Source organism: Sceloporus occidentalis, unplaced genomic scaffold (genome assembly GCF_023333645.1).
Source record: "Sceloporus occidentalis isolate IW3139 unplaced genomic scaffold, rSceOcc1.0.p SCAF_26, whole genome shotgun sequence".
Taxonomy (NCBI): Eukaryota; Metazoa; Chordata; class Lepidosauria; order Squamata; family Phrynosomatidae; genus Sceloporus; species Sceloporus occidentalis.
In genome coordinates this window covers 1,818,797-1,890,885 of record NW_028317006.1, presented here as the reverse complement: position 1 = coordinate 1,890,885, position 72,089 = coordinate 1,818,797, and the positions used below count along the sequence as shown (strand labels likewise).

General features: G+C 38.7%; 2 protein-coding genes across 2 annotated transcripts; one reads left to right on the top strand and one right to left on the bottom strand.

Annotated features, from left to right (window-relative positions):
• Nucleotides 1-42,277: 42,277 nt before the first annotated feature.
• LOC149300013 (large ribosomal subunit protein mL46-like) lies at nt 42,278-45,260 on the bottom strand. The gene is made up of 4 exons (XM_089485503.1): nt 45,024-45,260; nt 44,420-44,615; nt 42,738-42,911; nt 42,278-42,525 (listed from the first exon to the last, which is right to left on the bottom strand). Exons 1-4 carry the CDS (start codon nt 45,258-45,260, stop codon nt 42,278-42,280), a joined length of 855 nt encoding a protein of 284 aa, XP_089341629.1.
• Nucleotides 45,261-45,312: 52 nt separating this feature from the next.
• LOC149300012 (small ribosomal subunit protein uS11m-like) lies at nt 45,313-55,700 on the top strand. The gene is made up of 6 exons (XM_089485502.1): nt 45,313-45,338; nt 46,999-47,097; nt 48,913-49,011; nt 52,066-52,195; nt 54,180-54,245; nt 55,593-55,700. Exons 1-6 carry the CDS (start codon nt 45,313-45,315, stop codon nt 55,698-55,700), a joined length of 528 nt encoding a protein of 175 aa, XP_089341628.1.
• The last annotated feature ends 16,389 nt before the right edge of the window (nt 55,701-72,089 follow it).

The window sequence follows — 72,089 nt, the reverse complement described above, 5'->3', positions numbered from 1 at the left end:
CTTCTCCTAAAGGTAAGTACCTTTGTTTTGTTTTATTTTTTTTAAAAACAAGTTTTATAAATGCATATTAAAGTACTTGCAACGTCATTTAATATGCATTCTTCATTGCTAAGGCTACACAGGACACTCAAGTGTCACTTTATTCGTGTTTCTATTTGAATGGCACTTTAGGTCCCAAAGAAGGAATTTTCCAGTGAAGGTGACAAATTAAATGTAAAAATTTATCAATACGGGTATTATAGAAATTTGATTTGATCAGGTGTTGGCATTTTAAGTTTCTCTAGTAATCTTACATTTCACAATCCACTCTTGGTTATTACTTGCAGATATGTCGAATAATAATCTGCAGCATGTTAGCCTGCCACGATTTTAAAGAAAATTTCAAGTTTGTATGCTTGTATCAAAACCAGAAAATATAGGTTTGTACATTGCTTATCATTTAAGAAGCTACTATTTTACTTCATAAAGTTACACAAAGCAACAGAGAGTTCATTCTCATCAGAGAGCTTTTTCAAGCTCTCCTAGTAATAAAAAATTTTAATCTTTTTTTCCAGAGAGGTGGAACCCCCAGCAGCACTGCAGGGGACCTGGATCCTCCTCTCTGGCAGCCGGTGAACAGACATTCTCCACTGCTGCCCGGCACTTCCGCTGGGGCTTCTATGATGGGGCGCCGGTGTGACATGACCTTCCTGTGCTCAGTCATAGAAGCCCCGGCGGAAGTGCCGGGTACCAGCAGAGGTTGTCTACGCGCATCGGGCAGACCTTCGCTGACTGCCCCCACTAGACACCAGGCAGTCTGAACCATGGGGGACGAGTCTGGGGATGCATTGGTAAGTCTGGGGGGCAGAATGGAATATAGGAGGTATAAGGGGTATCGAGGGGGCAGTGTGGCTAGCCAGGGGGCAGATGTGCATAACTGGGGCAGATTGGCAAATAAAAGGAAATAAAAACAAGAAATGCATTTTTCTCAATCATAGTTTTTATTAAATATGAAAAATAGTTTACATTTGAATTAATATTTACTAGTAAAACTTTTTTCCTTTAGGGTGGTCTTATATTCAGGCTTTTTCTTTTTTTTTCTAAATTAATATTCAAATTTTGGGGGGTCGTCTTATAATCAGAGCTGTCTTCTAATCAAACAAATATGGTAGTTCTTTTTTTGCATCATAAACAGAAAACCACACCATAAACAGAAAGAAACGACAATTCACTGGGTATTCTGATCACATGCGAAGTGTTGAATCTGCCATTATAGGCAAGCGTTTCAACAATCTTTAAATTTAGTAGCCATGATAAATGAGAAACAATAATGAGTCCATTGACATCTGCAGATAAGTAGGTGTGGAAGGATGTTTTTTTTTCTGAATACTTAAACACTACATATTAAAACAGTAGATGCTCCCTGCTTCTAAGGAGCTGTCAAAAATTTCAAGGTTTAAAACAAGTGACCTTCTCTGGAAATTGTTTGAATAATGGCTTGAGTCATAGATTCAACCGTAATTGGCGTTACCACAGCAACTTTAACTTATAGACAAGTAACTCTGTGTACATGGTGTCACATACAAAAAAAAATAGACCGCTGTTGAGTTATTTCCCAGACTGGAACAGGCAGAAGTAAAATGGGGTTTGCCATCATTTCCTTTATTTTTTACTTATGAACAGATGGGATTTAAGGAGGAGTGTAGTCTAGATCAGTGCACTTTGTGCATAAAATTTTAGAGAATGCCTTTTGAAGTTCAAAGTGATTATGAACGTAAGCTTAACAGAGACTCTGTCAAGCTACGGTTCATCGGTTTGATACAGCGACCCTTAGACTCTAAAGGCCGCAGATCTGAAAAGGCAAGCACTGAAGATGAAAACTGAAATGTAAGTAACTCTGTGTATGACAGGATACGTGGATAACAAGACAGCTGGACGTCTTTCAAAAAAGCTGAGCCATCTGAGCATCATACAAAATATTATTAATAATAGCAAAAAGATAAAGGACATATACTAGATGTAAGTTTATCTCATCTATCAAAAAAATTATATAATATGATGGCAGATATGAACCTTTGGCCGTTTCCACCTTTTAAATGTCACGTATATATTTTATAGTGTATTTGTTATATATGTCCCTTTGATATATGTTTACAAGGTCCTGTTATTTTTTTCTGTAGAGCATGCTTTCCATTTGTGGTGAAATATAATGTCATGTCACCAGGACTGCAATTGGGCATTATATCTGCATTATTTCTTTGCCAACGATAGCAAATCAAGAACTGTCAACAGCGCAGGTATCTAAAGGGAGTTGTTCTGTTTTTTACATTTGGCCCATATCACCGTGGGCAATATGCAGGACCATGTGCAAAGTACACACTTAAGGCCATTGTGTAGCAATTTCAGTATATTTCGCACATCCCTACTTATATGTGTAGTTTCCTCCTGGTTATTTAATTTAAAGAGGCGGCAGTTCCTGCAAATTGGGCTAGATACAAGGGAGAATATTGGTCTCCCAAACCTGGCTATTTACGCTAAGGCTCTACTGGCTGAGGCTTCATTAACCCCTTAAGGACCAGGCTGTTTTTTAGAACAGTTTAGAAATACCCAATGCTTTTATGTTTTTTTGCTTTCAAAACCATTTTTTTCCAAATCGGGTCACTGTGCCCCTTGTGCTATTTCGAGTAACTTTAAAGCCGGCCAATGCAATTTACCCCATGAAACCATCATTTCAAATGCTGGTATTTTAACCCTTTCCATGCACTTATTCTACTACCACATTTTGTCAAACTTTGTGGTAGAAACTTATTTTGTGTTTTTTGGGGTTTTTTTATCACAAAAATTGCACTTCAGGTATGGATTTACAGCTCCTGGTATACGCCACTGTCAAACAACACCCCAATATGTGTTCAGCAACCTCTCCTGAGTACAGTAATACTTTACCTTTTCTTTATATTTTATATTTTATATATGTGTTAAGTTTGTACATTTTGTTATTTTTTGGGACAATCGAAAAAGGAAAAATCTAAATAAATATTAAATAAAAAATATATATTTCAATAACTTGGGTCAAAGCACTATTAAAGAAACAATCCAGCCATTGTATGCCCTTTAGTGCATTGCATGCCCTTTAAATTCTAAACTTTAGGAAATCTCCCTGCACATGATGTACCCACCTCCAGTTAGCTCCAGTACTGGTTCTGCATAACACTGCATGCAGGGGTCTGTTTAGACCTTAGTACGCATGATTTCAAATGAGGGCACATTCCTGCTACTGATTGGCTGCTAAAGCTGTCAATCAGTGACATAAATATTGCCGTTGATTTCATTGGAAGTACTTTACAATCAGTGGCAGGTAATTTCCTATTTTTGAGTAAGAATCCATATTATTGTACTCGAGGGTTAGGGCTACTCACAGAGTACTTAAATCTGCATTCTTCTTGTCAGAGACAATAGACTGTCCCTTTAATTTGTTGTCATGTTGCCAAGTAGTAAGAAGTTCCTGGAAAAGTTATTTTAATTTGCTATTAAAGTCTCAGTAGTTGAATTCAAAGAACTTGTCATCTCAATATGAACTACAGCAGCAACTTGAGGCGTTTGTAATTCAGCTCAAATTCTGCTTGACTTTGTGAATATCCAAGTTAAGACTCATGTAGACGCCAGCTATTGAAGTGCAAAGTTCAAGTGTATCTTTTGGAATCCCAAATGATGTTTAGAACCTGATAGAAACTCCAAGCTGCTGTTTTTTTGTGATTTCATATTCAAGTTATCATGGCTCAACTTTCAAGCCAAATTCACTTGAGTTACGCAAAGTATTATCTGAGTCTCCAGTTGGGTCAAGTTGACGTGCCTCAACACCCACATTTGTCATGCAACACACCAACATTTGCATGAAAAGTGTACACATACACAGCACACCATTGTCAGAACAAAACAGTATAATTAGCTTCTGGCAGATCACTACTTTGGTCTATTCTACAGTTGCGTTGTATAATTATTAAAGCCAAAAGAAATCATATTGAGATATACAGACGCATGCAGACAGACAAATCTAGGTACAGAGCTTATTAATTAAGTTAGCACAGCCGCGTCAGGGGGAAATACACATATGCTACAATATCTGTGTGAGGTGCAACCACTCGCAGAATTATTTCAAACTGAAAACTGGCCCACACTGTGCATAGTTCAGAAGGTGATGTGGGATAATGAAGGTTATTTGTTTTGATTTAGACACAAAGATAATGGGTGCTATGAAATGATATCCATGGTGTAAGGATGCTAGTGAGTCATTGCAGCCACAGGAAAATCAGTTTTGGTTCCTTTACTAAAGGTTCATGACATGGTAAAGGGTCAATAACTTAATTTTGCAGTGAGATTCTTCACTTAATAATAGCTTTATAACATGCACTGAAATTCTATTAGAATCTACACACTTGTACACATACTGTATGATTAAGCTCAGGACATACATTTTCATTTATTTTTATTTATATTTGTTCTAGCAAATTAGCTAGTAAATGTTCTAGATCATTTGTTCACTTTTTCTTCGTTGTTATATATGGCTAAAATGTTGCACCTGTAACAACGGAATTGACCTGTTAGACTTTACAAGTAGTCAAGATGAAAAACAGAGGCATTACTGGGAGCTATAATGGGGCTGAAGCCAAAACATGAAGAAGATGAACTTTGATGGACAGATATATTTTTAGAGTTTTTAACTATATTTGTTATCTATATTCAACAGTTTAGTTACATGCAAGGTTACAGCTATATTCGCTGTTCACTGGGATTGATGTCTTTGCCTTAGTTCAATTAGTTGTTGGGTGTAGGAGCATCATCACACAACAACTGTTGCTGTTCTTCCTCTGGATAGAGTAGGTATGCAATTTTAGTTCTGCTTGATTTTTCTTTGACATTATTCATTCTGTTCATATATTTTTAGAAGAAGCAATATGCAAGTGTAGGGTGTATGTGTGTTAGGACTTCTACTGTAATCAGGACTATCTTTAATCGTTGTGGAGCCCAGGGCAAGCTCCTTAGCCCTGAAATACCTGCTCCAGATCCTCCTTCATCCCTGGTGATGCAGTGCAATGGTGTTGGAACCAATGGCACAAATCTCTTCTTTGATTCTCAGTCTTTTCTCCAACTGATGCAATGCTCCAGGTTATGATGTTATATCCCATTCAGCAATGCCAGATGATGCATAGACAGCAAGGGCAACATCCCTAGAAGAGGACTGTGCTGACAGCTGCACAGACCTCTATTGGGCTTTGCAGAACTTTACCACTACACACTGACAGCGGTTGACGGGGACCATGCGATATGTACTATGAGCCCCTAGCATAATTCTTGCCTTGGGGATTCTGCTCCTTTTACCATGGCCTGTGTTTATGACGGCCATGACGGTAACCTCCTCTGAAACAATGCACAACAATACCATTGATACATTGTTTTATATTTGTTATGCATTTGTAGGCATTAATAACCATTTCCATTACACACGCAGTCATATCTGAACAAGTAAGTGCCTGGTGGGATTTTCAAGTTAGAAATTTCACATTTGAATGCTAATGAATATTTAATTGTGTTCTCTGGTTGTGTCTGTAACCATGCACAGCAAGTAACTGTACAGGAAAAGAAAATATTGTTTTTGTTGAGCAATATTTTTTTGGAATATAAAGTCTTGTAGTTTGTAATCCACCCAAGAATTAGTTTTTTTTTTGCAAAACGTATTGATAAAAATAATTCAATTAAAATAAAATTAACAAACAATATATTAGTGAATCTAATGTGTTAATTAGAATACAGTAAATGGTTTCTGTGCAGTCATATACATATCACAAAGAACTTTGCCAGTTACCATTGAGTTGGAATAAAATAGCGCCAGGACCACAGAGAGACGTGCGGAATAAAAACAGCTGGTTGGTGTATCATGGCTTAGTTTCTGTCCAGCATCAAAGAGCAATTTGCCTTAAATTGTTACACCGTTCTTACCTACTAACTCCCATAATGCAGCATCATCATTATCTTGATCATGCTATCTGTCAGTGTATAATAACCCTGATTATATATACTTATACTCTCAAGTGTTTTCTGTTGCTAAGGGACTACCAACAGACCGAGAAAGCTGTAGGTCATTTTAACTCATTCAGAGCCAACTAGGTGTACAATGCATTTATAACCCTCTCGTACTGAAAATAATAACTTTTATGATTGCCTTGAGTAGCATTCATTCTAGGCCATCATGGCATGTGGTGTGTTTGTGCTCCAAGTACCCTGAAGGCCTACCTGTGCAGACATTGTCTTGTCTTGTACTGTTACACCCCTGAGAACAATCTCCAATTTTTTTGTTCATTTGTTTCTGTAAATAAAATGAAACAAGCAGAAAGTGGGGTATAGTCTATTTTCTTTGCTTGTGATGCAATTAGCTTATTTTAACACTAATAAGCAGTAAGTAGTTAGTGGTAGTAATAAGATGTAAGGGAACAGGCATTTTGCTTTCCTAATATACCCTCTAAAGATGTATTGTGTAAAGCCATGTATAAATTTACGAACATGGGGTGAATGCTGGGAAATTTCTTACAGCAAAAGCTAGTTATATTGTGTGTAAATTAAAATAAATAACGTTTGCTTGGTTTATTTCCATATATTAAACTGCTTATTGCTCTATTAATAATCATGGTGGAGTATCCCCATTATATAATATAAAACAGTACAGTTTTGAAAATGAGTGTTTTTTTGTTAAAATTAACTTAATTTATCTTGTTTATGCAATTCATGCAATTCTAGATTGTCATGTAGTGCTGAGATCAACAGATACTCATAAAACGTATGCTTTTAACAAAAGTGAACTCAACTATAAACCTCACCACAGTCCAAGTCAACCCGGCTCAAGTCAATTCAACTGACAATTCACAGTGAGTTTCTATGAAAAGCATAGCGACTCATCCATTCACAGAAATTTGACTTAAGTGGAGCTAGCAGTGAGATCTTGAGTTTGAAAAAGGACTCCATGAGCATGCCCAAGGAGCAACTCGTCAAGTGATATGGCTGTCAGACTGGCAAAACAGTTTAACTGGCACACTTGTGTGAACTTTCTCACCACTGGCTTCTATAACCAACCAAAGTGACAAATTCAAAGACCAACAAGTGCAATGTGACAGCTGTTCTACTTCGGTAGAATACACATTATTTCCAACTTGACAAATAATGATTACAAGATGCTATTTGAGTTGGCTCAGTCAAATGCTGTCAAGTGGTTTCAAATTAAGTCGAGTTACCTGTCTGACAACACAGAATCTTAGTCAATTGACTTGGGGGTAGAAACGGTTTTCCTCAATGCAAATAGACACCTCCTTTTACTTTTTTTTCAACAACACTGAGATGATATTTTGTTTAATACCGGTATGTTCTTTGTTTATATGTATACAGTGGTGAGGATGAATTTAGTGTAAAATAAATAAAAATGCATAAATGCATACATTTAAATGATACAGTAAGATACTTTTGCCAATGTGTTTTTGCTACAATATACTGTGTATATATATATATATATATATATATATATATACACACACATACAATATCTGCTGATGAGTTAACCAGTGTCTTCTTGCACGTCAAATAGATATACAAGTTGTTAAGCATATTCTCTGTTATTAAAATGGTTAATAATAACCTGTAACCCTAATCATTGACTGTTGTGGTTTTATTGTAATTATTTGGGATAGCTACAAGGGACATTATTAAAATGAGATGCATCTTTGCAAGACTGCACATGGACAGATGTCCTTACGTTAATAGCCTGTGTTTTCAGAACTGTCAGAGATATTATGGAAAGTGGCAGTTAGAGTAATGCGCATAATGTTCTGATAACAACCACAATCAAAACTATTAAATTCCTTCATATTCAACCAAGAGAAGATATATTTGTCATACCTAATCCTGAGTAGGGCATTTATTAAAATGACGCAGGAACTAACAGCTCACGACCTCCGTTACTTCAGGTGTATTTATAGACCCCATTCTGTATGCCTGAAGTAGAAGCGCTTACTGAGCATTTCTTTTCTCTGTATTACAAGGAATCTAAAGCCTGATCTGCCCCGTTCTGTTAAATTATTCCATATTATAATCTAAAGTGCAATGACCCCCCTGCTTTTTATGCAAGCAGTTTATGAAAATGTCTTCCTGCAGGGCTGCATTAGGGGTCGCTGCTATCCTACAGTATATATTTTAATAAGTGTCTTGCATTAAAGAAGAGCTCTGTCCTCTTCATTGAACATGCATTATAGGCCAAAAAAGTCCTATTTTAATTTTAACCGATATGTGAATTAAAACAGCAGTAGAAAATGTTCCTTTGCTATGTTATTTACATTACTGCTTATATGAACTTTCTAATCCTTCATATTTCATATCCTAGTAATCCCCACATTACTCTGGGACTAGTAGAGTCTGTGAATGGACTGATCATTAGAGACACTAGTTGTAGGATTGTATAAAAGAAATTAAGTGGACATGGGGTATTTATTTTCAAATACTTCAAGATTTTACATTCAACTGCTAGTTTTGTAGCACAATGCCACTCAAAACGTTTTCCACTGTCAAAATACAGTTTGAGTTATATTTTATATATTATATTTTCACCTTTTTCTGAATCATCAAATACTAATAAAACTGAACTTAATTGAGTTTGGTTGGTTTTTTTGGATCTGTGCATAAAAGGTTGACTTTAGACAAGTTCATAAGGTCTGCAGAGTTAGCTTTAATTAATGTAGGTCATCTTGACCTCTTCTTACATCAAATATAATGACAACACATAACTATTTATAAAGCACTCAATCCCTAAAAAGCAAGTAAGTTGAACCAGATCTGGTTAAACTCTCGATGAATAAGAACGACCAACTCAACTTATAACTCAATTGTCAACGATAGCTGTTAAAAGCAACAGACACACCCCATAGGGAAACATTAAATTGGACAGCATTTGACAGCAACTAAACATTTAAGGATGTTTGATTTTGGATTGTTAAGTGCTCTTGATGTGACAGATACTTGACAACTTAATTAACTATGAATTAACTATGCAACAATGAGTGCAGACTTACTTACAAAGCACAAATAAAGCACAAAGAAAGTCTACATTTTATTTCATTGACTTTGGTCAACATTTGCATCTTGGCCATATCCAACCTTTGCTAATAACCATATTATCTAAGAGAAATATGCACCTTTAACCACAATGCTCAACCTTTCCTATCAAGGATACTCAAAGGGAAGCCAAAATCCCACATGGTATACACTCCAGTGGCTATACTGGAAAGTAGACTTTTGCATTCAGATTTGTACAAACTGCAAATGTACTGAATTTTCATAAATTCAGCAATTTGTACAAAGTCATAAAAACAAGGCCATACCCCACATGAAGCGGACTAAAATGAAGCAAAAAGCCCTACATTTTCCTCCGAATTCATGGTTTCTTTCATTCACACTTTCTCTCACTCAATTTCTTAAGCTTTCATTCTCTAAATATAAAGATAGCAGATAGAATAGAGAAATAAAAGAGAAGATGAAAAAGAGAACGATAGAAGAGATGAAGAACAAGAAGCTGTGGAAGCGGAAGTGGAAGCAGAAGTGGTCATCAGAGAAGATAGGAATACACATAGAGTCTGAGAGAGTGATCGTAAATGACAGTGAATGTGGGCACTGGCCAGCTAATTTTGTTTCTGAATTAAAAATGCCCCCCCAATTTTTTTCCATACCCAATGGACAGGGAATGCAATTTGTTGCCCGAAGACAGATGGGCAAAAAACAAACCGAAAAATTTGTCTGAATGGTTTTTGTTTAATTTGCATATGTCTACTGGTATCAGATGATGTAAAAATGCTGCCATATAGAAAAGTATATGATGATGTAAAATGTATCATCCTTGTTTGAGTTTCTCTCTCCTTTTTATTGGTTAAAGGTAAACAGATTTTTGCATCATGTTGCCTGTTGGTCAAATCTGAGGAAAACATCTCTGCTTATATACATAGATGTATTTACATGATGTGTGACAAAAGATCATCATAGGACTAGAGTGGCAAGATTATTAATTTAAAACTAAATATATATGCTGAGTTTAAATGGCTCATTTTGTAACTCTGAGATAACTACCTGTTAGCCTGTATTTAGTTATAGGTGTCATATTTGTGGCAGCCTCTAGAGGCTGTCTGTCTGATAACAGCACTCTGTGGACTAACGACCTGACCAGCTGTATCTCCTTATCTGGGTGCAACCCAGCCCCTTAAGTACCAGCTGATTACTCCATTCTGGACCTTTGCATTGCGGTATATCTGCCTGGCCCTATTCTCCTGCTAGCAGCATTCTGTTTTGGATTAACCTGTTGTGACCCGGCTTGCTTCTGACTTCGTTCCTTGGTTCCTGTTTTGGCTCTTCCTCTGTCCGTGTTGACCCGGCTTGTTCTGACTCTTATCCTGGATTCTGATTTGGCATTGATTTCGTCCTCCTGGTTCTGACCCGACCTGCCTAACTACATCTGTCCTACCTGAGAGTGCCCTGCCGTGTTTCCAGTGCCCTGCCTGAGGGCTTCCAGCCGTGTGCCCTGCCTGAGGGCTTCCAGCCGTGTGCCCTGCCTGAGGGCTTCTAGCCATGTGTGCTGCCTGAGGGCTTCCAGCCGTGTGCCCTGCCTGAGGGCTTCCAGCCGTGTGCCCTGCCTGAGGGCTTCCAGCCATGTGCCCTGCCTGAGGGCTTTCTGCCGAGTGCCCTGCCTGAGGGCTTTCTGCCGTGTGCCCTGCCTGAAGGCTTTCTGCCGTGTGCCCTGCCTCTTATTAAGATCCAGCCTGCTGTGTGTTTCATTTTGCCTGTCTGTACCTTCCTCCTGGTAATGATGCATCGTCGAGTACAAACTGAGCCTCTGATATCCCCTGCAACAGGGCTCATACCTGATCAGCTTACCTGTGCCCTGACACTACCATATCGTCAACCTTCACTTCTTCCACCCAAAAACCTCATAGTGGACAACAAAGTTTTTACTTACCTTTACACAAATACAGTGGATGGGCATCCTGCTGAGACTGCTCCTCTATCACAATCATTATTTATCACTACTTATCCTTTAATCCAGTACAAACACAACCTAACCTTCTGCCATAGGTTACATAACAAAGACATGTCATTTGATAGAAAGATCCTAGACAGACACAGTAGATACATACATACATACATACATAGATAGGCATTTATTGATATAAAAAGAATTAAAACTTTCGCATGATAAAAAAATTATGCATTTCTTTGTCAAAACATAATGCTGAAATCTGTGGGTACTGGAGTTTCCAGGAAAATGAAATATCTAGGCAACAGATGCCATGGGGGCATAAGTCTATCCTGCCAAGAATACCAGTTATACAAACTGTCATAATGTAGACCCACAAACAATATGGCACAAACTATGCAGAATAACAAGCATCTATATTTCATCAATACCGGAGGTTTTCCAATCAAGCCTTGGTCTTTTTTTAATTTTTGTCTCATGGAAATTAAAAGAATTTGCACATGAAGAAGAACTTAATACAACCTTTATGAGGATCCTATAAAAGCTGAGAGGATTGCAATAATGGCCTTTGTGTAAGCAAATTACATATAATCATTAAAGTTTTATGTTTTTAGCAACAAAAATCACATTTTAGTAATTTATTGCATTGCATGGTTATGTGTGGAAACTAGAACTAGAATGTACTCATTCAACTGAAACCATAGCAAATGTATGTTATTGTATGAAGGAGCTTTTTATGAAGTAGCGTGTAAGCCCTTTATAAAAATGACACGCACTTTTTTCCCTCTCCATGCTCTCTTTTTTCTCTCTCTTCCACTTTCTCTTTTCATCTCACCTCCTTTTTTCTTCTCTTCTTCTGTCTCTCCTGCCCACTGCACACACCACTATTTGGCAACCCCAACCCATTCACCGCACACACAGTGTGAATGAGCTTCCCACTGTATATAGTATAAATAAGCAAATTGGGGTGTGGGACACTGTGTATGATCCCTCCTACCAGCTCATTTATGTTATAGGGCACTCTGTCTAGCCAGCACAGCCTCAATAAAGGATGACCAAATTTTAAAACTATGATCCAGGGACAAGTGTGTGGTTTCACTGGGGTGTAACCTGAGTGGATGTGGCTGCAGAAGGTTCATATCAATCAATATCTGCAAAATTGCATACAGTGGATAAAAAAAGTCTGCACACCCCTGTTAAAATGCCAGGTTCTTGTGATTTTAAAGAATGAGACAAAGATAAATCATGTCAGAACGTTTTCCACCTTTAATGTGACCTATAACGTGAACAATTCAATTGCAAAACAAGCTGAAATCTTTGAGGGGGGAAAAAACTAAAAAAAAAAAACCTACAATAACCTAGTTGCATAAATGTGCCCTTAAACTAATACTTTGGTGAAGCACCTTTTGATTTTATTACAACAAGCAGTCTTTTTGGGTAGGAGTCTATTAGCATGGCACATCTTGACCTTTTCTTAGTCCCTATCCTGCAATACTTATACTAGTGTGGCTGGTCTATCCCTAACAAAGGCACTTTTACCTATTGTGTAATACACCCTAACCTTGTTATGTTATATACTGCTTGTTATATCCTGTCTACCCATTGTACAGTGCTAATAAATATGATGGCGCAATATAAAACAATTACTATTAATAATGTAATTGTTTAATTTTAATGTCTAGCTGTAGAGATATAGCTTACAAGTGGGTTTGGTATTTTTATGAATTAGAATATTCTGGAGAGTTGAATAATTAGAGTAAAATAATCTAGCAATGAGTTAATAAGTAATTGAGCAATCAGTTGGACACATGGGATAAAATCAGCCGTGCCTCCTGTGTGCTAATAAAAAGGCTTAATTGGCATCATTTGTACAAACATACATTTGCAAAACACACAGTACAGATACATAGATCACGTCTGAAAAGAAGTTGTACAATAATTCTTCTGATTGAATATAGTTGTTCAAAAAGAAAAACTCCAGTTTAGTGCGGATTTACAGCAGGGTCAGGGCCGGCCTTAGGGGTGTGCGACCTGTGCGACCGCACAGGGCGCCATGGTAGCAGGGGCGCCTGCCCAGGACTTAACTTAAAACATCGGGTTTTTTTAAACTTTATTTAACATCATTCATGTTAAATAAAGTTTAAAAAAAAACAAAAAAAAACAAAACCGATGCTTTAATCTAAGTCCCGGGCAGGGGCGCCGAGTGGTTGCTCGTGAAGTTCTCAGCAACCGCTCGGCGCCCCTTACTCTCCGTGACTCCGTCGCGGTGCCGGCATCTCATGTTGAGCACCGGACTATTCCGGCGCTCAACATGAAATGCCGGCACCGCGGCAGAGCGAGAAGACGGACGCCTCCCGCTCTCACCGCAGGACTCCGGCAACAAGGTAAGTGAGGGGGGCTGTAGTTTGAAGGGGCAGAGGGGGGGGCTGTAGTTTGAGGGGCAGAGGGGGGCTGTAGTTTGAAGGGGCAGGGGGGGGTAGTTTGAAGGGGCAGAGGGGGGCCCCAGAGGAGTAGTCCGCACAGGGCGCCACAACGCCTAAGGCCGGCTCTGAGCAGGGTCACACAACTTTGAAAACTCATTGCCTTAGAGGACCAGATTCACACTGATTGTAGTTGAAGGGCATATTTTCTTGTTCTGCTACCCAGCTTGAGATTCATGTGTTCTCCTTAGCATGCATCGGATCTTAGTGTGCAGTCACAAGCACAGAAAAAAAATTTACTTAAATCGGTAAGATGGGTAATCCAATGCTTTAGAAAATCAGATATTAGTGGCAGAAGCACTAATAATAATAATGAATCATTAGCTAGTGCTTAAGGTGGTTCAAATTCTACTGCACAAGCAGAACATGTTTACATTTTCTTAACTTACAAATATAGTATTTCTGGTGAAATTTTTTCAACAAATATGCTTTACGCAGCTACCAACAGTCCCAAATTTGTCAGGGTAATCCTGACTACATGTCAAGGCAATGTCACCGCAACAGTTGCTAAAGGTAGGTCTCCAAATGCAATGCCCAAATCAGGCACTGCATAAGTTAAAAATGAGGTTTGTCTCATAATGAATCCAGCCATTGTACACTGGCAGAATATGATGTGCCCAAATGCCATGTGTTCTCAAGTGTCCTGGCAATGTAAGTTGAAGAACATGACTAGCTTTTAGCACTAAACAGAAACTATAGCTGTTGCTATAGAGAATTTTAAATCCCCACCATACCAACTTACAGACACATACTTGTTCTTGTTATACAGTTCTTGCAAAAAAGTATTTGCCCTCCTGATTTTTTCTAGATTTGCTTATTTGTCAATGTTGGCAAAATGTCTAAGATTGACCAACTAATTTTAATATAAGACAAAGACAACGCGAGTTAACGGAAAACACAGCTTTTAAATAATCATTTCATTTACTGAAGGTAAAGAGTTAATAAAAACCTATATGAAAAAAGTGAAAAAAGTAATTGCCCCTTAAACCTAATCGGATTCAAGTCAAGACTTTGACTAGGCCATTCCAAAACCTTCATTTTGTTTCTTTCGAGCCATTCAGAGGTGGACTTGCCTTGGATCACTGTCCTGCTGCATAACCCAACTGTGCTTCAACTTTAGATCACAAACTGAAGGTCGGACAATCACCTTCAGGATTTTATGGTAGAGAGCAGAATTCATGGTTCTGTTAATTATGGCAACTTGCACCAGTCCTAAAGCAGCAAAGCACCCCCAGACCATCACACTACCACCATGGTGTTTGACTGTTGGTATGATGTTCTTATTGTGGAATGTTGTTCTAGCTTTACACCAGATGTAATAAGACCCATGTCTTACAAAAAGTTCCACTTTTGACTAATCAGTCCACAGAAAATTATTCAAAAAGTTGTGGGCATCATCAAGGTGTATTTTGGCAAATGTTAGATGTGCCCTTGTTCTTTTTGGCCTTGCAATTTAACCATGAATGCCATTTTTGCACAGTCTTTCTTATTGTGGAATCATGAACGCCGACTGCTAGAAAGGATCACCACAGTTTTAATTTTTCTTAATTCGTAGACAATGGCTCTCATAGATAATGGCATCCCAGAGCTTTAAAAATGGCTTTGTAACCCTTTCCAGATTGATAGATGTCAGATTTCTTTCTCATCTATTCTTGAATTTCTTAAGGTCACGGCATCATGTGCTACTTTTGGAGAACTTTTAGCCTACTTCACTTTGCAAGACAGGTCCCATTTAATTGATATTTAGATTAAACAGGGCTGGCAGTAATCATGCCTGCGTGTGTTTAGTGAAATTGAACCCAATTTTCAATAACATTTGCTTAATTGGTTGATATAGTAAATAAGGGGGGGATTATTTTTACACAGGGTCAAGTAGGGTTGAAAAGCTTTTCTCCTTCTATAATTTTAAAAGCTGCATGTCTTTGTTTACTCTGGTTATCCTTGTCAAATATTAACAATAGTTGGGTGATCTAAAATATTTAAATGTCACAAATATGCCAAAAGAGACAAAACCGAGAATCGGCAAATACTTTTTCGCAGAACTGTACATGTACAAACACGTAACTCCCATTGGCCCTGTTTTTACATGAGAGATTCCCGATTTAATACCGCTGTACAGTTATCCCTCAGAGCAGCTTTGCTGTCCTGCATTTCAAGGGCAGTCATTGACTGGTCTACCATAACTGTTTCAAGCCACAGCAAAAAATATTGAGTCTCGATTTTGTGTTTGGAACACACCTTTTAGACAGTCATATTGCAGGGATCTTACTCTCATTTTCTTTCCATACTCTGTATCTAGTTGCCAAGTAGATGACACATTCTAACCAGCATGTACTTTGGCCACACACGTGCACATAGAATTATTCAGGATGCACTTCAGCGGCTTCTATATTTCTGCCTTCTTTTCTTACCGTTTCTAGTGGTAAGTGTAAATATGAGCAACATGGCACATGGGATACTATTATCAATAGAGAGAACAGATACAGAGTTTAGATTGGCGAAAAAGCAGACTAGCACCAAGCCTCGAAGAGAAAGAGTGGAATGGGATTCTTTGAGACTTAAATTTATCTACCTCAGTTTTGCAAAAAATTAGACTGTTAGGAGGTATGGGCCTATAGTAACAATAACAGTATAGAAACAGCAGTTTAGCAATGTGTTTGAAAAATGTCATGAACATGAAATAAAAATAAAAATTCACTTATAAAGTCATAGGACTCAGACTCTGCCCACTAACCATGTCTTTAGTCAACATAACATCAACAACAATATGTCATTAATCAATGGTCATTTAAAAAGTTGGGGGTATGCAAAAAAAAAAAGTATAGTAATATTTTGTAATGAAAAGATCTACTCATGATTTGGCTAACATAATGAATATAATCCAAAATAAATGTATAATAAACAACAGTATGGGTATTTGATGACAGACCACATAAGCCCCTGGGAATTAACGTAGCTGAATGGACAGGGCATATGTATGAGTGTGGGCATAGGCATCACTACAGGGGGGAAGGGGGGGCAATTGACCCCCCTAGATTATTCCTCAGCCCCCTTTTGCCCCCCACCAAATTTAGAAAAACCCCAGCTGTACTACCAAATGGCACAGTGCCATCTAAACATAGTTCTAGGGGCCCTGTGGTGAATCACATTGCTGCCAGGAAAGTGATTCACCATGAAGCCCCTAAAATAGCATCGTATCTATAGGGGAGGAGGTGAGCAGAGAGGCCACCTCCCCTGGGCTAGTGTTCAAGGCCGCACTGAGGCAGCTGCAGAGTCGGCCTTAAGTGTTCTGCCGCCCTGTGCGGACTACTCCTCTGGAGCCCCCCATCCCCCCAAAAAAGAAAAAAAATCTCCCCCCTCTGCCCCTTCTCACTATCTACCATCTCTGCCCCTTCTCACTTCCTTCCCCCTCTGCCCCTTCTCACTATCTACCCCCCTGTCCCTTCTCACTGCCCCCCCGCCCCTTCTCACTATCTACCCCCTCTCCCTATCCTTACTTACCTTGTTGCCGGAGTCCTGCGGTGGGAGCGGGAGGCGTCCGTCTTCCCACTCTGCCGCGGTGCGCGCTTCACAGCTGAGCGCCAGAATAATTCCGGCGTTCAGCATGAAACGCCGGCACCGTGACGAGCGGTTGCTGAAAACTTCATGAGCAACCGTTCGGCGCCCCTGCCCGGGACTTAAATTAAAACACCGGGGTTTTTTTTGTTTTAACTTTATTTAACATCCTCCGTGTTAAATAAAGTTAAAAAAACTTTATTTAACATGGAGGATGTTAAATAAAGTTAAAACAAAAAAAACCCTGATGTTTTAATTTAAGTCCCGGGCAGGCGCCCCTGTTGCCATGGTGCCCTGTGCGGCCGCACAGGTCACACACCCCTAAGGCCGGCCCTGGGCAGCTGCAAGATTGTGATCTCGCCAACCAGCCCTGCTCCGTGGGCGCCCAATGAGCAGGGCTGGTTCTGGAAATCACAATCTCCCTCTAGCCGGCCCGGCATTAGGGAGCGTGAGGTTTGTCACTTCTGTGCTCCCTAATCACTACGCACCGGCAATTGATGCTGAGCGCCGATATATGACGTCATATCCCCGCGCATCAACAGCTGGCGCATAGTGATGAGGGAGCACTAAAGCAGAAGATTGAAATGACAGACTTTGCCCTCCTAAAACTGCATGGAGGATGATGGGAGATAATGAAAGATGAGAAAGGGCTTTAAGGGCTGTGTATGTGTGTGTTTGTAAGCTGATGTGTGTATGTGTCTGTAAAGGCAGGGGTGTGTGTGAGGGCAGTGTATGTGCGTACATGTGTGTGCATGGACAGGCTTGTGTAAGGGCAGTGTATGTGTATACATGTGTGTGTATGGACAGGCTTGTGTAAGGGCAGTGAATTTATTTGTGTGTTTATGGGCAGGTGTATGTAAAGGCAGTGTGTATGGGCAGTCATGTGTAAGGGCAGCGTATGTGTATATGTGTGTTTATGGACAAGTATGTGTAAAGGTAGTATGTGTGGGCAGGTGTGTGTAAGGCTAGTGTATGTGTATATGTGTATGTAAAAGCAGCGTGTGCGGGCAGTTGTGTGTAAGGGCAGTGTATGTCTATATGTGTGTTCATGAGCAGGCATTTGTGAGGGCAGTGCATGTGTATATGTGTTTTTATGGGCAGGTATGTGTAAAGGCAGCGTGTGTGGGCAGTCGTGTGTAAGGGCAGTGTATTTGTATATGTGTGTTTATGGGCACGTATTTGTAAAGGCAGCGTGTAAGGGCAGTGTATGTGTATATGTGTGTTTATGGGGAGGTGTGCGTAAAGGCAGTGTGTAAGGGCAGTGTATGTGTATATGTGTGTTTATGGGCAGGTGTGTTTAAAGGCAGTGTATGTGTATATGTGTGTTTATGGGCAGGTGTATGTAAAGGCAGTGTGTAAGGGCAGTGTCAATAAAATAACTGCTGTAAAAAAACAGCTGAGGGGCCACAATATTCCATTCTTGCCTCAGGCACAGAAGGAGCTAGCTATAAAGAAAAGCTTTCAAGAGTTTTGATGCTATACCCGAAGAAGAGAGGAAAACTTTTGAAACAAATGATGAGCAGCTGCCCCTTCCTATTCATTCTTTAGTGTGAATGGGAAAGGGCAGCTGCTCTTCATTGGTTGATGTCAGACGAGCCACCTGCCGGCGACCAATAGAGTCGGTTTTACAGACCTTTAAAGCCCGGTGCGACCCTACGGATTCCCGTATTAACCCCTGCTTTACTATGGCAGACTTAAGAGGCTAGAGGCACCTGAGGGCAAACTGTTACTAACTCTGCTTTAAGGCCCCTTAAAGTAAAATGCCAGAGTGAGCCTAGGGCTTCCTTAGATTTAAAAACCTAAAACGGTATGGGTGTTTCTTGCTTCTAAGGCTCCACAGCAACTGGGATTTTGTCTTAAGGTTGTTTTGTACAGCGGGCAATTACTTTCAAGGGATCCATGTATAAATTAGATATAGAGGCAAAAGGTGATCATTATTGACCCTATTTGCATGTGCCTACCCAGAATCCATTGTGGTCGTGGCAGCACCATGAGATTTCTGAGGGAAAAACAAGCCTTCTGGCTTGTCTGGTGTCTGTAGTTGAGTGTTTAATAATGCTTCTACTACCTTCTTTTATATATATATAAAAAAGACCTCTCTGAATTCTATAGTTGTATATATATCAGGACATAAAATCATTTGTTCCTTAGCAGGTCTAAAAATTAGGTAAGCACAACCTCAGATGAACAACAACACATGACATATTACACCGTGTCATGATTTATTCAACAAAAATAAAGCCAAAATGGAGAAATCAAGTGTGAAAAACTTAAGTACAGGTGCTGCTAATCAAATGCCCTGGATTAACTGATCATCAGCAAGTGTGACCACCTCCATAAAAGCTGGAGTTTTCAGGTGTTAAAGCAATACCAAGAAGGAAGAACTTCAACAATTATTTTAGAGAAGCAATTGTTGCTGATGAGAGTGCTTTCTCCTACAAGTTACATGTTGCTACATAAAGCTCATTGTTTTGTACTACTTAGAAAATGTAACATATATCGGTGGGTGTACTTGTTCGTGAAAATTTTTGGTTTCCTACCGCAATGTGAGTAAATGTAATTATCAGAAACGGAGACTAAACAAAAATAAAGGTTCCCTCACCAATTAGTTCCTTGGCATTTAAGTAAACCATAATATTTTCAGTTAAATAAACTGCAATTATTACATGTAAAACACTCTCCAGTTAATTGCTTAGAGAATATTTGTTTTTCTATATGTCTATGGTCCTTTCCACAAATAAAATTATATTTCTAAAATGTTCTCTTTTTTCTATGTTTTTTCTTTATGTTTTACAACAAACAGAAAAAAGTTGCATACCCAGCAGGTCTACCTGCCTTTAGAATAGCAAAAAGATGTAAAGCACATTTATGGCTTTTCTCCAAATAGATTTTTTCCATTAGCACTTACATACCATTTTAGAAATATTTGTCTTTCCTATTGAACACACTAATTAGACTAAATATGCTATTTCCTCTTTAGTTGTTTATATCTAAATTGTGAATTTACATACCCTCTCATCTTTTTCAAGAGTGGATAGTTTAACTCAAGTATAGAAACATGAAGCCATAAAACGTCATCACCAAGAGCCTCTCAGGGTATTAACTTAAAAACTGAAAATGACGCAAAGGTGAAAAACTATACAAGTAAACACATAATAAAAACAATAGTGTTATTATTATGCTAATTGCTAATATAATAGCCTGAGACTATATAGATCCAGAGAATATCATTTTAATTATAGTGCATGCTCTCTTTCCTTGTAGTTATAGGTTGGGGGGATCCTCCCTCAACATGTAGAAGGTCAATGAGCCCAGAGTTGGGTGTCGGGGGTGAATATGCCAGGTTCCTCCTATGTAGTGTATCTTATTCTTCCCACTATGTGTTTTCCCTACACTTATACTTTTAGTTTCATGCAAGCTTTACCATAAAGGAAAGAGAATGCAAAACAACCGAGCCGTGCAATTAAAACACGATTTAAAGATGTACCTTAGAGAAAGTTATGTCTTTCTGAAAGCCTGGCACTTCAAATGAAACATATTAAGTGAAGAAAGCGCTGAAATTATATGCCTGCTTTTAAAGTCTGCAAATTAATCATTTCATTTTATTGCTTTAAATAAATGCTGCTTTAAACATGGTGTGTTGTAACTGGTGGAGTTTTTGTGGGGGGGGTTGTTTTTTACTATTTTAGGGTACAGATTCACTCAGATTTATGATATTTTCGTATGCAATTAAGACACTAGACTGTATTTTAACTAGTTCCCCCACTGAGTATAGCCCTGCTTGCCATAGTTTCCAGGTCAGTTTCTTGTAAATAAAATGAATGGCCATGCCCAGCTCCCACTCAATTTCCCTCCTACTTCCAGCCCATTTAAGTCTATCAGGGGATAACCCCGGCACTCATCCAGCTAGTCCCACTAATTGCAAAGCCATGCCCACAGAAGTTCTTTGGCCTGGGAAGTTGCTAGGTATGCTAGCCACTCACAGGCCTAAAATCAGAAATATTGAGGCCCCATACAAACCAAAAACAGAGCCCTAGAGCTTGCAATGGGCCACACCGCTATATGGGATCCCCTGAGCCACAATCCCCAGAAAGGGTCCATCTGGGCCCCAAAGCCTGCAAGGACCTCAAGAAAGGTAGTAGGCTGCCAGTGCTTGTGACAGATCCGGGAGGCTGGGACCTCTTGCTTTCATGGCCCCATACATCGGTAGTTGAGGCAGCCCTGGCCACTAAAAATGTGCATGACCTCTCCTAAAGGCAACATGTTACACTTCTACAGCGCACATGTTAGATGGGGACCCTCAAGAGTTTTTGTACAGTCTGGTTGCTGTCTGTAGGTTATTTTAAACCAGCATTGTGTTCTGTGTATGGAATGAAGAGGCTTCTCAATGCCTCTCTGCCTGAAAAGCATGTTGATTCTATTTTATCTCTTCAGCGATTTTATAGCAATCAAACCCCACCAGTGCTTCTGAAGGGTAAGAAAAAGTTAGCTAACATTGATACAAAAATAACTACTACTTAATGTCATCTTTGTAAAAAATATCCAAAGCATCTAGCATATAATCTGTTACGAAAGGAAAGACACTTTCAGGCTTAACATAAAAAACTACAGATCCATTCTGGGAACAAAAATACATCCTTGACAAAGAGCAGTATTAATAATGGTTTATTCTAAATGGGATACTTATATTTGCATAATATGAAGTTTTCCTGGTAGGACTTTGAAGAGAAAAAAGAACAGCTACAGGCTGATAATAAAGGTAAAAAGCAGAACGCTTAAAAGGAATTCAGAGAAGCAGAATATACTGGAAGGTTCGAAGTATTTTCAGGGAGGAACATTATGGCTAGGAGTAGATAAAGCGTTCACATCGTAGCCAAAATAATAGTGATAACAGATGTAAGAGGAATATCACAGGTGGGATGAGGAACATTAAAAGCAATGTATCAGATGGCAATGTCAGATTTGAGTGAAGAGAGAAAAAATATTTAAAAGCAATGTGCTATGTGTCCTGTTTATGCAGAAGAAATACTGGAAGCTTACTTAAATATGATACAAATACAGAGAAGCTTTTGTTGACTTAGAATGCTACACAACATGAAGAAGATCTATGGATATAGACAGGGGGAGCATTGGTAGAGACTTGGCTAATCTGTATTGCTAGGATCAAAAATGATGTTTGAAAATTCAACTCGTCTGAACTTCAAATACTTGTAAAAAGCCAAAGTTAATCCAATATAAGAGTTAAATGGAAATGATACATTTCAGTAAAAGAAGATTGCCAGTATGCCTCTGCTATTTAAATTAAAATTATCAACAGGGTGACATGATCTTGAATTCCAAAATGGTTTTTTCCACATCAAAAGTACCCAACCCAGTTAACCTGGAAATAAAAATGAACAGCGGTGAGTGTTCAAAGCCACAACATTTATTTCATGTAGCTTAACTAGCTCTTTGGCTGATGGGAGTATCTTAAAGATAAACTCGTGAATGCAAGTCCACAAAAATGTGCCCCAAGTTAAACCAGTATAAATTCTTAAAATGTCTCATTAAAACGACTGATGTTCCAGGGGTTGCTGCACAATTGTTCCTTTGGGAGGTCAGGCCAATTTCTAGCTTAGTGTAAACAGTGCATCACATAAAAGTGGTAAAAACAAACAAACAAACAAAAATTAACTTTTCATATATTTTCCCAAACAGTAGGTACAAATTAAACACATGTATGTCCACAAGTATGCCATCCTTTTTGCACTTTTGGTGATCCGGCGTTTGGCTATTACAACTCACATCACCCTCACCATCATGCCGACTGAAGGTGATTTAAAGATTTAAAAAATATTTACATAAATAAATGTATCCCTGTCTTTTTATTTTCTTTTTTCCCATTTTTTTTATGAGGTAGAAGGAGTTTTTTTGATGGGGGGACAAGCAGCACCATCAGCTGACACCCTTAAAAAAATTTTTGTAGCGTCAGCCATACTGACTGTCTGCTCCATGGACCCAACCAATACTCAAAACATTTCCTTAGAGAAGCTGCCAGCCTTTCTTCTCCCCAGATGGGGCCTCATTCTTTAAAGTAAATATGAGGTCTTCATCTGGGAACTCACTAGTTTTCACCCTAAGACTCTTGGTGAAGCACTGCTTCTCCAGGTCTCCAGGCCACTGCCTGAGACAGTGCCTTGCAAAAGTATTCACCCCTTTGGCATATTTCTTCTATTTTCTTGCATTACAACCTGGAATAAAAATGGATCTGTTGAGGGTTTGTATCATTTGATTTACACGACATGCCTACCACTTTGAAGATGTAAAATATTTTTGATTGTGAAACTTTTTGCGGCAATTATAGCTTGACACATCTAGCCGTTGGGATTTTTGCCAATTCTTCAAGAACAAATTTGCTTCATCTTCTTCAAGTTGGATGTTTCCAGCAATCTGTAAGTCATACCACAGATTCTCAATTGGACTGAGGTATGGGCTTTGACTAGGCCATTCCAAGACATTTAAATGTTTCCCCTTTAACCACCTGAATGTTGTATATATTATAAGATCATGTGACAGAGCATGTGACATTAGATTGCACACAGGTGGACTTTATTTAACTAATTATTTGACTTCTCAAGGTAACTGGTTGCACCAGATCTTATTTAGGTGCTTCATGTAAAAGGGGTGAATAAATAGGAAAAATGCCAAGGGGGTGAATACTTTTGCAAGGCCCTCCATGTATAAAGAGCAGCATTTAGACGCCTCACTCCCCATCATTTCCCTCTTCCACCCCCATACAAATGTCAAGTGTTTGGGGATAACTCCGCGCACAACATCATTGGTCACTCCTGTGATGTCATCAGTCTCCACCTACCAACTGGACCAAACCCACCCACTGATTTAATCAGGCCCCACCCACGAAACTTAACATTCTACCTGAAGAGGCAGGGCGCCGGGTGGTCGGAGTCTGAAAGTTCCAATGTATGGATATAATGTCATATCCCGGAGGCTGGCAGCACAGGGCACACAGACTACAGCAGTAGAGTTCTAGTAGTGGTCTATTCTGGTAGCTGCACAGACCTCCACTCTTGGCTGAATAGGCAGGGAGCCCACAATGTGAGTTTGGACAAGGCCCTTTTATGTTGTAACAAAAGGGTATATATGTACCGTATTTTTCGCTCTATAAGACGCACCTGCTGATAAGACGCACCTAGATTTTAGAGGAGAAAAAAAAGGAAAAAATATTTTGAGCTAAAAAATGGGCTAAAATATTTATTACAATAACTGAATAACTTAACATGAACAATAGCCAACAATGGTTGCTGTATGGGACACTACATGTACATGTATGTGGGGTTGCCCTAAAGTTGCACAGCCCCACATACATGTACATGAATGTGTTAAACTATCACAGAGTGATTCTGTGTAGTGACAGTTCAGACAATTCATGTTGTCTTTTACCTTTTTTTTACACTTTACTGTTCACTCTCTTCTCTCTTCATCCACATGTACCGGTATACAAGGTGCAAAAATACACTTCCCGTCATGCCTGCACAGAAAAAAGCTGGTCAGACATGATGGGAAGTGTAGTTGGACTACAAGCGCAGTACTGCGCATGCGCCGGCGCCATACGTGACACGTTTGCGTCAAATCCCCCCGTCCTCTCCATCCAGTCCGCCCTTAGCCGTCGCAACGGACCAGAGAAGAGGAGAGGCGGCGACAGAGGCGGCGGTCTCCAGATGAAGACCTCCCCTGGACGGCGAAGCGAGACAGAGACTGTCCGGGACACTTTTGGTGAGTATATCGTTGCCCCCCCCCTCCCTGCCTGCATCTTCGCTCCATAAGACGCGGCTGATTTTTCATCCTACTTTGGGAGGAAAAAAACTGCGTCTTATGGAGCGAAAAATACGGTATATATATATATATATATATATATATATATATATATATATATATATATATATATATATATAGAACTGTCAGCTGTTATCAAATAAAGACATTTGCTACTATTGTTCGAGTATAGCCAGATTTTAGGCAAACCTTTTCTGTTTTTTTTTTCCTTAAGCTTTGTTTGGATTTGCAAACATTGAATAATGGACAGTAGGAGTTTGCAGTGTTGCATGCCAAATCTCTCACATTAATTCCAGCGGGCAAATTGGTTTAAAATATGAACTTGGCGTATGCTGGCATCCACAGGAAGTCTATTCAGCTTTTGTACCCATGAAAAGGGGTTTGTACACCTAACAATATGTACATTCTTTGTTAGTCTGTGTTAGTAATGAGTTTTTTTGCTTCTTTTCCTGATAACTGCTTAACAAGGTATTTTTCTGGCTTTTGCCAGCGGGTTTATTTTGTATCTTTATTTTGTAAACTTAATTACCGTATTTGCTCGATTATAAGACGACCCTGATTATAAGACGACCCCCCAAATCTGAATATTAATTTAGGGGGAAAAAATAAGAAAAAGCCTGAATATAAGACGACCCTATAGGAAAAAAGTTTTACCAGTAAATGTTAATTAATCTAAACTATTTTTTTAAAATAAAAGCTATGATTGAGAAAAATATTTTGGTTTTATTTCCTTCTATTTTCCAACCTGCCCCCCAGTTATGCACATCTGCCCCAAAAATGACTTATACCCCCTATATGCCACTGTGCCCCATGATATGCCTTTTAACCCTCTATATGCCACTGTGCCCCATGATATGCCTTTTGACCCCCTATGTGCCACTCTGCCTCCAGAAATGCCTTATACCCTATATGCCACTCTGGCATTTAGAGGGTTAAAAGGCATATTATGGGGAAGAGTGGCATATAGGGAGGTTTAAGGCATTCAGGAGGCAGAGTGGTGTATAGAGGGTTAAAAAGGCATTTCTGGAGGCAGAGTGGCATTAAGGGGGTTAAAAGGCATTTCACAGAGCACTCTGCCTCCAGAAATGCCTTATGCCCCCCATTTAACACTCCCTCCCCCTCCCTCCTCCAAAATTACCGGTGCTTCTGACTCCCCTGTCATGTAGCCGGGGCAGCGTGTAGATTCCACTTACTTACGCTGCAGCCGGAAGGAGGCGTGGATAGCAGCGGGGGTTGTCTGCGTCCATCGCGCGGACCTTCCCCGACTGTCAGAGATCAGCGTTCCCTGCACCGGTGCGGCACCGGCACTGGTGCGGGGAACTCTGATCTCTGACAGCCGGGGAAGGTCTGCGCGATGGACGCAGACAACCCCCGCTGCTAGCCACACCTCCTTCCTGCTGCAGCGGAAGTTGTCTACGCGAATCGCGTAGACATCTACACGCTGCCCCAGCTACACACCGGGGACTCAGAAGTACCGGTAAGTGGGGAGGGGGGGGGGGGACAGGAGGATCCAGGTCCCCTGAAGCTGCGGGGGATCTGGATCATAGTCGTCTCATAGTCAGACCTATTTGAGGTCTGATTATAAGACGACCCCGATTATAAGATGAGGGGTATTTTTCAGAGCATTTGCTCTGAAAAAAACCTTGTCTTATAATCGAGCAAATACGGTAAGTATCAGTGCCAAAAATGAGGAAGAAATTGAATAATATTCTTATATTATGTCTTCCTTTACATGATATATGTGCTGTGTGTATATAGATAGATAGATAGATAGATAGATAGATAGATAGATAGATAGATAGATTTTAACTCTATTTGCAGTTTGAAAGAGCATCAATTTGGTTAAGTATTTAACCTCACGGCTGGTTGGGGTGTAATCCTTAAATCAAATTGTGCCATCTAGTGGTCAACATATTTATGACACATTATCACAGTGTATATCATATCCACAGAGCAGAAAGATACATATATTTCTAGCAAATATGTTTATTGCATGGATTTTTCAGAGCGGTGGTAGGCAAGCTCATCATCTGCCTACTGGTATCTGAAAATTATGGGTGTTGCTGCTAGATATGCATTGCCATATGGGTAATGTGCTTGTGCCAATTGCTTGTCTGCTATTTCTTCATGAAGGTCCCAATGCTACCTGAAATTTAATCTTTCTCAGTATCTTCCCTCCTTCATCTCCACCCCACTACCTGAATTCTCTATCACCATTTACAGCACGACTATCTCTCCTACTAACCAGGCCCGATGCCTTGTGATCATCCTTGACTCAAACCTCTCGTTCATTCCTTACATTCAGTCTCTCGCCAAATCCTGCCGCCTGCACCTAAAAAACATCTCTCGCATCCGCACATTCCTCACCCAAGAATCCACAAAAACGCTGGTTCATTCACGTATCATTTCCCGTCTTGACTACTGCAACACTCTTCTGGTTGGCATTCCACTATCTCGACTCTCTCCTCTGCAGTCTGTCCTAAATGCTGCTGCTAGGCTTATCTTCCTTGCACGCTGCTCCTCTTCTGCTTCCCCACTCTGTGAAATCCTTCGCTGGCTCCCAATTACCTTTAGAATTACATTTAAAATCCTGGTACTAACATATAAGGCCCTCCTTAACACTGCTCCTCCATACATTTCTGCCCTCATAAGCAAATACTCTCCTACTCGATCCTTATGTTCTTCCCATGGGCTAAGGTTCTCCTCCTCACTTATCACCTCTTCCTTTTCCCGTCTACAAGATTTCACTCCTGCTGCCCCCATACCTCTGGAATCTACTCCCAAGGAACCTTCAGCATTCACCCTCCCTCCCAAAAAAAAAAATTCAAAAAACATCTCAAGACTCACTTTTTCAGAGACGCTGCACCATCTTAGTTGCTAGAACTTCATTGTTATTGATACAACCACCATACTACCTCTCACCCTTTCTCTGTGCCTTTTGTTTGTCACCCCATTCCCTCAAGATTGTAAGCTTGCGAGCAGGGCTCTCTCCACCTAATGTCTCAATTTGTCTTAATCTGTCAATTCTTGTTTTGTCATACCCCTTGAATTTATGTATTGTATTAAGCGCTGAGTAAATTGTTGGCGCTATATAAATAGAACATAATAATAATAATAAATAATAATAATGTGTGGCCATGGTTCTTGGCTGGATCAGCTCTACAAGGAAATGCACTTGACTGCTATGTTTTAGTAATGGTCATTTAAAGTGATTTATAAAATACAGTAGGGAAGTTTACATCAAAGGAGGAGAAATGTTAAAATAAGAGGTAATTAACTAGAGAAGTTGTAGAGGTTCATAAAAATTATGAATTTATGTATACATGGGATAGGCATAAAGCTATCCTGAATCAAGACCAAGGACTGATTAAAATAAAAGTCTTTACATCAGGAAAAATGGGCAAAGTTCATAAGTTGAATGCTTCTTATCTGCTGTCAAATGCTCTGTTTCTGTGTTTATTTTTGGTCCTTACTTTGATATTTTATTGTGTATGTATGGGGTATAATGGAGGGATTCCACTATTATAATGACTCTCCAGAGAGGTTGCAGTACATTAAATGACTTATGATTTATTTAAAGAGCATTATTACAATAGTGGGAAAATTAACAATAACATTATTGACAATAGCATTAACATGTACTGGTACAAAAGGAGAAAATGACCCTACTCTTGTGAGCTTACATTCTATTAGGCATTAACGTGAGACACACACTGGTTTCAATGTAAAAACATAGCCTAATCAAGCAGAACAATTCGGTTTCAGTGTGTCGGACCACTTACCTAGAAACGTCACTGCACTGAAAATCTCACTTTTCCAATTGTTAAATTATATTGCATGAATTGTACAATAATATGCATCTAATGGTTTTTTTTCTACATATTAAAGGTGCTGTTCCACGCTGGTATGTTTAGCAGAACTGACCATTTATACTTTCCTTTAAATAACAAAAAGGTTTACTCTCACAAAAAAAGAACATCATTCAATGTCTGTTTAAACATAACAGACAATTAACTGTTTCTGACAAAAAATATAGATTATTTCTGGGTAAGGTGCTGGCCTTCAGCAGTGCCAGGAATGATGTTTCCCATGTGGACTGGAAACTTCTAGGAATTTAAAGGTATTATATGAGTCAGTTCCCTCACAAATAAAAATGTAAATGATCTCCCTGTTGAATTGACAAGGAATTATATTGCAGGTATTCACTGGACTGATGGAGGGTTAAATTTACCATTTACCTCTGCACTTACTCATAAGAGAACTTGCTGCAATAGATCAAGGCATACAAATCCGTAATCTTTGATATTTCAGTAAATTCCATTAGCATTTTCTTGTTTATTTCTTTACATCTCTTACCCCCTGCCACAAAAAGCTTTGGTATGCATTGTAACTGTCTGATGACTTTGTTGCTTGCAACAGTATATTGTTTGTCTACCCTTAAGTAATGCATTTATTTCTAAAGCATATGCATGTATATTTTCAAAGAGTATGTTAAAAATACATTCAACAAAGGAGTATATAGGAAGAGCTGGAGCATGTTATACATAATGACTCACAGATTTCCTGCCAGTATACCCTATGTGGACACAAGTATTGGGACACCTCTCCATTACAGCAACAGGGACTTTTATGACATCACATTCTAAATACATATTATTATTATTATTATTATTATTTATTGTTTTATATAGCGCCATCAAATTCTGTAGCGCTGTACAATGGGTAGACAGGACATAACAAGTAGTATGTAACATAACAAATTGACTTACAGAGATAGCAGGTGAGAAGGGCCCTGCTCAAACGAGACATTAATATGTAGTTGGTCCCCCCTTTGCAGCTATAACAGCTTCCATTCTTCTGGGGAGGCTTTCCACCAGATTTTGGAGTGTTTCCGTGGGAATTTTTGCCCATCCATCCAGAAACGTATTTGTGAGGATAGGCATTGATGTTGAATGAGAAGACCTGACTCACAATCTCAGTTCCATTTTATCCTAATCGATGGGGTTGAGGTCAGGGCTCTGTGCAGAGCAGTCAAATTCTTCCACACCAAACTCATCCAGCCATGTCTTTATGGACCTTTCTTTGTGCACTGGGGAAGGGCCAGCCTTAGGGGTGTGCGAGCTGTGCGGCAGGGGCGCCGTGCGGCCGTTCCATCACCAACACCGAGGTGGCAGGGAAAGGAAGAGAGAGAGGGGCGCCAAGAGGTCGCACATGAAAAAGTTTTTAGCAACCGCTCGGCCCCCTTTGTCTCCTCAGCTCCCTAGCGCTGCCCTGACTGCGGTGGTGGGAGCTCAAGGCCACCATATTCTGACGCTCAGCAGTGAAGCTGCGCGTGCCGCAGCAGGACAGAGAGCCAGGCCTCGCATTCCCACCACAGGACTTCACCAGGGTAAGTGAACTGCAAGGGGAGGAAGAGGGTAGATAGTAAGAAGGGGGGGGTAGATAGTAAGAAGGAGTGAGGATGGTGTGAGGATGAATGAATTGGTATGTGGATGAATTGTGTGAATGTGTGAGAATAAGTGAATTAATGTGTGGATGAATTGTGTGAAAGCGTGAGATAATAAATGAATTCATGTCTATATGAATTGTGTGAATGAGGAAGATAATGAATGAATTAATATGTGGATGAATTGCTTGAATGCGTGAGAGTATAAATTAATGTGTGGATAAATTGTGTGAATGAGAGAGAATAAATTAATGTGTGGATGAATTAGAGAATTAATGAATTAATGTGAGGATGAATGGTGAGAATGCATTAATGAATATGTGTAAATGATTTGTGTGAATGAGTGAAAGAATAAATAATTGTGTGAAGGAATTGTGTAAATGACAGATTGAAGGAGTGACTGTATAAGTGTGTGTATGATAGATGTATAAGTGATTTGGGGAAAGGCAAAGATGGCACAGGCAGGGTGTTTATGGGACAAAGATGACACAGGCAGGGTGTTTGGGGACAAAGATGGCTCATGCTGGGCTGTTTGGGGACAAAGATGGCTCACACTGGTCTGAATTTGTGTGTGTAATCTGGGTGCTGGTCAATTTCTATGTGTACACCAGGGCTGGCTTTGGGGTGTGCAACCTGTGATCTATGCCTGTAATTTAGGTTTTTTTTAATCTATACCTTTAATGCTGAGTTTAAATGTGATTTCCAGTTGATCTATACCTGCAAATACAGATTTGTGTGTTATTCTGTTGATCTATATCTAAAATGCTATGTTTCTAAACATTATTTATATATACCTGCAAATACAGGGTTTGTATATCCTATTTAGTTGATCTATACCTGCAGTGCTGTTTCCATGTGTTGTTTATTTGATCTATACCTTCAGTGGTGAGTTTGCATGTGATCCCCAGTTGATCTATACCTGTAAAACTGGGTTTGTGTGTTAATCTGTTGGATTATACCTGCAATGTTATACATGCAAGTGTTGTTTATATGTGTTTTTTATTTGATCTATACCTAAACTATGGGGAGGAAGGAAAAGAGAGGTGTGGCTTAGTGAATGCGGGGACAAAAGGTCTCTGGAGAAGAATACGGGAGAAAGGACCTTTCAGAGTCACAGTAGAGTCAGGAGGGAAGACTGCACTGACTCTCTCAGTCTTCCCCTAATCTGCAATCAGTGTGATTTTTGGTGTGGGAGCAGAGGGAGTGATTGCATGCTAGGGTGCGTGGAGGGGGTGCAAAGGAAATAATTGCCTAGGGTCCAGTTTTTTCAATATTTAATGGGAAATGTTTTTGTTACAAAGAGTGCACTGTTAGCTGTCTTTTTTTGTCTTCCTATATCTAATGTATTTAAGGTACATCATTGTTACCAGTATTTCCAGTTATACATTATTGTGTTTGTTTGCACTTGCACATAAATAATCTCTAATTAAAACTAGATTTATTTCCTTGCCTGAATTATTCCCGCGCCTGAACACCTAAGGCCGGCCCTGCACTGGGGCACAGTCATGCTGGGATAGAGAAAAGGAACTTCCCCAAACTGTTCCCACAAAGTTGGAAGCACAGCTTTGTCCAAAATGTTTTGGTATGCTGAAGGGGGCCTTGGTAAAGTGTTGAGGGATGAGAAGGAAGAGAACATAAGGAGAGAAAGTAAGGAAAGGAAGTTAATTACATACTACTGGTAATATCAGATTCAAAAACAGGTCTGTGGTTTCCTTACTCTGCTGGCAGCTATCAGGAAAAATGGCACTTGAGTCTGCTGAACAGGTTAACATACCATCAAGCTAAATGAGGCAGGGCCAAGAATTCTCTAGAGAGCATCATACATAAATTCTCTACAGAGCAGGCAGAATTAACACATAAAACACATAGAAAGGAACGCTCCTGTCAGTAAACAAACAACATATGGCTAATTACAGCCTTGGAAGAGCCTCATAACAAATAAACTTGATATTACAGACAGTGTTCATGTGATACTCTCTGCAGTGTGCATGCTCGAATGCCAGTGGCATACCGTATTGAGGAGCAGCATGCAATGGTAATTTAGGTTGAAATAGGACACAAATCCATCAAGTCCAACCTTGCTGTTGATCCAGAAGAAGGCAATGTGCCCACATAGAATTTCTCATTGAATCGCGGTGGCACGATGGCATTAAAAAAAATTACACCAGATCATCACACCTATATGAGCTTGTTGGACATCCCATTCCAAAACCATAGTCATTGATGTGATGTTGGCATTTGAGAGGTCAGACACTGATATTTGCTCACAATCTGCGTTCCAATTCACCCCAAAGGTGTTCAATGAGGTTAAGGTCAGGGCTCTGTGTAGGCCATTCATTAAACCATCTCTTTATGGATTTTGCTTTGTTCACAGGGGCACAGTCACGCTGGAACAGGAACGGGCCTTCCCCAAACTGGTGCCACAAATTTGGAAGCATAATATTGTAATGTGCTTGCTTTACATTGGGGCCCAAACCCTAAATAACAGACCATTATCCTTCCTCCACCAAAGCTTACAGTAGGCACTATACATTCTGGTAGGTAATGTTCTTCTGGTATCTTCCAAACTTAGATTCTTCCATAAGACTTCCAGAGTACACATTTCCATGGCTCCAGAGTACAGCGGCGGTGTGCTTCACAACACTCTACCTGACGCTTGTGCATAGTGAACTTCAACTAGTGCGCAACTGCTCAGCCATGGAAAGCCATTTTGTGAAGTTCCTGAAGCATATTTGGAACTCTGTAGCGAGTAATGCTACAGAGGACAGGCAATTTTTTACATGTAACACGCCTCAGCACTCTGCAGAAATTTAATCAACTGACCTGCGGCAAAGGTGGTATTTTATGAGGTATGACCCCTTCTACTGCCAATGTTTGTCTATGGAGATGGCTTCCTAGGTGCTTGATTTTATATACCTGTTAGTAATGGGTGTAGTTGAAACTTAAACTCAATCATTAAGAAAGGTATCCACTTACCTTTGGTAATATAGTTGTCACGGAAGCCTCAGTGCCATGGGCTCCTGGAGGGGACTGAGTGCCAGTCTCCTTACTACAGACTATGGGCCTGGTAAGGAGTGCCACGTTATCCAAATCATAAGAGACTCTAAACACTGTGGAGCTCGGAAACAGATTTGGGGTTCCTGCAATTTGGGACTGTGATGGTTCCTAGAGTCACCCTACCCCTCAGTTAATGTTATCCTTTTGTGTGTTATTAATAAAAATTTATGTTATTATTGCCATTATTTTCCTAGCTGTTTGCACACAGCACATTAAGGTCTGGAAGATAATCTAATCAAGACAATGTGTATTCCTTATTTTAGTGGTGTCTGTGTCCTCTTGTATTGTTAATCCTTTTACTGCCCCTGTTGTCTCTGGGATGCAGATTAAGGGGGCGGTTTCTCAGTATCTTGTTTTATGTTAATGTGTGTTTTGCTGGATATATCCAGCCGTCTGTGTCTAAAATAAATCAGTTCTCCTCTTGTCTTGCCTGGTTATTTGGGTACTGGATAGCGATATCCCTTTACTTTGCCTGGGGATATTGCCTACGAATTGCGGGGAATTATTGTCCTGAAGAGAGAAGTCGCTCTTGGCGGAGAGGGACAACCTGAGGCCCCTGGTCGGTCCGTCACAATAGTGTAGGTTACATTGGATTATATCAAAAGATCTGAAGTCGTTTTTGAAATAAATCATCACTAATTCTCACTTAAGTTGTATCTTGTCAGCATATATATATGTATGTGTGTGTATTTATACAATAATTTCCTTTTCTGCTGTCAGATTCTACAGAAGTGAGTAGTGTTGTGCTTTTAACAAACTTCTAGGTATGAATGGGTTAAACATGTAAGGTTCATCACATCCCAGCTCTCGGCGTCTTCCATTTATAAACACGTTTTTAAAGAAAATCATGCAGAATTGCTCTTGCTAATTCCTCCTACTCTCTTCCATGAAAGCTTTCATAGAGGGAATATTAAATTATCGTAAACATTAGTAAAAAGGCATTCTCATTATTTGCCCGGTCTTCCCTGTCAGAGGAAGAGAGCTGACCCATTTTCAGAAGCACCTGGCCAGGACTGAGGACACAGCTGTGCCGCATTACAAATCAAGGCTGCAGAATCTACATGCCATGAGTGTAGTGACAGACTACAGATGTTTAACGTAATGTAAAAAATGCATTTAATTTACCCCTACAATGCCAGGGCAGGACCAATGCATTGTTTTACAATATTCCGCACAGTCCTCTGACACACAGAAGGGTATGTTGTTATTATATTTATAATTCTATATTAACATATGATTACAGATATATTTCAAATTATGACTAGAAAAGATGGCTTTACCTCAGGTTCCAGCAGGTTAAATACAAAGAACAATTTTGATAGGAGAGGTAATTAGCAAAATATTCTAATGGTTGCTATGGTGATTGTACACTTTTACAATATGAGAGGGAGCATGCATACTATGCGTGGTTTTGAGGACTGTCCGATGTAGCTGTTCCATTGCCCTGCTTTTACTGACAGTGGAAAGCATGGGACTGTTAGGGAGATCCTCTGATCTCCCCTGACTGGTCCACAAAGGAGAATAATGAATAGATAACAAATGTTGCAGCACAGACTTCCGTTCCAGCTCCCATGGTGTCTTCTTGCACTACAAGTGTCAGGAAGTGTCAATTCGAGTAGATTGGTGGGTGGTCTGCCTCCTGACCCATTTTCCACAGCTGACTGTCCACTTCCAGGCTGGTCTTTGCCTCTTGCCACCCCCACCGAAACACAGGTGTCTTGATTTGGACACCTGAAATGATTTGGCATGTTCTTGTATAAAAAAAAAATGATTCATGTGCAGAGTGAAAAAATGCTAGAGTAACTAAAGGACTGTGCACTGGAAGCCCTTTTCATACATACAGTAGCTCACGGTTTTTCATATTACTATAATAAAACAAGAAATCACACTCTCACTCTCTTATTCTCATTCACTCTCTCTCACACACTTTCTAAATGTTGCCTTACCTTCTCTGACGACCACTTCCGCTTACGCATCTTCTTGTTCTTCATCTTCTATCTTCTACCTTCTATCTTCGTCTGCATCTACGCGGACATAACCTCCAATCGAGGGAGAGGACGTCACCCAAAGTCCTGTGATTTTGGTGGTAGTTCACCTTATCGCAGAATGATGGCACTTTCAGCGATGTCCTCTCCCTCTCATTGGAGTATATAGCGAGAGGACATCATCAGGAGCGCTCTCATTTTGGCGGAAGTTCATGCCAGGTTATGTCGACCCTCCAGTCGGGGGAGAGGATGAAACCAAAAGATACACCATTTTGCCTTAAGGTGAACTTCTGCCCAAATCTCAGTGCTTTCAGTGATGTCCTCTCACCCAATTGGAGGAGCAGAGGAGAGGACGTCACCGAAAGCACCACCATTCCGGCAGAAGTTCACATCAAGTTATGTCTGTGGAGATGAGAATGAAGAAAGAAGAAAGGAGGTTAAAAAGATGTCCTAATCGTTTGTGGACCATTTTCACATGTCTATAAAAAATACATGCATGTGGAAAAAGTATTTTAATGTCTATGCATAGTGAATCACAGAGTATGAAATATAGATACATGAATAACAGCCTAGTAAATATTAGTTAACACAATGAATTAGTAGCATAATATGATGACAATAGGTTTTATCTAAACAGTATTTTCTGTCAATACCAATACCAATTTTGAGAAGACATCTAGCGGAATATTTATTAATTAAGGTTCAGTAAGTTAGCATTTTCAAGTAGATACTGGATTTCAGATGTGTTTAGACTCCATTTATTGTCAATCATTGCGATTTCAGTGGCACCGCACTAAATCTAAGGTTTTCTTCCTAAAATGTCAACATGTTTAGGTAAGTCTCTGGTGGTCTGGACATCTTGAGATGGAGGCTGGTAGGAATGGCATTATTTAAAAGATGTTTCACTGAAGGCAGCAGAACATTGCTTTAAACTTGGCAGTAAGGCTGCCAAGAAAAGGAAACCACTGTGGTACTCTGTAGGAAAATAAACTAGTGTTTCATAAGAGGAATATAAGGACACCCAGAATGAGAATGATACAACGCAATACAATAAATAAGCCAACCACTTGTTTTGTGTGTCAAGTGATCAGGATCGTCTTTAATATTGATTGGACCCTGGGGAAAGAATTTGCTTGGGCCCCACCTCACACTGTATATGTGGCTGGAAGGTTCTCTATATGTGGCTGGGGGCGCTCAATGTAGGGGTCACATTTACTTCCCTCCTTCTGAAAAGTGACTGCAAGAAGTAGGCAGGGAGAAAAAAAGAGGATACAAAAAGGGATGAGAAGAAAGAAAAGTAATTAAAAGTGGTGTAAAAAAGAGGCATAGCAAAACCTTTGCACCTCTTTTAATGACTTTTTTCTGTGTTTTTCTCTCTTGTCTGCCCTTTTCCTTTATTTTCTCCTATTCTGCTTTAATCTTAATTTCTTTTAACTACCCCCACCCGCTCCCCAGAAAAAAACACTACTTACTGCCTCCACGGCCCTCACACGTTATTTGCGGCCTAGCAGTTGGCTGAATTGCGGGCCTGGAAGTCACATGATTTTCCAGCACACAGTGTAGGTAGAAGAGTACTTTAAAAGAGACCATGTCACAGGACCAGATCAGGTTGCCAAGACAAGGAAGGCAGTTTTTACTTGTCCGGTGCTCTGTGTGGCGGACACCTGAATTCTTTTTGGGGACACAGGTGCCCATGTACAGATACCTTGCTGACCACTACTCAAGGGGGCAGCTGTCGCTTTTGCCCAGCGTTAAAGACGTCCCTTAATGTGATCACAGACATTCCCTGGGAAAACGTGAGTAAAGGCAAAATTTGACATAATTAAAGAAGTAATGCTGGACAGGACTGAATTCATTAGTCTTCTAAAAAAATATTTTTTAATTATGTGATTTAAAAAAAATGTTAACCTGTTTTGTATGTTTTATTTTGATTTTTTGGCAATTTTGTACTGTTTTTAGTTGTAGCTAAAACAAATTTTATTGATAAAAAGCATACCCTAAAAAAAGTCTCCCAAGTCACAGACCAGTAATAAAATACTCCGTGATTCTTTCAAAATCCTGTTATATTCTATGGAGTCCATTTATCTAGCCTAGAGATTTTTGATAACTTTTGGTGATAAGCCACTTTTTAAATGTCATTACCAGGTATTTGAAGTGATCACATTGATTTAAATCCCTTATTCTGTAAAGAGGTCAATGTTTAGTTGCAGGCGCGTGGCAACGAAGGAACGTGTCGGATGGATGAAAGACAAGTCATTTCTTGGCAAACACATTACATTGCATGCACACATTAAGGGCTGTCAAATTTATGTAGAAACTCATTCTGTGCTAGACTCTGATTTTGATAAATACCCACAGATTTAATGCACCCATCTATGAAATTGTACAGTGAGCCAGATGTTCTGCATTAACATTAATGCAATTTTCCTGCTGGGGATTTTCAGCTTTGTAGACACAAATGACTTGGAGAGGTGAATAACTTTACTCTGGAACTACATGTACCAGTTGCAAATACCAAAAGATTGCTCTTTAAAAATATCTCTTTTGTCTTTCAACAGAAGGATTATGCGGGAGGATGTAAGGAGTGTCTGATGTCATAAGGAGTCTCCATTCACTGTCTGTGTACCAAAAGCCAAAGTACAAATAAATTATGGTAATATATCCAGTCTCCTTCCAGCTGCAGTTTTAGCACTAATTATGCACTGTTACTTGGGAAAATATATTAAATCAGAAGCAATACATTTATTGGTGGATACCTGTTGTATTAAATTGTTTCCTCCAGGATATAAGAAAATTTCATACACATGTTAAAGATCACTTGTTTTTGTTTTTTTTAATCTGCTGTTTAAATTATTTTTCCTTATTGTTTTGTTTCAATTGTAATTTAGAGCCATGGGATTATGGCATCTCACTGAAAGAAGCCTACTCTGTAATAATCAACTGTAACAGATGCGTAATAGTGAAAAGCTCAACACCGCAGATCTAGTACTGTCAGTAAAAAATCAGAGATAGATCATAGGTAGCACACCTCAAATGCCACCCATATTGCACACCTAGAACTTGCCCAGCACCCAGATTGCACACGTAGAACTTCCACCAGCACCCTGTTTGGAATCACGGGATTTACCCAGCACCAATATTGCACACATAGGACTTTACCCAGTTTGGATCCACAGGATTTACTTAGCGCCCAGATTGCACACATAGAACTTTACTCAGCCCCCATATTGCATCCACAGACCTGCTTGCCCTTAGACACACAAACACTTTCAAAACACAAACACACACTCTCCCCCCTCTCTCATGATCTCATTATCTCATTATCTCTGCCGTTTCTGCGCATCTCTCACCTTTCTCATTACCCCTCTTTATCTTTCCCCTTTTGTTTTATCCTTGCATTTTCTTCATATCACACTCCTTTCGCTTTCTCTCTCCCCTTCTCATTATCTATCTTCCTGTTCTCTCTTTTCTAGCTCTCCCATCTATTTTTTTTATCTCTGTTCTCGATCCTTCTTGTTCTCTTTACCTCGCCCTTTTTCCTTATCCTTACCCATTTTTGCTTATCTCTTCTCCTCCTCTTTCTTGCTCCATTTTCTCTCCCAATTTTGTGATCCCCCTTTCTCATTACGTCTCCTCCTTTTCTTTATTTTATTGCTCCAATTTCTCCTTTATCTTTCCTATTTCACTTTGCCTCTCCTTTTATTCTCTCCCTCTTCTCCCCTCTCTTTTACCTCCCCCTTTATCTCTCTTTTCTTCCTATGTCTTCCCTTTATCATTATCTCCCCCTTTTTCATTATCGCTTCCACTTTTCATTATCTCTCCTCATCTCACTTTCTCTTTACCTAATCTCTCCCATTCTCTCTCTCTCTCTCCTTTATTTCTCTATCTTCTTTCTCTTTATTATCTGCCCCTTCTCACTATCACTCCCCTAATCTTATTGCTGTATAGACAATTTTGTACAGAAATAGTTACTTACTGTAGCTAAATGTTCAATTGGTACAATTACATGGTCAGATTATGCTTCTCTCAAGCTCTCAATTTCACAAGTAGCTTCTTGTGGAAGAGGCAAAGGTTTGTGGTGTTTAAATCATGGCATACTGGCTAAGCAAAAAATGTATTGTTTCCCACTTCAAAGAATATTTTATTCTTAACTCCTCAAATACTTCAACTATATTTAGGATATGCATCCTCTTAACTGCGCTAATTTCTAACCATATATATCAATATTTCTGGGGCTATATTTTCACCATTCTAATCTCTGTTTGGATCTCCCAGAGAAAGAGAAGTGTATGTGAACTAGCGGCCAATAAAAGTATTACCCGCTGTATAGTAGGTTTTCTATAATGCTGCAAATTAAATTAGCTAAACTTGCAGATATCCAAAGCCATAGAGCTGCATTGTCTAAAACAATGCTATTACTTTAAAGCCAACAAAGCAGATATCACGTTAGCACATGAACTACGGGCTCAAGCCCAAATTTAGATAAAAGAGGCAAGAAAGTTATGGACTCCAAGGACATTGGAAACCAGTTTGCAAAATACTATACCCAATTATAAAGTACAATTTACAAGAGGACCCACAGACACTAGAGTCATCTAGTAGAGATACACAAATTTCTGCGATCTATTATACCTCAGCCTGCTATGCAATTTTTGTAACATACTTAGGAATTAAACTCGCCAAATCATTTTTTTTTTGTGTTTGTATAACACATATATACTTGTGTGTTGTGAGGATTTATTACGGCATTAATAGAGAATAGTTTGAGTTAAATAAAAACTTAAAAGTTTAACTGTTAACTCTCAAATGGATTGCAATATTTCCCTGGTTATTTTTATAATTATTTGCACATTAAAATAATCTGATCAATCTAGGAAAATACATCTCTGGGTACTCATTTTCACTTTAGAGGGTGGTAAATAAATAGAACAGCCAACCATCAGAAGCGGTAGATGCTAATAGAATGAATGAATTTGAACATGCATGGAATAGACTTAAACATGAGACTAAGGATTGATTAAGGCCCGAGTCCTTATATCAGGAAAAATGTCAAGACTCAATGGGACAAATGATTCTTATAGAAACATAGAATTTCATGGCAGATAACTACTCATTTCTGCCCGGAACTGGGACACACACAGAGAAACTACAATAGTTTGAGTGTATGTAGTAACACATAGCACCATCATATTCTGCATTCAATAGCACATGGACCGCTAACTAGCTAACTAGCTACTGTTCATCCCCTAAAGCTAGGGAACAGTGTTCACATATGGGAAGAAAACAGGTCATTTTTTCTCTGCTAATTTAACCTAAAGTAAGGTGGTAATTATACCATTATAGCATTATTCCTAGAACTGTTGAACGCTGCAAACTCTTCACAGAAGTAATGATTTAATCATGTACCATTTTTGTGTTGAGCATTTTTCAGGGACCATCTTTTGACAAAAAGGCATGCACTGTCAAGTCTGTTGACATAGAAAATTACTTCTTAAAGTGACACTATAGCCATCATATGCACATGACAATAATTGATAGATGTGTTCCCTTCAAATTTCCATGGTGTTCCCCTAGCCAATACACGACCCCAAACTATACACCATACAGGAGATTTGTTCAGCAAAACACAGCTCCATGCACGTGAAATACTTACCGCCGGTTAATGTGACTGCTGCAGGGGTCAGTTTCAAAGCCAATTTCAATAGAAGGGCTTTCCTGCCACCGATGGATACTTGTGGGAGCAGTCTCCATTTAGTTTCCAGTTCCGCATGATTGTACCCCCTTATAATGTATTTCCTATTCGTAAGTTACGCATTAGAATAGGAAACCTTTGCAGTAGAAGGAGGATAACAACAGACAGGAAAATTGATTCGCTATGCTGGTTTTGCTACAGATACAAAACTTATGCTAAAAGTTATTTCATCTGAAACCAAATACTTCCAAAATAATCGATCACATGGCGAAACAAAGCATCAGGAGGAACAAGCAATCTGAATGAATTCATAAATCAATGTACGCCAAAAGCTGTGGAAAAAAAATTGCCACCTAGGACAATACAGACACCAGTACACTTTGGGCGACATGACAATGTTGTAAATAAACACTTTCTGTGTCAATAGTTTTTGCTAAATTCATAACATAGTTAAATAATTATTTCTGGCAGTGTATGGTGATTTAAAAGTATTGAACTTTATTTCCACATTTAAATTAAAAAAAGGTTATATTCAGCAATTAATATAGAATAGTTCTCCATTATTTGTTTTTAGAGCTGACAGTATCACTTTAGCTCCTAGTTTATGCTCATCTTCAACCAAAACATAAGACGAAATCACATTCAGTTCTAGAAACTGCTGTATCATCTTTCTTGCAAACGTCATATTAACATAATATTTTGGAAGGCAAACTGTCCCTTTTATAACTCGCATAAGTGCTATTGACTGATTTCAAACTCTGTGGTCTTTCTAATGTTGGAATATCAGCTTCTCTCTGACAATATGAGAAATCCAATCTACTGAAGGCACAAAATTAGTAAACTCTTTCAACTTGGGTCTCAATATCGATACACCACGCTGAATATATATGTGCCAATAGCTGTAGGTTAAGGTTCATATAACGAGGGCATATCAATAAAATCTAATTATGGTATGTTTAAGTATCCATTTAGGATGTCAAATAACGTGTATGTTGGCTTAAAAAATCATATAACCCCCCCCCCCAAAAAAAAATCAAACTTTCACTAAAAAAATTCTATAATGGCTTTTAGAAACCCAGAAGCGTTAGTGTGATTGATCGTTTCAGTGATCACAGAGGAAGTCAAAACAAAGCAAATCAATACAATGTTCCACTTGTTAGAATGCATTTAATAAGAATATTTACAGAAATCCACATTTCATAGTTCTATTATAAATCTCTGTGCCTCAGAGAGATAAGCTGGCTTTAAATAGTCTTTAAGTTCATCCTTGCTGACCCATACATATTCCTTTTTCTTTTTTGGAGGTAGGTCTCCGCTTTGAAGCAAAGCTTTGAAGAAAAATACTTTAGCTCCCATTGTGTCTTCCGTCCGAATAGACTTTGGAAATTTATACTTGTAGAATCCGCAGGGTGCATTTCCTAGGAACTGAGCCTTAATATGATCCTCTGCGGGAAAAAAAACCCAGAAGAAAGTATTGCGGTTTGTAAATGATAAAAATGACAATTCAGAAATAGTCCATATATTTTTTCCCCCTGTAACTTTAAAAGCATACCAAAACATCAAGTTATCTGCAGACAAAGTTTGGCCCAAAACTTCATAATATAAGCTCAAGAAACTAATCACTATTGCAGTAAATGCAAAGTTGAGAACGCATTACCTGATAAAGTAGACAGGGCCCGTTCCGCCGTTTGCCTCATAGTTTCCCCCACCAGCCACTCCATCTGTGGGAACATCCAGACTTCTTCATTGGAGATTTTTTCTTTAACCAAGAGAACAAGATTGCTATCCAATTTCCGATTTAGCGAAGACTTGTCGTTTTTCTTATCTGCCTCTATAACAAGGGAAATGTACAGGTATATTTTAATGTTTAATGCACAGCAATTGCTTTAAGTTTTCTCATATACACAGCATGTGGAGGACAACACCCATTGTACAGCGCTACGGAATTTGATGGCGCTAAATATAAAACAAAATAATAACAGCAACTGTCTCCATAACCAAATAGACTTACTGAAATTACCCATAAATTGTGTCTTGACGGTTTCTAGTTTAGAAGCTTAGATCTGTCTCAGAAAGGCAGGATCAGCATTATATACAATTAGTTCCCTGTCGTGAAGTTCTCCCCCTTCTCCTCGCGTACCCTTACCAAGCCTGCCTGAACCACCCCGTAACAAGCCAAAGATATGACAAAATCATGCAGATGTTGAGAATAGAAGTTAAAATAGCCATATGGTATACCAATTAGGATTGTTTCCCATATATTTGGATTGCTTATTATGGTCTTTTAACAAATCACGCAGTGCTTAGTACAGTGCACATTTATTAAAAGCATAACAATGCTAGAATTAACAGACTAAGACAAACCGATACATTAGATAAAAAGGGCCCGGCACGCAAGCTTACAATCTAGAAATTTGAATGTGTAAATCGATATTGTTTCATTTAGTGTAGAACCACACACTATGATTTGGGAGAAAAGTGTCAGACATGCTTTCAGTTTAAAGTTGAATTGCCCACCTTACGATAAGTAGCAGCATGCAGATTTGCACTCTATTATAAATCCCTGCTCTAGTACAAAGCGGAACACACTGCTTTGCTTCCCATTGACAGAAGAATAAGTTATAATTAAATTCACCAAGTCTCCATAGATGTTCATTCTCCATAACAGATCAAAAGATCTCTATCTTGACACATCAGTGTGCTTAACGATATCATAAGCATCATTAAAAAAAAAACGTTACAGAGACCTTTGATGGGCAAACACCAAATACTGTTAAATGATTTATCATTAGATGACCATAGCCAAGTTTAGGGCTACTAAGCTGTTTCATGGATTGCAGGGTAAAACTTACCAGGAAAGGTTAAAGGATATTAACATATATAGCCTGGAAGAAAGACATGACGGGGGGGGGGGATATGATAGAAACATTTAAATACAAACAAGGAAATAACACGATATAGAATGGTTCTTATCTGCCTATCGATGCTTTTATGGCAAATATTAAAACCCGGTAACAGAGCGAGGCATCAGGTCATTGCTCAATTCTTTTCACACTATTTGGGTCAATTCATATACGTACGTTTCAAACTTGAGTTTATGAACAAGTCAGGTAGTGAAACATAAGCCCATTTCACATCTCAATCAGTTACTTGATTAAATACTTTGTCATTTTGGCAGGATGTCAATAATATTAGAGATCACTTTGATGTGTCTATATTAGAATACCATATATTGATTTTAACAGATAAGTTCATCCTATAAGAAAGATAAGAACCAAGTATAATCATAAAAAAGAGCATTTTACTTAAAAGTAGAATAAGAGAATCAGCTTGGGGTACCTGTTACTCGGGGAGCCGTTTTGAGTTGTTTGCTTTTTTGTTCCCACATATCTTCAAGATCTTGAGTCAATACAATTTCTTTATCCTCCTCTTCATCGTCAGAATCGTAGGTATTGGACTGCTTCCTCCTCAGACGTTGCCGATCTTCCATAAGACGAAGCTCATGATCCGCGTACAAGCTTCCCTCTAACTCTACCTGTCGGCAGAAAAAGCCACAGAAAACACAACCAAAAATCTGTAAAGTTCGACACGGAGAAACAAACAAGCGTGTGCTCATCATATGTGCTCAATGACTATACATAAAGTATTACATATTCATATATATTTATTATCTACCAATTCAGCAATAGCAGGGCCCCATCTCCTTCTTTACTTGTATGTTTAGAGTCTTTTAATGACATTTAAATTGTCTCATTTCGTTTCACTGTACCCTACTGTAACAGCGCTACGGAATCTGCGGGCGCTATCCAAACCACAGTTCCCCAGCCCAACACCACTGTATAGTAACCCCTTGCAACAGGACAGGTTAATGTCTTAGTATAACTATACAGGTTCCCGGGATACTGAATAGACCCTGCATTAGGACACACAGAGGTCGTACTACCTGCTGCAGCAGTTCCGCCACTTCTTGCTGAATTGGACTCTTGCTTTGAGACACCACTGCCGGTCTCCTCAGGCACACCGCACCGTGCAGCCGCCATGGCGATACTCCACCACCGGCAGGAGACACAAAACCCCGGCAGCCGAAGCGCGGAGCTCGCAATGCCAGCACCCGGCATAACACCGAACCAGACAGCATGATACGGGCAGGCGCCGCCATCATAGGGAGGATGTACGTCATCACTCACTGACAGCTACTGGTCGGAGGAATGTACCATTTGTTATGGAGGGTGATGTGTGTTAGATCTCGTAAAGTACAGTAAGCCAGCAATAATAATGTACTCTACTCATGCATTAAAACGTTATGAATATTGTAATGTATACTACATTTACACCATACAGTATTAAAAATTAATTACTAGTCAGTGTTTTTAATTGCGATACTTCGGAGCTCCCCTATTATTTATTACTATGTCAAAACAATCTGACCAGGAATAGTTCATATCAATTAGTGGGGGTAATGCAATAATTTGTATAATGTATAAGTTGTATTTTAAAGCTGCTGAACGGGAAATATGCACGTGCAGCCGATGACTAACATTTATTTTTGAACTGTCATTTGTGCCCGATGTTATTTAATTGCTACGTTCAAAGCTATTCACTTTATTATTTTTGCCCCCCCCCTCCCCGGCAGCAGACTTGGATTCATCTCCCTGACCTTGCTGCTGGAGCTTGTCGCTGTGCCTTTTACCGGGAGGCATGAATCCTTTATTCAGGAGGTTGTGGGGTTGCCTGCGGCCCCTGGGGGCCACAGAGACTGCAGGGTGAGCGTTAGTAGGTGCCCGGACTCAGGCAGACTGGCAGTGAGGGGCTGGTTGGGGTGAGGGGTCCGCGCGGGCACTTAGAGACTGGAGGGACAGATTGTGGCACTTGAGTCCGGGCTCGAGAAGCGAAACACACCAGAGAGATCTGATTATTCTTGTGGATGTGGAAGTCGGTGAGATCGGCAGCATGACCAGATGTGACAGCTTTATTCACTAAAGGGAGAGCTCACAGGAGAACTTCACTATACGTTATTAGGGCCCATCCCCAGGGAGCCAACATTTCTCCTCATACATTAAGTTATTCATTATACAGGGCCAACTCAGCCCTTCTTCTGGAGAAGCTTACCAGTGTTGGCCCTTCATAATGATTAGTGATCCACAACTCTCCTTTTATTGAATAGACCCCCCCCCCCCCCTTAATTTAGTGAATAGAAACATAGAGCTTGATGGCGGATAAGAACGGTTCACATCTAACCTGCCCTGTTTTACTTGATGTAAACTTGGAGCAGCCCTTGGTCTTATCATAAGTTCAGGATAGCCATATAGGATACCCCCAACTTTATTAACCCCTACAGCTTCTTGTTTATCTTCTCTCAGTAAAGTAAATCTTCCTTAATTGGGGACGACACATACATTTAAAGGAACCTCTCAGCTATCGTACATATTAAGGTGCATATGATGGCTGCTGTGTCCCTCTAAAAGAACCACCAATAACGTGGGCTTTTTGTACTTATTTTACCGAATATAAAGACAAGTTTTTTTCAGAGCAAATGCTCTGAAAAAACCCTTTGTCTTATATTTGAGGTCATCTAATAATCCGACCTCAAATAGAGGTCTGACTACATGAATAAGATCCAGATCCCCCCGGCGCTGCAGGGGACCCGGATCCTCCTCTCTGGCAACCTCCGCTGCTGCTGGCACTTCCACTGGGGGCTTCTGTGATGTGTAACTGTCACAAAATGGTTGTCAATTATTCGTACAACCATGCTAGTCATTTTATTACAGTACTCTGGTTGTTAATGAAACTTTAGTTCTTTGTACAACAATAAATTGGTGTTTTATAATAGTTTAAGCTTTCTTCTATGATCTTAAAATAAATACAATGCAAATCAATGTATCATAATCATTGTTTTTAACTTGTTTATTTCTTTTTAGAGCCTTCAACCTGTCATGGTGTCGGGCACTACACACTGGTATTCAAGGATACCAACAATCTACAGAAACAGTAGGAAATCAGAGTTCTAAAGACTTCAGGTACACTAAATATTATTTATTGGGCATGTACCCAGACTTATTTAAACTCTTATACCATGCAGCAGGCTATATTAGTGCTTCTAAACATGTAATCACCTTTTAGAGAGTACACAGACACATACATACACTGCTCTCCCTCTTGTGAAGACCTGTCTGCGCTGCTTGCAAGCTGCCTACTGCTGCCTCTCTATCACCGCGGGCTCGCGTAACGCAGACGTGCTCCCATGGCACCTGCCTCACCACCGCCTGTAGCCAAGTGGGGGGGCAGCTTCCCGAGCGCCAGGAAGTGATTGATAGTCCCTTGCACCTGGGGTTTGTCGAACCTTGACATACACTAACATACACCATACAGTAACAGACACAATCTTATGCTCACAAACACTAACCCCTCTAGATTGTAAACTGGTTTGAGCAGGGCCCTTCCTCACCTGTTTCTGTAAGTCAAATTGTTATATACTACTTATTATGTCCTGTTTACCCTTTGTACAACGCTATGGAATATAATGGCACTATATAAAGCAATTAATACAACGCTAGCCTTCTAGTCTCATTTATACACATGTTAACACCATACAGTAATATACACGCTATATGCTGACATACGCACTCATGGTAATGCCATACTGTAACATGCATACTCTTACACACATACACACACTATCCAACACCATACACTTTGTTTGTTTCTATCACATCTCTCCTTTATTTTTTAAAGCTTGCATACCATTCACTGTTACTTTACTATCCTTCCTCTGAACTTTCTCCAGGATGTCAATATCCCACCAGAGAACCACCTCCCTGCTACATATGGCTTGAGCAGAACACCCTGCTTGCTTCTTTCTTGCATTGCCTGCTTACCTTTTAAATCTTTAGAGATAATTACTCCCAAGTCCCTCTCTTCTGTTATCACTAACAATAGCTCCCAGTGATGTTATTATTTATTGCTTTGTATAACAACATCAGATACCGCAGCGCTGTACAAAGGGTAGACAGGACATAATTAGTATATAACATAAGAATATGACATACAGAAACACCGGTTGAGGAGGGCCCTGCTCAAATGAGCTTACAATCTAGAGCGAGTTGGTGTGTGTTACACAAGGTGTGAAAAGGTTATTGTTAGGGACGGAGCAGCCACACCATTAACTACAGCCTCCTGTCTCCTGTCACTCGACCATCACTATTATAACATCCAAAATCTGCAATGTGTGTCTTCAATGCGGGAAAGTGTTAAATATCTTATATTATCTACTGCTTCTATCTGGTCTATTAGCTTAGTCACCCAGTCAAATTATACATTAAGTTTATTTGACAAGATGTCCCATTATTTGACTTGGTGGTCTGTAATTGTGGAGTCTTCCCTGCTACCTTTTTATGAAGGGGCACTACAGTTGCCAACTTCTTATCTTCTTTGCCTACTTCTGTCAATATTGATAGGTTAAATAAGTCTGCCAAAACACTCCAGAGCTCTTTTTAAAAACTTTGGATGTATCCCATTGGGTCCCATGGATTTATCTGTTTTTGCTTTGAAGCAGAATAGCTACTCAGCTAGAACCTGTTTTACATTTATATCTCCATCTGTTTTCAAACTGGGTTCTCTTTCCTAGACCTTAATTAAATAACTCATTTGTCTTAAATCTGATTATTCCCTATTTTCATTTTCTCCTCTAATCATTAAGAAATTTCTTCGTGTGTGAAGTGACACAATTAATAATGTGTTTTGCCTCCTTAATCCCAGCTTTATATGTTTAACTTGTAGTGCACCCGATTTATGAAACCTGTAAAAATATTTAACCGATTTTGAATCATTTCCAGCCCAATTCCACCACTCCCTGGACAGAGCGGCACCTTACGGTGGGGAGGGAAAAAGTTTGAAGAATTGCCAATTGTTCATGTGAAAGCTACTTATAACAAGTAAGTGCCTCGCCTTTATGGTATTTTACGGTCAGCGCTGCAATAGGCAGAAATCTCTTGGGCTTATTCACTAAAGGGAGAGTTGTGGTTTTAACTGCACTATACATTATGAAGGTCTGACCCCAGTGGGTTTCTGGTGCAGGAAGAGCATGGCTGGCCCTGTGTTATGGGTAGTTTAATCAATGAGATTTCTTCGCCCATTCAGTTATGAGTTATGCGGGGCCAACTCAGGCCTCTTTTTCTGGAGAATCTGGCTAGCGTTGTTCCTTCTAATGATGAAGAGGTAGAAACATTTCTCCTGCCAACTCTTCCTGCAAAACTACTGTCGCTCACCTATCCAGTCCCCAAAAAGTCGTTATTTAGCTTTTACCTGCAAAAATGTTTGCGTTTTTTTATTATTATTATTATTATTATTATATGACTGTATGCATATTGATACCTAAGGCATCCTGCTGCCATGAAAACATGTTTTTTCATGGAATTAAGGGTTTGTTTTTTTTTTCTTGTGAAGTTGTCATCGTGGGGTATTAAGACTTGTGTGTTGTATTCTACAAGACAGGAAAGAGTTCTGCGTAAAACACTGGAATACGTGGGTGTATTCTAATATTTTATAGCTTTTCAACTGAGGACTATGCACCAGGCTTAGAGAAACCATGTGCCAAATACATGGTTCTTACCTAGGTCACACGACTCAATAGGATAATGCATATGGTTTATCACTTTGTTTTAGGCCACTCTTTAATGTAGAAAGGCAGATCCGTGTGTTGTTATGATGGGCTGAGGATTTTTAGTTATATTGTAGAGAAACCATGTCTGGCTTTGTGCTGATTCTGTAGTTGAATGGTTCTGGCAAAACATCATCATTGACTGGTAAGAAGCGAAATGGAGTACATCTACATGACATTGTATGTATGTATGTATGTGTGTTTAATAAGAACATACCAGGCTCCCCCAACCTAATATGAACATACAAGATACGTGGGGGAAAAGGTCCGGGTCCTCGTGTCACTGCAAGATCTGGAAGAGTGATTCTTCCTCACACAAGAGAGATTTCTACTTTTGTTCTCCAAGAGAAGGCAGACAACCTGTGACATCGCTCCAGCAAGTAAACCTTAGCAAATGTGTCATTTTATCAGTTCACCTGAAGGTTCAGTCACATAAAACAACAAATGTTTTTTTAGGGGTTTCTCTGGCCACAACCCCCCCCCCCCCCCCAATATTTCTAAGAAGGATCTTGGCATTCAGCGCTACTAGGAATGATGTTCTACAGATGTTTAATTAAGCATAGTAGATGGGACAGCACCTTTATGTACTCTGCCTGTTCATTAGTGCTGATCAATTGGGTACATTTAAAAAAAATGATGTGCCCCCGCCTGGTGAAATGGACCTATGTGCCTAAGAATCCTGGATGTCCACGTACAGGCTTGGAGATTCTGTACAGTCCTGGCATTGAAGAGGTTAAGCTGTGCATCCACATTTTATTCTCGGAACTATCCATCGCTTACGTGATTTTTGTACTTTTTACATTTACATTCTGAAACGTCCTCTCGATCTTTCAAACAGCGTGATTTGTTTTGAAGACCTCGGGGCCTTTCTACTATTGCCAGGGGTTTGCTTTCAGTAGCTCACCAACCTATTGTTTTGCCTTAAAAGCGAGTACAGAAGCCCCCTCCGCGCTTTCCTGTAACAAAGCATGGTGTTTCCATGCGATAAATTACAAGACGAAATCCAAGGACAGTTTAGGTAGTGAAAGAAAAGCTAGCATTAACCCCTTAGTAGCTGGGTGGGTGGCTGCATGAACTGCTGAAGTTGTATAGATTAGATTGCATTACATTTTTATATAACACCAACAGATACCGTAGCGCTGTTACAACAGAAGTAGAATATTTTTAAATCACAAACAATAACAAACGTGTACAAAAGGAGAAGAGGGCCCTGCTCTTGTGAGCTTACAATCTAGTCTGTGGCTGAAGGAGAAGTGAAACAATAGGAGAGGACTGCTTGGATCGGGAGGAATTGGTCGAGTCTGTAGAGGTTGTTGGTCATTCAGATGGCTTGATTGGGATGCTGGATGAGAGTATTGGGGGGGAAGGTTGAAAAAAGTGGATTTTCATAGAGCTTTTGAACAACGGAGGGAACTCCAGAGAAGGGGTACAGAACAGGTGAAATCCTGAACAAAGGAGATTGAGGAGGTAGAAGAGAGACGCAAGACATGGGAGGAACGAAGAGGGTGGCTAAGGGTGTATGAGGCGGGTAGAGATCTACGGGGCTCTGTAGGTCAGGGTCAGAAGCTTTAATTTTATTCCAGAGGATATTGGGAGCCAGTGGATCGATTGGCAAAGAGGAGCGGCAGGCGAGGAACGGTGACAGAGAAAGATTAGAGTGGTGAAAGGCGGGAGAGGGCAAGACCAGTTAGTAGGGAGCCGCAATAATCCAGACGGGATGTCACAAGGGAGTGGATCCATATTTTGGTTGTTTCTTGTGTGAAGAATGGCGAGATTTGGAGGTTTTTATTTAGGTGAGGGGCGAGATGGAGAGAGGAGAGGCAAATGTGACACAAAGGCAGTGATCTTGGCTCAGACTTCAGGTAATGTGACGCCATCCATAATGCAATTCCAGAAAGATGACAAGGTGAGTTAAAGTCTTGGAGAAGAGATATAGATATGGGTGATATTGGAAACCAAAGGAAGATATGTGTTGTCCAAGTGAAGAGGTGTAGAAACCCAAAAACTGAGCCATGAGGAACGCCAACAGATAGCGGAAGTGCGGAGGAGCAAGTTCCAGCGAAGGAGACACTAAATGTACGGTCAAAGAAGTAGGATTTGAGTCAGGAAAGACCTGTTTCACAGATGCCGTGGGAATGATGGGGTTGTAGATGGAGGGGTTGTAGATGGCCAACTGTGTCAAAGGCTGCAGAGAGGTCCAGGAGGATAAGTAATGTGAAGTGGCCTATTATTTCAGCTGTGAGGAGGTTGTTAGTAAATTTAGATCGGCTTGCATAGCAAAGCAGCAGGTTCCCATATAACATGGCTGTCTGTATCCATTTTATTTCAGCACACACGTTCAGGTAACTAGTTTTGAGAACCAGTCCCTGGTACGTACATCCTGTGGCACAGAAGGGTTCAGAAATACTAAGAAAAGTAGTGCCGTGGCAGCTCAGACAGCGGGCATCTCGGCAGCAGCCGTAAGTATTGTTTTTAACAGTTTCCTTTACACATACGTTATTGAATACAAAAAATATAATGCATTACAATAAGGCTTGGTGCAAAAATAATATTTTCACTTGTACTCTTATTCATAACGGGAAATTGTTCTATTGGAGCACGTCCTTTCTGCTTTCTTGATCTGACTGCCATGCATAATGAAGTGCTATTACGTGCAATGTCCAGTAGGCGGCAGCACACATCCAACCTAATGAAGATCTCGCAGCCTGAAATGTTATCACGGTTTGTATTAGAACTGTGCCCTGAATATTGTGGCTTTTTTTTTTGTTTTTCCAGCTGAGATTTCCCAGCGTGACTAGCAGCACACAGGCAGGTCGCTATGTTTCACTTCACAAAATAAAACTAATTAGGACAAGCCTGCGAAATAAGCCTAGAAGAGTTTTCTGTGCACTGTTACATAAAAGGCCAACGTGACCTCTGTGTTGTTCCTTGTTACTGAAATGATTATCTGCTGTTTCTGATGATTCCACCTCCCAAAACATTGCCTACATTGGCAGCACTATTTAAATAAACCGCACCGACAAGTTGCACGTCATTTACAATAAACAAAGTAAAATTGGCGCACGATAGTCCCTCGTTTTTCAAAATTGTATTTATTTTATTTAAGGATAGATGTAAATTTTGTTTCTATCTTTACCATTTAATAAGGAAAAAAGTAACCCGTAGGATGGGGAGACTTTTGTACAAGGAAAGCAGTAAAGAAATAAATTAGCTATCTTAACGCTGTACTTGTGTATCTGGTAGTCCTACTGTTGAGTTTCCTTCTTCCTGGAGATGACCGACGGTCCACCTAACACCCCTCGCAGAATAGTCTGTAACGCCTCTCGTCTAAACGTCTGTCTTAACATGACATAGCTGAAGTAAGATTAATGTTGGGGCAAAGTATAGTAAACAATACACCTAGAATATATAATTTGCGGTACCTACATTGCAAGAAAAATAGTGTACTCGCTGGCCAATGGGCCTTCTAAAGGTTGGGAAGGTATTTTATTTTGCAGAGATGTACAGGGGTTTGGTTAAATGGTCTGAATGCATGCGCACTAATATAATTTATGTGTACACAGTGTTACTCGCTATAAAATGTAGTACAATTATTAGTCACAGTTGACCTGATTCGACCGTTTCGAAGCACGAGGAATAGCTTGGTGAGGTTTTTTGGGTTTTTTTGCTTTGCGCCTTGTGTGTTCCTGATTTTTTTTAAATTGTTGAAATTTGAACGAGCTGACAGGTCTGCCTGCCGCCGTCTTTTATCTCCCCGGGAGCTGACATATAGTCTGTCTGGTTAAGTGGACAAGTCTTTGAACGCAGAAGACATGACCTCTGAAAATATCTTAAATCACCATACATTACAGGACAATTCCATATGGTTTATTTAATAGTCAAGGGGGCTGTGTCTAACCCCTAAATTTATAGGGCCACATAGGATTCTAAACCTTCACATTAATACCTTGGGCGAGGGGAGGGTTGAGGAAGACGGCACCTGTTAAAGAACTGGAAGTTATTTTAAAAGAATGCATCGTACAACTTGTTGGTCAGTAGGATTTCTGTTGAAAAGCATTTTCTGCTTATGGATTTGGTATCTGACTGTTCCGTTTATTCAAGCTGATACCCCTGCGGTTTAATTCGTAAACCATGATTTTCCCCTTGCAATTTTCTCTCTGCTTGCCACTCAGTAATTGTTTATTGCTTGATAGAATAGGATGGGTGTTTCCTCAATACAGCCCCACAATATGTCAATCACATTTTGTCAGTTCTTTATTTATTTTTTTCTTTTTCTTTCATGCTTTTGCGCTCATTCATCCTCCCCATAATCTATCTTTCCTGTCTTCTTTATAAAATGACTAGTGATAATTGCAAGTGACCAAAGGAATGATACAGACTAAAACGTAATCAGTTACGTGATACCTTGTTTCATTGCCAATCATTTATACATGTTCTTTACAGAAAGCTATGAGTAAAGGGGTAACCCATGTACGTGTTGTTGTAAAAGGCCTGGGACCTGGCAGAATGGTAAGTGGTCATCAAGATAACCATTCTTTTAATTTATTTACACTATTAAGATGTTTACATTATTGTACATTATAATAAGTCCAGGGTTCACTCATATTGACGTGAAATGTCTGTCCACAGCCCAGGCAGCATTTCACTTAGTGTAACTAAAAGGGTGCCCCATGGTGTTCGGACCTGGCCCATACACACCTGCCCTGCGCATGCCCTCTCGCTGCTGTGTTCAGCTGCCTTTTGTTTTCCCTTTATAGGCAATGGTGTCTGTCTATCTGTGTCATGAAAATGCACCTTCCACAAAGACTAGCCGTTGTTAAAACCCATTGACCAAAAAAGTATCCAAGCAGGATCCCTTCGTAGGGTACCAGACATGCTGTCCATATAAGCTTGCACTTCCTACAATGTTTACTGAGAAATGGGAATGTGTGATTTCCCCAAAAAATATACCGGGCGATTATGCATTCATAATAACATAGGGATCTGACGCACTCATCAGTTTTGGGCACCATAACAGTGCCATACCGGGTATTATGAGACCAGGTTTGGGGAAACCTAAATTATTGTGTGGACTTGTACAGTACCTGGGGTTTGCTCTTTTCTCCCTCGTAACACCAAACGGGCAGACAAAGAAATGCTTTTCCCGGAAGGTGTGGCTCTCAGAGGGAATTTTTTTTTATCCTTTCTTTATTTTGGAACCACATTGTACATATTTTGTTAATGCCTTTCCGTTTTTTGCCATTTTTGTGCAAGTACTTCGACTATTTCTTTACTCAGATTAAACCTAAAATCTAATCTGTTCCGTCTTCATGCGTTTAGGGTATGTAGAACCAAACTGGGACAGTCTACCTCCCACAGCAAGGATGAAAATATATTTAAAATTCTCAAATTTTCTTATTACATTTATAGATATATATATATATGGGGTGTATAGATATATATTTTATGTGATACATATTATACAAACAGTGTAAGATAATGCAATGAGCAATATGGGTGGAATAATATTTGAAAAGGGGACGGACGGGTCAGATAAGACTAGGGGTTATATAATTTGTAATTCTCTGGTTAAGGTTATATAGCAATTACCATAATTTTGGTAACATGATGATAAGATTTAAATCGCATTTATATATATACATTTTCATATTTCTTTCTCTATCAAATGGGCAGGTCTGAGGAGATGTTTTCCTGTTAACACATGAAGGAAATCTCTACTTAAGGTGTTCTTTAAAATGATATAAAATCTAACACTACGAGGCATGTAGTCTGAGAACTAGTGTGTCTTCAAAATAATTGTATGTTCTTGTTATGTTCTTGAGCTTTTAACTGATGGAACAACTTAAAATATTTTAGGCTGCCATCAAAGGGTTAACCATGGGAGGACTAGAAGTGATTTCAATTACGGACAACACGCCCATTCCACACAATGGGTGCCGACCACGCAAAGCACGCAGAATGTGAGGACCAGAAGAAAGCGGTTTTTTTACCGGAACGGAGAGCCCACTTAGCCCATAGAAGCAAGAATACTGCATGGAATCCTCTGAAATCCGCATCTTCCTGCCGGTTTTAGAGGCTCAGTATAGCTGGTGTGCCACTTCCATGAAGGGGTTAACATAAGCAGGAAAAAAGGAGAGATTTAGAGAAGACACATTTTGGCTTTTAGGATGCCTCTAATAAAATGAAAATGTCAGAAAATGTTTTGAACTCACCTTTTTTTTTTTTTTTGCGTAGTGCATGCAAAACACATTTCTCTCTTTCTTCAATGTCCTTGAAAATTACACAAGAATTATATTCTCTTCAAAAATTACAGGTAATATAAATCACTGTGCAGCAAATTACCTTTACAAACAATAGGTTTTTCCCAGGCAACATACTACAGAGAGACCACTGGAACTATACCCGGAAAAGCACAAAAAGCTGCGAGAGGACTTTTTTTGAGTGCATTTCGAATTACCATTTTCACCAATTTGCATTCCTTTTAAATCTATGGCATTTTGGCCTTTAGAATACGCAGAAGTCCCGTTTATAAATAACTATTAAAATATTAATGCTAGGAAGTCATGAATATTCAAATCCATTTGTACATCGTTGAATATTAACTCATCATTGGCCAGAGAGGTGTGGAGCCTGAAGATGAATTTACTAAGTGCCAAGTAGCAGTTGTTTTGACCTTGATGTATTAACAATGAATAGGTTCCTTCTCCGAGAAGGAGTTGACTATTAATACTATACAGCTGATGAATCTCAAGGAAACACTATTTGCTGTTACTTGGCCCCTTGGTATATTGTGGCTCTTTGGTACTCAGAGGATATAAAAAAGAAAATCTGAGTTGTAATTTCAAGTTAAATTGGTCTGACCTGGACCTAGTACATGGCATCTAAGTGATAAGAGTTGCAGACCAAAACCACCTAAAGGAGCCCAACTGGCATTGGTCTACACTTGAGAAGCATTGAACAAAAGCTCCCACTGCGACGGTAGGACAAATGAAGCCAGTATTCTATTTATTTCACACATTTTTATTGCTGTGACTTGGTGTGTTAAACCCTAAGCATTCTGAGCCGTTATCTTAAGTGATTAACAATAACATTAACCAAATTATCACCACGCATCAAATGTAATCGCTATCCAAGAATCAGACTATTCCGTTTGTATGATGGTTGAAAAACAGAAACAGCTAATTAGAGGCGCACGTTGTGACAGACACAGCAGTTGTTGCTATGCCATCATGGACTAAGATGTCTTCTGCTCATTGTAGCAGTTTTATGATGTGGGGATAATTTATAGAGCTGTGAGTTCCTCGCTGCTTTATCTATGCATTAAGAGGGTCCAACATGACCCTTTTTCCCAAAAACTCCTCATTCGGGCAACCCTGCAAGTCTCACCTGCAGCAAAGCACTGAATAGGCCCCTACGTAATGCATCGTTAAAGCATGGGGGGTTTGAACTATGCATCTCGCCAACAATTTAACTGAATTATCCCCATGTGGTGGCCGTGTCACTCGGTACGGTCCTGTTCATAAGGTTACACCAAAGGCAGCCAGGTTGGGTTTGTGAAATAAAAATGTAAGTGTTTGCAAACTGAAACACATATTTTGCACGGTACTTTTATGTTCTTTCAAAGTTATTTTTAAATCTCTTATTTTTGAGCACAGTACAGCTTTTAAGCAGTTCACTTCATTACGTACGGTATACAACGTTTCACCATAGACCCTATCTAAATCATATACATCCTGTTCCAGTATCCATTCGTCGTCTTCACAAAGTACATAAAATAGTTCTATTTTCTGTCATATTCTGGAAATAAATATTTTACAAAAAAGAAAACACATTCTACAACAATTTCTGTTGCGTTATTTGAAGCTTTAGCCATACTGTGCAAAAAAAACAAACAAAAAAACCCCAGATTTTTCTTACATGCTTATAAATAAAAAAAAAATGTACAAAAAAAAGAAAATCACAAAATAGTTGTGAATTAGTTTCTGGTACTAGGTACTTCTATTCCTAAAGATGTCGGTATCGGCAGGCGACATCCTTTTATAGGTCCTCCCAGTTACATATTAGTATTGATCGCGTTCACCTTGTATATCCCCAATGTCCTTGTATAAACACATTGTACTGGGAGCAGATACCCCATTCTTTATTAAAGATCTGCAGATACGTTCCAGTGTATGTATTGTACCTGTAAGGGTAGGTGGCTGTAAATTTTCCCTCAGAGAAATTTTTTTTTTTTTTTTTTTTTTATATTTTTAAGTGGATATGCACGCTTAGGTAGGTATCCCTATATGTAAATTGACATGTGCCAAACCCTTTTCTTACAAAACATTAAACACTGTAAAATCAGAAAAAAATATATTGATTTATTAAAAAAACACACAATATGTAGAAATTACATATTAGATTTTTTTTCTACAAAAAATACTTTTTAAAAGAAACAAAAAATAAATGTTTATTACATGAAATGTTATATTTGATTAATTAAAGCATATTGATGTTTTATAGCTGCTATAGTTTTAAAAAGAAGTGGAATATGTAATTCAATCCAAACAGTCCAGAAGCTGGCAGCTGTCTTGTGCGATAGAGAACCCAATAATAAAAATAAAAAACCTTGAAATTTCTAACCTTTTTGTTGGACCTCCTTTTTTTTGCCTTGATATTTTACCTCTAAGTACTATTATATTGTGATTGTAGATTAAGGTTCTCCCATAAAGGTCACACAGCATTGCACATAAAAGCCAAAGCAGGTGGGGGAAAAAAAAAAGAAATGCACATATGAACAAAAAAAAAAACCCCTCAATGGAGAAGGAGCATCTTCAAGGATCTGATAATTATTAACATCTGCAAATAAATTCCAAAGTTAGAATAATAAACTGGAAAGCGGTATTTCTGGAATCACAAATACGTGATATAAAGGCAAATATTCTAATATATAATTTTATAATATTTTGTGGACCGCGCACTACTGCGGTGGCTTCACGCAAGTGCATTTGCACATGTGTCCTCTGATACATTAATAAGCTGTTATGAGCTTTGGCTTAGTCCAATGTACTGTTATTAATAATTACCTAATGGTACTTTTCCTCTTTAAGAGAGAAGGAGACGAGGTGCCATGGTAACCGCTCTGGATTTAACTCACTCAAGACCTCATTATAAGCAGCAATGCGAATGATTTTTATATATATATATATATATATATATATATATATATATATATATGCTTATATATGAAGCACTCACTGCTGCTAAGCTTGTAGGGACTTCAAGAGTTGGTATTAGTACGAGAAGCAAGCCCCTCCAGACCTTTATAACAGGAAAAATGAGCCCTGTTTAGATTAACCGTCTGAGCACCATGCATTACTTTGTTAATGGGGTGTTTCTGTTTTTTTTTCTAAAACATTAGATGTTTTATTTTTTCCTTTTAACGCTACATTTTTTTCATCAATGGTGATGCTGCGGCTGAAATGCAAAAAAAAACTGATCCTTCCATTGATATTGTGTAACATGGTTCAGGGTGGCACCAATGTAGGTTATCCATTATTTACACCATTCTTTCTGAGAGAATAAGTAATAATAAAAGTAAACGCCATAAAAAGTGAAAATGTTGAGAGAAAAGTATTCACACAGAGTATTTGTAGGGTAGGTGGGGACTGGGGAGGCTTTTATGTATTTATGTATTTATTTTTAAAATGGGTGGTATGACTGTACTCATACTCAAGACACAAAATATGCCGCCCCCCCCCCTCCATTTAAATGAAACATACAATCTGTACACTCATATCAGCTTGCGTGTATTTCTAAAATCCCAGTAGATTAGACATGATGCATCATAAATGCACTTTTGGAAGCATGCCTACACTTGGCTTAAGCATTTTGGGTGGTTTGATAAAAAAACAATAATAGTATGTAAAAATCATGACGCAAGAGTAACACAAATCACTGGTTATTCGTATTATGATGTACCCGCAACAGATATTCCAATTTCTCCATCTTTAAAGGTCAATATGTCAACAGTAGAAGAACTCGTGCCATTCTATAGTTGTGTGTAGGGGGTGTTTGCTTGTCATTTGGTTCCATGTAAATTTTGGCTCTTCTATGCCATTAAATGTAATCTCTGACTTAGCATTTCATTTACATTTCATGTGGGGCTCAGAAAAACTAAATATCAATTTGCAGGTAAGCATTTTATTTGCATGTACAAATCCAATCACATTTTTTTTCCAACCTATGTTGATGCTTGGAGTTCTGCGCACACGGTGTGTGTTTTTGTGTTAATAGTAATCTCCATGTAACGCACAAAGCCGTCGTTTAATGGATGTGCCACAATTAGTCTGGCAATACCGAACATCACTGACATTACTAGTACAGAAAAAAAATCAATCATGAACAAAAATGTTCTGTTAGGGGACATGTTCTTCTTTATAAAATGTATTTGTTATAATTTCTTGCAAGTGGTTATGCCTTATGTTTGCAAAGAAATTAGTGATCAATACAATATTCTATGATCAAGAATTGTTAAACATTTATAATTAAAAGAAAGTTTTGTTTTTTTAATTATTTCATACCACATATTAACATTTTTTCATTTTGCTTGCATTTTTATGTAGCCATTTCACAAGAGGAATGCACCCATACCGTATTTGTATTCCGTTTGAATTTTTTCTCTTCTAAAAAGCCAACAGAATTTAAATCAATCTCCTAAAATGATCGCCACGGCCTGTGACCCTGCAATGTTCCAAGGCTGGAATAGAAAGGTCACCTGATCGCTTCCTTCAGTTACAGATCAGAAACGATTTGCTGCAAAGATGAATAGGCCAATTAAACCATATGACCTTAACATGTATAACACTAAAAAAGGTCATGTCATTTATGATTTTTTTCAATTGAAAAAAAATATTAAGTGGTATAATTGACAAATATAGTTAACAATCAGTGAATTTCTAAATGTATACCAAAACCAAGACTGGGTTAGTACCATAATTCAAGAAAATTCTATCTAAAGATGAGAATGGCTTATATTTATTTACCGTATTTTGGATTTTATTTTTGTTTTAAATAATTAATTCAGCAGACATTGGAACTGAACAAATTACATATATATATATACATATATATATATATATAATCCAAACATTTTTTTTTTAAAGTGATCTGTGGCATATAAATAGAAACAGGAAATATTGAAATATTAATGGCAACTTTTATATACACAAAATATCGTGATTTTAAGAAAAAAGTTCTTACTCGTATCAGCCTCTGTAGGTAAGACTGTCTATATAAAAATATACAGTACCAGCCGCTCCTCAGATTAAACAGATATGTCTGTCTTGACTATATGACCTTAGTTACTTCATTTTTGATACAAACATCTCCAAATTGCTTACACACTACCTAAAAGGTCAAAATAAGGTAAAGGGCACTCAAATTGTTTTTTTTTTTTCCTGCTTGCATAATACGCTCCATTTTCTACATTAATTGGCACTCGAAGACTGAAAGTCCTGATTTTCTATTGAACTGGCTAATAGCTGGCTATGGAGGAACAAGGATTTAGCGGACTACTTCTGTGTATGCTCTATGTATTCTATATAACATTTTTATTTTTTTTGCATCTCCCCCCCCCCCCCCCTTTTTCTCTGACCACCACCACTTCAGTTCTGTGCGGCTGAAAAACAGGAATCGAGATGGAGCCGCGCGTCAATTTATCCATAGTGCAAAGTGCTCTTAGATTCTTTTCAGACTGAACAAGTGATTGTTTTGTAAAAGCCGGGTTGCTTTTTTCTCTTTACTCAGATTTTCATTGCCCCTTTGTTTCCACAGCTCTTATCATCTGCTGCTTTTTGGATGGGCATCAGCTAAAAGATGCTACGTGGACAGTGGGTGTGTGTTCTCCCCTGTCACTAAGATCACTTCATATTGGGCAAATGGCATTTCATACTTGGAGTAACACCGGCCTTACTGGAATTTACAAAAGGAAGGATTCAAAAGAAATATTTTGTTCCATAATACACGTATCATATAGTCATGGGTTAATTTTTGGATTTTTCAATATAAAAGGATTGACTCAGTCTAGGAAAATATTTTAAGAACCCTCTAGTTTGAGCAGGGCCCTCCTTACCTGTTGTCTCTGTAAGTCAAATTGTTATGTTATATACTACTTATGTCCTGTCCACCAATTGTACAGCGCTACGGAATTTGATGGCGCTATATAAAACAAAAAAAAATAATAAACATGTTTATTTTGAGATAATGATACCAAAGCAGAAGTTCACGAGGATTTTTTGTCCTTATCTACCTAGAGCAACTGGTGAAATCTGTTCCAATTTCTGTCTGTCTGCGGAATTCATTGTGATGACGGAGATTGGGTTTTGTGCAAACTCCAACGACACGGGTGTTCAAAAGCCAGCACAGCCATCTTCAGACAGGGGTTCACTTGATCTTTTTAGTAGCTTACTGAAAGCAAATGTAACTATAGCTATATGCCAAAAAACTAGTGTTCTAGTCTCTACAGGGAAACTGAATGTAGTCGAGTAGATACATTTAATTGAAAAGTAACATGGAGGAAACATGAAAAAAAAAAAAACATTAAATATCTAGACTTTTATTAAGAAAATAAAAAAGTGCTTAAAACTATTAACTTAGAGGAAGCAGCCTGCTAATGTAGTAGTACACAGACAAAAATGTCTTCATTAAGTAAGACCCTAAAGGGTAAAAGGGCATATAAAATGGCGACGTTTCTGTAATATAATGAGAAAACTATCACATATAGCTCAAGTCTTAGTTCCTTATCACCCCTCCCCCCAAAAAAGCAAACTGTTTTTTTTCTTATGAATGAGAGACTTTGAGTTCCAATACTTCATTATTTGTACGCATGATCACAACTGTGTGGCCCACCAGGCATTTACATTGTGTGGCAAATGACCCGTGTAGGCTTCATGATGTCATAAGAAACTTGAAGGCTCAAGGAATAACATAATAAACAGGTAGCTCTACCCTACATACAATAATTAAAAACTATCTTCCTCATTAAATTTATGGTCTTTACTTAGATAATGGAGAATAAAAACTGTAGGTAATATTCTATCATTTAAAAAAAAAAATATTGAAGAGGTTTTCTTTTTTAACTTTCCAATATAATTCCATAGTTTGATATAAAGCATGTTTTTTTGTGTGTGTGTTAGAAATTCCCCAGTGATGCTCCACATCAGCCTTGTTAGGATTAGTGACCCAGCATAATCAGCATTACGGCATCGCCATTACCATGAAATCTTTTGCATTTTAGCCTAGAATCAGAAGCCCTTTATGGGTTTGTTACAAACATGGCAACTAGTCTGCCCATTTTCCCTGCTGTAAAGGCTCAAACCTTGGTATTCTTTCACATTCAGAATACCCATATGCCTATCCCAAACATTTAAATTCTCTTACTGTATCAACTAAACAAAACCACATCTTCTAGTGATTGTATGGTTATTCTGAGCGTCACTATTACACCTTTGGACACAAACCCTTATTGCTCATTACTCTAACCTTAACCAATTTGTTAAAAATCTTCCGTGGTGGATTTTTGCTACTTTGTCCATTCTTGGGGCTCCATTAGAAAGGGTTTATAAAATTCATAACTCTGTCTTGGTTTATGTATTAGTCCACAGGATAATCATGGATTAAAAAAAGCCGAATAAAGCCACCACTGTAGTACAGCTTGTGAGTGCAGTTAAGATGCACACGTTCCTTCAACATAAAAGATGAGTTAACCATAAAGTACCATGAACCATATGCTTTTTTTGAGCCACATGCTAAGCATGGCAATTTAAGGCATACTGTGATCCACACAGCAGTCTGAGAATCAAGATTCCCTGCCCTACAGGTAAAAATCACAGGTTATTCTTCAACATAACTTTAGGTGAGCTCACAATTACAGGCTTCTTAGTAATATAAAGGAACAAATCATGTCTGCCTCATCTTTAGCTGGGTGGAGGAGTTAATCCAGGGTTGATTTACCAACCCATGCGTTTGAAGTACCCGTGCTACATTGCTTGCTTCCTTTGAATATCAGGACTGTAGTTCATGTTAAGTGCCTTCCTCTGAAGCTTAAAATCAGTACTTCTCAATTTTGGCGATGTTAATTGCCTTCATCAGATAAGAATGCAAGCTTAATCTTGGATCCACTTTTCCCAATTTCTTGAAGGCATCCTGCTAGATTTTGTGCCTATTACAGGTCGTTGCAAGAGTAGCGTATGACAGAAACTGATCAGAATTACATGGTATTATGGATGGTGATAATTTAGACAGATAATGGCACTTAGCAATCATGTACAACTTGATTGTCAAGTATACAATTACCCAATTACAATTGGTGCAGCTCATAACTGAACTATACCATAAAGTATAACTGAAGATAAAGTTATGCCCTTTGCCTTCTCGTTCCAAAAAATGAACTGTACAATGTCAGGTTTTATAGATAAAATAACCCTTTCTATTCATTGCATGCCTATTTATTCTGACTTGCCTTTGTTAAAATCAATTTGGGATAACATTTTAAAATATGGAGCAAGCAAGCTGGAAGCTAAAACAAGTTTCCTTGAGGATGATTCCTTAATTAGAACCTTGCGGTACAATTGATCTGGATCAATATGGCCCATTGCCTTTTCCTTGCAATAACTTCTTTGAACAAGGGGGGTTCCAGGTCAAGAAAATGCAAGAGCTTGATCGGCAGAAAACCAGGACACAAATTAAATAATAAAATACTTTGATGTCAAGATTTCAATTGATTGTATGCCATAAAGCTTAAACTTTGAACAACTGCAGTGGGTAGCTTTTTAGAAGGTGCTTGACATTTTCCTAGCTGTTGTTACAAAAATCACATAGGGATCTTTATAGGGGTTTACCAAAACCATAGAGTCAAAAGATAGCATACATAACATGTGGAATTTCCCATCAGACATCAATGTTCATATTAGAGGAAATAATGGTCCATGTGAATGCTATATAGCTGTGATGTTTATACTGATCAGATTGCCCTTCACATATATACTAATATATGCTTGAAATTGAACACAAAATTAAATATTTCAGGCGGGATGAATAGTTTTATTAAGACAACAAGACTGGGTTATTTTCCCCATGGACATTGATATTATGTTTTACAAAGTTCCTACTTAGGTACCGGAGCACATTGTCCTAACAGAACCTTGGTTTATTATTTCATCACAATTTAAAGGCTAGGATTAAAAATATAGTATCCTGGAAATGTTCTAAGAATGTTTTGGTGAAAAAGCCATTCTGTTCTCTAATATAATACACACACACACACACACACACAAACCTGCTTTACTACATGATTGATCTCTCAGGTTCTGCATGTACATCATTCGAAGTTAACAGCATCAAAGCAAACTATTCAGTGCCCTATTTCATGGCGGGCAAAGGCTCATTCTGTGCAATTTAGGCCAATCTCACCTTCCCTGTAATCAGTGCAGAAGGTGCTATTAAGAGCTTAACTGTGTCACCACTGACAAATCAATCCATTAATATCAAAGGACCCAGCAACTGGTTTCCAAAAGACCAGCTCCTGTGTACGTGTGCGTCTCTTATCACCCTCTGATTTACTCTAACAAAAGGAGTGGATAAGTTGGTGTAGCAGGAAAGACAAAACGATTGCAGGGTGTATTAAAAGTAAGTGACCTGAATTGAAATTCAGTCAGAGAAAACTTACTCTCCTAGATCTGTTTGTTTTTTTTTTAACCAAGTATTCTGACACCTTGGTAAACACAACACGAGGACAAGTAAAATTAACCTCTCAACATCTGCGGAGGAGGACGAGTCCCTGACCTTTAAAACAATAGAACTAACACACATTTGATAAAGAAATACCTGAAAGAGAATTGCCTAAATGTCAATGACCATTTTTTTTTAAAAAACTTACATTTGTTTAGCTTAAACCGTGCACGCAATTATTTACAAAAAATATCACGTTTATCACATGGTTGTGTGTGTGTATATATCTATCTCTAGATATATATTTATAAAATGTATGTATTACCTCTAATTCTGTATATTGTTTTTTTTCATATTTGAAAATCCGTCCCATGGCGGAGGGTAGACAACATAACATACATTCATTTCCTTATTAATAGCTATTCTTAGTGTTGCAGCCAATCTGGTTACCATAGCTACAGTGATTAGCAAAGGCTAAAATATCAAGCCAGTGTAGAGAGAGGAAAGACATTGTGTACCTCCACATACAGTATCCAAGGTCAGCAGGTACATCTAATCCTCCCTTCTCTGCACTTGATTACTGGAAGCTAGAAGGAAGCAGAGAATCCGGCAGCTGGCAGCCAAAGAAACTCCACACCAACCTCAAGATGTTTTCTTTCCCCCAGGCTCACTCTGATAAACAACTGCACTTTACGTTGATGCTACAAGAAAAGAACCATCTGTTTTCCCAATTTACAAGAATGATCAGGCTTATGCACAATTACATTTTGGCATCCCATTCTGAAGCAGTCCAGTATTTGTCTTATTTGCGAGACCCATTGAAATCCGTAGACTGGTTTTATACCAATACAATAAATGTGATTGATCTTTGTTTTATTATACGGCACAGCGCATTGACTTATTTGAATCAGAAGAATTGGTGTACCGGTTCCATGAGGGACTCAAAAGAGAAGTGTTAGGACAAGCGGTGATAGCCTAAAACATACCAGAGGCTAAGATAAAACGGATAGCTGACCCACCTGTTGTAGAGGTTAATACAGTGAGGAATTAAAAACATGCATTGGATAGACACGAGGCTATAGCAACTTTAAGGCCATGGACCAAAACATGGACTGAATGACTCCTACTTGCTATCAAATTCTGTTTGTGTATAACTTAAAAATAAGTCATCAATAAGTCATCACATCGTAGCTGATTTTTGCTTGGTCATTAGAAGCTGCCATTTCGAATTCTGACATACGTTTGTGTTTACATTGCTTGCTATCTATCTCTGTTTCAGGAGTGTTAATGATTTCCCCAGCAATAGCAAAACAAATGAGAAATAAAGACAGATACACAGAAAAAGAAGAAAGGGGACAGCACTAAAGCGTGCCGTTTATCAGCTTCTTGCGGGAAAACAAATGACACAATAACATTCTGTTCTGGATGGGGTGTCTCAGCATACGTCGCAGACTGTAGAAGGTGCTTTGGTAGCCCTTGACCAAAGGAGTGTGTTGAAATGGCAAAGACAAAATCTAATTCAGAGAAACTTTACAATGGAATATTCCATATCTGCCAGGCATATTATACAAGCCTAGAAATCTAAGGAAATCACCAGACATATGAATCCTGGATGATAGCAAGGGGAATAAAAGCAAATGAAAAAAAGTGTCTGATTTTGTTATTATGGTAAAAACTCCTTGTCTTCAAGGGCCTTAACAGGCCACCCATTTTTGCCTGAAAATAATGTATTTAATGAATTTCTAATTGAGATATTTCAGCCCTAGAGGATCAGAGTTGTGTACCCCTTCTCCAGAACCTAATTACTTTTGTAATCAGATCTGATTGTCTCATATTATATATTGCATTGTACCTATATAATAACACGAATCTTTGCATATAAATGCGCAATTACCATACAATGTAATTGCACTTCAATTTATTTAAATAAAAACAAATATTTTCAATCTTTGCAAGTGTACACAAACATACAGTAGTTTTTAAAGATTGCTACTTTTCATAATAGCTAAAAAGTCCTTTTGGTTTTTGCATTTTCTTCTACTTAACAGAGAATGCAGACAATATAAGGAATATATAATACATTATATATATATATATATATATATATATATATATATATATATATATATATATATATATATACACACACATACAGACACACAATATGATAAGGTTAGTAAATGATCTCTCTTGCCATCACTATTGGTTTGTACGAAAATGTATTTTGTAAAAATATATTTGCATACTTTTATCACACCCACACATAGATTTCACCTTCAGAAAACAAAGAGTTGAATAGAGACAAAGTTCCCATTAAACATCAAGGTTGAAAGGTGTTTTACATGAAGTATCTTTATAGAAGATACTTTTCAGAAAATGGTTTTCTGCCTAGTATACTGTATAGTTTACTGTGTCATTTAAAGAGACTTTTATACAACATTCTTAAATACAAAAAAAGGTTACAAGCTTGATCATCATTCCCCTATACATTTTTTGTTGCTTCTTTAATCTAAACGGAAGATGAAATATATATTCCATGGGGTAATTTAGGTTGGATCAGTTAATACATACAATTATAAAAGCCAATTTAAAATACTTGGACTTAAAATCTGTATCTGATTATCGTTGAAAAAATACTGGAAACTTTAAAAAAAAAAAAAAATTCCATAATGTGCTGCATTTTTTTGAAATTTTATTTTTTTATTTGGAAAATAAACTCCAATTTTACATACAATTGTCTTGTATATTTATTCACCAAAACAGGCGTGTAATACAAATAAAGTCTAACTGAGTGTTGGTGAATGTTTATGGGCCTGAGATAGTAAGAAAACGGGGAGAAAGGTATAGTGAAGAGATCACGAGGATAGAGAAAAGGGGGATATGAGGAAAAAGGAGAGAGAGTGGCAGCAACAGCACACGGGTTCACCATCACCGGTCTAACTCATCTGTTAAAAATGTATTATACTAAAACATAGGGGCTGACATTATCCTGCTCTAATGACTTATCTTACAGGGATAACATTCTATTCGGGATCTGGCTTTCATCTAAAAGAATAAAGAAGAAAGTATTTTAAACATATAGAAATAAGAGGTGAAAGTCATTCATTCGGATGTCATAACTATACGTACTACAAACTTTTATGAGAAAGGAGCAGAATTGGCGCAGCATATTGTCACACATACAAAATAATGAATGGGTATTGTGTGATTGCATTATCTTCTGATACCCCATGTGTACATAGAAAGTAATACATACAATGTGGCAACTGCACAGGATTTCATCATTCGTCACTTGTCTGTGCCACTTTCACCTGGCTGGCCTGATGTAGAGGTTAAGAGGAGATAGCTTTCAATATCCAAGCTGCGCCCCGGATATAATGCTTTAAAAATTCTCAGTTCGCAGGTTTACCTGTTAGTTTTAGCTTTTAGTCATGTCACGAAAGGAAAGGATACTTTAGTTGAGTGGCCATAGCAGCAGAAAAAGCAAAAAGCCCTGAGCACTATATTAAATGTATGCTTACGTGGAACAAGCACAATTAGGGGTTTTGTTTTGTTTTTTTAAAAAGCAAGCTCAGAAATTGTCTTCTCACTATAGCAACCGGCAGATTATTTTGGTTCCAATGTGAATAAATGCACTTTAATAAACATTGACCATTGCGTACTTGAAATGTTCATCTTAGCAAGCATAGATTTCCGAACTGCAGAGGGTCTTCCAGAAAATGCTTAATGGTTAAACACAGATATGAATCACTTAGCAGGCAACATGAAATAAAAAGTTCTGAAAGGTTTATTACAAAAATAAAGAGCCTGTGTTTACACATTATACACAGCAATCGTTAACAACTCTCTTATGTATATACATATCATATGTACACATACAAAATGTTTAAGAAAGCGCGCCTGTTGACGATTCTTCTGCATGGATTGCTCAACCTCGCTTCCGGATCACACAATCTCTGCAATCACTGACCTTGTACCAAGCAGCAAGTTTCACACGATGGAGACTGGCTCAGTTCCCCTTCATCTGTGATTGTTGCATGAATTGTTAGTATGATGTCATCACATGATAATTATACTGAATACTCAACATTGCATGGAGGAATGGAAATGCCCTCTGCGCTAATAACAAAGGCACAGCGTTACGCGCTCTCTTAATATAAAGGTTGACATAAATATTACAGTTCATAATGTGACACCAACAGGCATGTAAAAAATGAATGAGCTCCATAGAAATAATTATGCAAGAAGCAGCAATGCAATGTGGTATATTCGTTAAAAGGTATTTATTACGATGCTGGTACAGTTCATAAGTTTAGTGTTTGTCCTGTCCCTGAAATGTAATCAAAGTTGTGTACATTGTGACACTAAAGCTTCGACTCAAGAATGAAGCCTTCTGAAGACTCTGGCAATGGCTCCACTCGTATACGGAGATGAAGTCAGAAGAAACACTTGTTGATTCCACGGTCATACACACGGAGCCTATTTTCATGAATACTACGCTCCTTAAAGCGTTCCTTTTTAAAGATTTAACGGAAGAAGGTGGAGGATTTCTAGCATGTTTGTTTTGGTGCCATAGAAGATCTAAGGGTTCAGTTAAGGTCACTACTTGTTTTGACTAGTGATTACAGGTTATGTATCTGCTCAAAAGAGGTTTCGTTATATGACACAGAATCCTCTACATAAACCTTTATAATTCACTGCCTTAAAGTGGGTCGGCGCATGAGACAAGGAAGCATTTGTCAAAGCGTACTGCAATAAATGAGTAGCATGTTCAAAGAATAATATAGCTGATGGCTGCGAGCAAAAAATATAATTTACAGATTACATCTGATTAAGAATACATATTTTTGATACATTTTTAAAAGCCGTTTTTCATATAGTCTTCAGCGAATGCTTGCACTTTGATCACCAAAATAGCTGGAAAAGATACCACTAATAGAGGTAGATTGTGCGTAAAATACCCATAGCCTATTGTTTCCATGGGATGTAGGTGGGAAATGTATTTTAAACATCCTAAAATCTGTTTAATCCTTTACTTTTCTTTAAGGAAATTTACACAGTTTTTGATCCCTCTAATAACTTTAAAACATTCTTGGAGACGGGAAAAAGAAACGCCGCCTTCTAAAGTCGATGGATTTGACTTCAAATTACATATAAAAAAAAATGTGCATTGCAAAGAATCCCTTTATGTAATAAACTTGCTCATCAGCATCATGTTATGGTTATTTCTACATAACTTGTAATTAATCTGTTTTTATGACACCTACTGGAGTTTGGATCAGCAATGCTAGGGGAGGGCAAACATCCTTATACCCCGACCCATTAGCTGTCCAAAAGAAATGGATTGGAGTATCGATGCTGAACGCATTGCTTGCTTATTACAATAAAATTATCATGTGACTATAACAAAAATGCTTTTAATAAGAGGTATGAAAATAAAAATATTTCAATGAAAGTCAAAATAAAAGAAATTACATAGAACATTTGATAATATAGTGTAAATTCCCTGTACCTGGCAGCCTTTTTTTTTTTATATATAGATCTCTTTCCAACTAAAAAGGTATTTGGTAACAACATCAAGGTTACGTACAATAGTTAAAAGAAGATTAGCAGCAAAATCTAATTCTGTATAGTCATGATCACACAGCGCTAGTAAAAGTTCTAAATGGGGAGGATACAATGTTGGATACTGTTTAGTGAATAAAGCCCTAATGTGGTTTTCACGCCACAGTTTCACTATGCATTATAAAGGGCCAAAAGCTGTGAGATTCTGCTGCAAGAATTGGGATGGGCCCCAGTCATAAGGCATAGTAACACATTGGTGACGTTTTCTGAAACTTACTTTGGACTACACTATGAATTTTGAAGGACCAGCTCAGCCCCCTCTTGCAGTTGATGCTCTACCTCCATGATGGATAGTGAATCAGTGAGCTGAAATTGCAAACCTCTTGTGCTATTTAACAATGCATTGGGGGGGGGGGGGACAAAAGATGAATGTCAGGCCATGCTATTTCCTTTACGCGTCTGAAGAAAGAAAAAGAACTATTTTTAATTAATATTCAGATGTGTGTGTGTGGGGGGGGTCTTCTCAACATCTGTCAGAATATTTTTCTTTCTAGAATTCTAATGCAATCGGGCTTGTAAATAAATATTTATATATGCATTTATTAGTAATTTGGCTTGTGCCTTTGCTATCTTAATTGGAACTTCCACTAACTTGAAAAATAAGCTCATGATGGCCATCATACTAGGAAGCATAGGTATGGATGGATGCTTACAATATCCAGTTTTAGGAAACGTACACGGACATTACCTGTGTATAGGATAACAGTTAAAGCAACCATGTTACCATTAAATCCCTGCTTCATCATGTGAACAGACTAGATCATTACTTGTGTTAACCTGTGCATACTGTAAAATCCCTTTAAACTAATTAAGACATCACTAAATTACTCAAAGGGAGCAAAGCATAGTAAAGTATATATTTTTCTACCTCGCAACCCCTGCTTCCTTTCAAAGGACCAAGTTAACGCAATGTTTAATGCAAAGATTTTGAATCTAGTGTATAGTTTTAATAAAATAAGCAATTCTTACAGAATAATCATTTCACTATAAAGCCATCTCCGCTGATAAGGGTTCACACGG

What these genes read in the sequence shown, in the direction of transcription:
- LOC149300012 (XM_089485502.1), top strand. Translation starts at nt 45,313, where the DNA reads ATGTGTGTTAGATCTCGTAAAGTACA. An exon ending in GTTAGATCTCGTAAAGTACA is followed by an intron (nt 45,339 to 46,998) that starts GTAAGCCAGCAA and finishes ATTTCTTTTTAG; the next exon opens with AGCCTTCAACCTGTCATGGT. An exon ending in GCCTGGGACCTGGCAGAATG is followed by an intron (nt 54,246 to 55,592) that starts GTAAGTGGTCAT and finishes AAAATATTTTAG; the next exon opens with GCTGCCATCAAAGGGTTAAC.
- LOC149300013 (XM_089485503.1), bottom strand. Translation starts at nt 45,260, where the DNA reads ATGACGTACATCCTCCCTATGATGGCGGCGCCTGCCCGTATCATGCTG. An exon ending in TGGCGGAACTGCTGCAGCAG is followed by an intron (nt 44,616 to 45,023) that starts GTAGTACGACCT and finishes TTCTGCCGACAG; the next exon opens with GTAGAGTTAGAGGGAAGCTT. An exon ending in GGCCCTGTCTACTTTATCAG is followed by an intron (nt 42,526 to 42,737) that starts GTAATGCGTTCT and finishes TTTTTCCCGCAG; the next exon opens with AGGATCATATTAAGGCTCAG.